Raw genomic sequence first — 72089 nt, 5'->3', positions numbered from 1 at the left:
GAGGGGGCTGTGGACAATGATCAGCTAGGGAGACAACCGATTTTAAAAATGTTGATTCTATGTTTGTAATTATATTAAATATATGCAACTAATTTTCGACAAACAGGTTTCTGTGCCAATGCACCACACACATACAATAAGCAACACTGTATATTGATGACCAACTCCGGAAGCATCAACATCAGAGTTTTCAACACCACTTGGTCCTTCTGTAGCTCAGTTGGTAGAGCATGGCGCTTGTAACGCCAGGGTAGTGGGTTCATTTCCCGGGACCACCCATACGTAGAATGTATGCACACATGACTGTAAGTCGCTTTGGATAATAGCGTCAGCTAAATGGCATATATTATTATTATAATCTTGATAAAGACAAAATACATTCCTTCCTACCCTGTACCCAGTATCGAAGGCTGTACTTGACAATCTCTGAATGTCATTAAACTTTTCTCTTTCCATTCCTCAAATGGCCTGCGCACAGTTCGGATGCTGGAAATATATCAGAGTGGAGTGGACAAACATGCCCAGGTAGCATAATCAGATTAAAACATTCATTCTTAAAATGAAGTGGTGATCGTAACTGACCTAAAACAGGGAATTTTTACTAGGATTAAATGTCAGGAATTGTGAAAAACTGAGTTTAAATGTAAACTTCCGACTGTGTGGCCACATTATTATAGGAGGACGTGAGAGCATGATGATCCGCAACAGGCAGCACATCTCAATATCAGAAGATAAAATACAGCCAGACTGGCCTGCTTCTGTGTCTTTCTAAACCTTATAAAATGTCCAGAGTACTGATCCAAATGGAATGAAACATTCAACATTGTTGAATAGATGCCCAACATTCAGGGCTTTAGCATCACTATTCAAATGACATTTTCATGCAGTTTACAGACTCGATTAGGATTTTGTACTCACTTGAAAACAGTGCTATCTGCTGTCTATCACCGGACCTCTCCCCCGTCTATCACCTGACCTCTCCACTGTCTGTCACCTGACCTCTCCCCCGTCTATCACCTGACCTCTCCACTGTCTATCACCTGACCTCTCCACTGTCTATCACCTGACCTCTCCACTGTCTATCACCTGACCTCTCCACTGCCTATCACCTGACCTCTCCCCTGTCTATCACCTGACCTCTCCCCTGTCTATCACCTGACCTCTCCCCTGTCTATCACCTGACCTCTCCACTTCCTATCACCTGACCTCTCCACCGTCTATCACCTGACCTCTCCACTGTCTATCACCTGACCTCTCCACTTCCTATCACCTGACCTCTCCACCGTCTATCACCTGACCTCTCCACTGTCTATCACCTGACCTCTCCACTGCCTATCAGCTGACCTCTCCACTTCCTATCACCTGACCTCTCCACTTCCTATCACCTGACCTCTCCCTGTCTATCATCTGACCTCTCCACCGTCTATCACCTGACCTCTCCACTTCCTATCACCTGACCTCTCCCCTGTCTATCACCTGACCTCTCCCCTGTCTATCACCTGACCTCTCCACTGTCTATCACCTGACCTCTCCCCTGTCTATCACCTGTCCTCTCCACTGCCTATCACCTGACCTCTCCCCCGCCTATCATCTGACCTCTCCCCTGTCTATCATCTGACCTCTCCCCTGTCTATCACCTGACCTCTCCACTGTCTATCACCTGACCTCTCCCCTGTCTATCACCTGTCCTCTCCACTGCCTATCACCTGACCTCTCCCCCGCCTATCATCTGACCTCTCCCCTGTCTATCATCTGACCTCTCCCCTGTCTATCACCTGACCTCTCCACTGTCTATCACCTGACCTCTCCCCTGTCTATCACCTGTCCTCTCCACTGCCTATCACCTGACCTCTCCCCCGCCTATCATCTGACCTCTCTGCTGCCTATAAATAACCAAACATACTATTTTGTTTGTTTGTAACTCATTTTGTACATAATGTTTCTGCTACCGTCTCTTATGACCGAAAGGAGCTTCTGGACATCAGAACAGCGATTACTCACCTCGAATTGGACAAATAATTGTTCTTTAATGAGTCGGACGAGAAGGATTTACTCCAAACACCCAAACAGGGCCTCATCCACGTCATTCGCTGGAGAAAGAAACTGAGGTTTCGCGGAAAGAGATCGGGGGGAGGATCAGGCGACGAGTGGCTAATCTGCCTTTGCCATATGTACTGTTAGCCAACGTTCAATCACTGGAAACAAATGGGACAAACTGAAAGCACATATAGCCTACCAATGGGACATTAAAAGCTGGCGGCTGGCGGGTTATACACTCTATCGGCAGGAGAGAACAGCAGCCTCTGGTAAGACACGGGCGGTGGCCTATGTATATTTGTAAAAAACAGCTGGTGCACAATATAAAGTAAACCACACTCAGTGAGCTGTAAACGGTCATAAACAAAGAGGAAAATGCTCATTCAGAGGTGGCGCTCCTAGTGGCCGGGGACTTTAATGCAAGGAAACTTGAATCAGTTTTACCTCATTTCTATCAGCGTTCTATCGAGTTCCTAGGAAACTATGCAGTATTTTGTTTTTTTTTATGTACTATTTCTTACACTGTTACCCCAGGAAATCTGAAGTCTTATTACATACAGCCGGGAGGAACTATTGGATAAGAGCAACGTCAACTTACCAACATTACGACAAGGAATACAACTTTCCCGAAGCGGATCCTCTGTTCGGACCACCACCCAGGACAATGGATCTAATCCCAGCAGCTGACTGAAAACAACGGCGACGCAGAAGGGGCAGGCGGAGGGGTCTTCTGGTCAGCCTTCGTGAACGGGCACATTGCTCACCACTCCCAAGTATACTACTCGCCAATGTCCAGTCTCTTGACAACAAGGTAGACGAAATTCGAGACAAGGGTTGCCTTCCAGAGAGACTTCCGAGATTGTAACATTCTCCGTTTCATGGAAACATGGCTCTCTCGTGATATGTTGTCGGAATCGGTTCAGCCACCGTGCTTCTCCGTGCATTGTGCCGACAGAGATAAACACCTCTCTGGGAAGAGGAAAGGTGGGGGTGTATGCTTCATGATTAAAGACTCGTGGTGTAATCATAACATACAGGAACTCAAGTCCTTCTACTCCCGAACTAGAATTCCTTACAATGAAACGCCGGCCATTCTACCTACCAAGAGAATTCTCGTCAGTTATAGTCACAGCTGAGTACATCCCCCATCAAGCGAACACCAAGACGGCCCTCAAGGAACTTTACTGGACTCTACGTAAACTGGAAAATATATACCCGGGGTCTGCATTTATTGTAGCTGGGGATTTTAACAAAGAAAATTTGCGATCAATGTTACCTAAATTCTATCAGCATATTGATTGCACGACACATAGGGCTAATACTCTCGACCGTTACTACTCTAACTTAAGTGATGCATACAAAGCACTCCCCCGCCCTCTCTTCGGCAAATTTGACCACGACGCAATCTTGCTCCTACCGTCCTACAGGCAGAAACTCAAACAGGATGTACCAGTGACAAGAACCAATGAACGCTGACCAATCGGATGCCACAGTCCAAGATTGTTTTGATCAAGCAGACTGGAATATGTTCGGTCAGTCTCAGAAACGACATTGATCTATACGCTGACACCGTGAGTTTATAAATTGCATTAGAGATGTTGTACCCACTGTGACTTAAAACCCTAACCAGAAACTGTGGATGGATGGCGGCATTCGCGCAAAACTGAAAGTGTGAACCATCGCATTTAACCATGGAAAGAGGTCTGGAGATACGGCTGAATATAAACAGTGTAGTTATTCCCTCCAAGGTAATCAAACAAGCAAGGCAATCAAACAAGCAAAATACCAGTACAGGGACAAGGTGGAGTCGCAATTCAAAGGCTCAGACACGAGACGTATGTGGCAGGGTCTACAGGAAATCACGGACTATAAAAACAAAAACAGGCACATCACGGATACCGACGTCACGCTTCCAGACAAACTAAACACCTTCTTTGCCCTGCTTTGATAACACAGTGCCATCGTCGCGGATCGCTAACAAAGTCTGCGGCCCCTCCCCATCTCCTTCTCAGTAGCTGATGTGAGTAAAACATTTAAAGGTGTTAACCCTCGCAAGGCTGCTGGCCCGGACGGCATCCCTAGCCGCATCCTCAGACCATGCGCAGACCAGCTGTCTGGTATGTTAACAGACATATTTAATCTCTCCTATCCCAGTATCTTGTCCCCATATGCTTCAAGATGGCTACCATTGTTCCTGTACCCAAGAAGGCAAAGATAACTGAACTAAATGACTACCGCCCGTAGAACTCTTCTGTCATCATGAAGTACTTTGAGAGGCTAATCAAGGATCATATCACCGCCACTTTACCAGCCACCCTATTCCCACTTCAGTTTGCTTACTGCCACAACAGGTCTACAGATGACGCAATCGCCATTGCACTGCCCTATCCCATCTGGACAAAAAGAATACCTATGTAAGAATGCTGTTCATTGACTACAACTCAGCATTCAACACCATAGTACCCTCCAAGCTCGTCATCAAGCTGGAGGCCCTGGGTCTCAACCCCGCCCTGTGCAACTGGATCCTGGACTTCCTGACGGGCCACCCCAGGTGGTGAAGGTAGGAAACAACATCTCGACTTCGCTGACCCTCAACACTGGGGCCCCACAAGCGTGTGTGTTCAGCCCTCTCCTGTACTCCCTGTTCACCCACGACTGTGTGGCCATGCACGCCTCCAACTCAATCATCAAGTTTGCAGACGACACAACAGTAGTGGGCCTGATCACCAACAACGACAAGACAGCCTACAGAAAGGAGGTGAGGGCACTGGGAGAGTGGTGTCAGGAAAACAGCCTCTCACTCAACGTCAACAAAACAAAGGAGATGATTGTGGACTTCAGGAAACAGCAGAGGGAACACCCCCTATCCACATTGAAAGAAACAAAACGAACGTGAAGCTATATAACAACGAGTGCTGACATGCAACTACACATAGACAATAACCCACAAAACCAAAATGGAAAAATGGCAACCTAAATAGGATCCCCAATCAGAGACAATGATAGACAATAACCCACAAAACTACTGTTTATGTGTAGTTGCATGTCAGCACTCGTTGTTATATATCTTCACATTCATTTTGTTTCTTTGTTAGTTTGCTTAGTGTTTTTTCCTTCATTAAAAGAAGCATGTATGCTTATCACGCTGCGTCTCATCAATATGACGAACGTGACAGAATAAACCACCTTAACAGGACCAAGCAGCGTGTAAAGGAGGAGCAGACGTTATGGACATGGGAAGAGATTTTGGACAGAAAAGAATCCTGGACATGGGAGGAAATACTAGATGGAGCAGGACCCTGAACGCAGCCTGGGGAGTATCGCCGTTCTAAGGAGGAGAAATACCGGAGAATAGTGGAACGGCGACGATATGAGGGTACACGACTAGCACGGAAGCCCGAGAGGCAGCCCCAAGAAAAAGTTTGGGCACACGAGGAGATTGGCTGGTGCGCTCTATTCGAGGTAGGAGACCTGAGACAACTCCTCATGCGTGTAACTGGTCAGGCACCGTGTTATGCAGAGATGCGCACGGTGTCTGCAGTGCGCTATTCTAGCCCGGTGCGCTCTATTCCAGCTCCTCGCATTTGCCGGGCTAGAATGCGCATCCAGGACGTATTGAGCCAGCTCTATGTTCTGGATCTCCAATGCGTCTCCACGGTCCAGTGTATCCTGTTCCTCCTCCCCGCACTCGCCCTGAGGTCTCCCCCGCACTCGCCCTCAGTCTCCAGTCCGGGGTCTCCAGCGACAGTCTCCAGTCCGGGGTCTGCAGCGACAGTCTCCAGTCCGGGGTTTCCAGCGACGGTCCCCAGTCCGGGGTCTCCAGCTACGGTCCCCAGTCCGGGGTCTCCACCGACAGTCTCCAGTCCGGGGTCTCCAGCGACGGTCCCCAGTCTGGGGTCTCCAGGACAGTCTCCAGTCCGGGGTATCCAGCGACGGTCCCCAGTCCGGGGTCTCCAGCGAAGGTCCCCAGTCCAGAACATCCGGCAATGATCCACGCAGCGAGGGTCTCCAACCCGGGGCCTACGGCGAGGATCCGCAGTCCAGAGCCTCCGACGATGATCCACGGGTCAGTGCTAAAAGATCGGACTCAGTGTAAAGAAGGGGAACTGCGTCCAGAACCAGAGCTGCCACCGATGTTAGATGCCCACCCATAGGTTTAGGTCCACACTTTGGGGGGAGGGGGTACTGTCACGCCCTGACCTCACGCCCTGACCTTGGGTGTGACGAGGGTGGTATGTGTGTTTTTGTATTGTCTATGGTTTTTTGTATATGTATGGGGTTTTGGTATCGTCTAGGTAAATGTAGGTCTAATGTAGCCTGAATTGGTTCCCAATCAGAGACAGCTGTTTATCGTTGTCTCTGATTGGGGATCCTATTTAGGTTGCCATTTTCCATTTTGGTTTTGTGGGTTATTGTCTATCTGTAGTTGCATGTCAGCACTAGTTGTTTATAGCTTCACATTCGTTTTGTTGTTTTGTTAGTTTTTAGTGTTCTTCGTTTTAACAAAAGGCTAAGCTGTGTTTTGCAATATTGCACTTGTGATTTCATGAATATGAATATTTGTATTCCAATCATGCTGCGCCTTGGTCTCCTCGTTACGACGAACGTGCCAGAAGGTGCTGTAGTGGAGCAGGTTGAGAGCTTCAAGTTCCTTGGCGTCCACATCAACAACAAACTAACATGGTCCAAGAACACCAAGGCAGTCGTGAAGAGGGCATGACAAAATCTATTCCCCCTCAGGAGACTGAAAAGATTTGGCATGGGTCATCAGATCCTCAAAAGGTTTTACAGCTGCACCATCGAGAGCATCCTGACGGGTTGCATCACTGCCTGGTATGGCAACTGCTCGGTCTCCGACCGCAAGGCTCTACAGAGGGTAGTGCGTACGGCCCAGTACATCACTGGGGCCAAGCTTCCTGCCATCCAGGACCTCTATACCAGGCAGTGTCAGAGAAAGGCCCTAAAATTGTCAAAGACTCCAGCCAACCAAGCCCACTGAAGTCGGTTAAGATGCCAAACTGCAGTCAGGTTAATATTCTGGTTAGGAAAATGAGCATGCAGATGAGCTTCTCTGAGCCGGTTTTTGACAGTTTGTGCAGAAATTCCTCGGTTGTGCAAACCCACAGTTTCATCAGCTGTCCGAGTGGCTGGTCTAAGAAGTTTCCGCAAGTGAAGAAGCCAGATGTAGAGGTCCTGAGCTGGTGTGTTTACACGTGGTATGCGGTTGTGAGGCCGGTTGGACGTATTGCCAAATTCTCAAAAAGGAATTTGGAGGCGGCTTATGGCAGAGAAATGAACATTAAATTCTCTGGCAACAGCTCTGGTGGACATTCCTGCAGTCAAAGTGCCAGTTGTACGCTCAACTTGAGACATCCGTGGCATTGGGTTGTGTGACAAAACTCCACATGTTAGATGTTGTCCCCAGCACATGTTGTCCCCAGCACCTGTGTAATGATCATGCTGTTTAATCAGCTTCTTGATATGCCGTACCGGTCAGGTGGATGGATGATCTTGGCAAAGGAGAAATGCTCACTAACAGGGACGTAAACATAAAACAAATTTGTGCACAAAATTCTTCCCCCCTCCACCCCAACTGTATAATTTTATTTAACCATTATGTAACTAGGCAAGTCAGTTAAAAACAAATTCTTATTTTCAATGACAGCCTAGGAACAGTGGGTTAACAGTGGGTTGTTTGGGGCAGAACAACGTTTTTTTACCTTGTCAGCTTGGTGATTCAATCTAGCAACTTTGCGGTTACTGGCCCAAAGCTCTAACCATGAGACTACCTGCCGCCCGAATGAGCCTACATGTTAACTGTCTCTAACTTTTTCTCTCTCCTTTCTCTCTCTCTGTGTCCTTGTCTGTCCACAGGAACCAAATGTCTAATGATGATCCATGTCATTCCCATGTTATTTTATGACCCATCCTAGACTACGACATTACATTTCTCAACGGCTGGCCATGCCTTCCGCCTGGCTACTCCAACCTCGGCCAACAGCTCCGCCCCCCCGCAGCTACTCGCCCAAGCCTCTCCAGGTTCTCCTTGACCCAAATCCAGATAGCAGATGTTCTGAAAGAGCTGCAAAACCTGGACCCGTACAAATCAGCTGGGCTTGACAATCTGGACCCTCTATTTCTGAAACTATCTGCCGCCATTGTTGCAACCCCTATTACCAGCCTGTTCAACCTCTCTTTCATATCGTCTGAGATCCCCAAGGATTGGAAAGCTGCCGCAGTCATCCCCCTCTTCAAGGGGGAGACACCCTGGACCCAAACTGTTACAGACCTATATCCATCCTACCCTGCCTATCTAAGGTCTTCAAAAGCCAAGTCAACAAACAGGTCACTGACCATCTCAAATCCCACCGTACCTTCTCCGCTGTGCAATCTGGTTTCAGAGCCGGTCACGGGTGCACCTCAGCCACGCTCAAGGTACTAAACGATATCATAACCGCCATCAATAAAAGACAGTACTGTGCAGCCATCTTCATCGATCTTGCCAAGGCTTTCGACTCTGTCAATCACCATATTCTTATCGGCAGACTCAGTAGCCTCGGTTTTCTGATGATTGCCTTGCCTGGTTCACCAACTACTTTGCAGACAAGAGTTCAGTGTGTCAAATCGGAGGGCATGCTGTCCGGTCCTCCGGCAGTCTCTATGGGGGTGCCACAGGGTTCAATTCTCGGGCCGACTCTTTTCTCTGTATATATCAATGATGTTGCTCTTGCTGCGGGCGATTCCCTGATCCACCACCACGCAGACGACACCATTCTGTATACTTCCGGCCTGTCCTTGGACACTTTGCTATCTAACCTCCAAACGAGCTTCAATGCCATACAACACTCCTTCCGTAGCCTCCAACTGCTCTTAAACGCTAGTAAAACCAAATGCATGCTTTTCAACCGTTCGCTGCCTGCACCCGCACGCCCGACTAGCATCACCACCCTGGATGGTTCCGACCTTGAATATGTGGACATCTATAAGTACCTAGGTGTCTGGCTAGACTGTAAACTCTCCTTCCAGACTCATATCAAACATCTCCAATCCAAAATAAAATCTAGAGTCGGCTTTCTATTCTGCAACAAAGCCTCCTACACTCAAACTTACCCTAGTAAAACTGACTAGTTTAGTTTAGTTTAGTTTATTTTTTATTTTACAGGGACAGTGCACATTAATCAACGTTTCAGTAAAAGTGCCGGTTTTAGCCAGCCGGCTAATTTTCAACCGCAGTCCCTGGGCAGGTTATTAAAAACAATTACAATATAGACAATAGCACCATAGACATAGCAACATAGCAACATAGGACAAGCAAGACATAGCATACAGACAGAGCAACATAGGACAAGCAAGACGTAGCATACAGACAGAGCAACATCCTACCGATCCTCGACTTCGGCGATGTCATCTACAAAATAGCTTCCAACACTCTACTCGGCAAACTGGATGCAGTTTATCACAGTGCCATCCGTTTTGTCACTAAAGCACCTTATACCACCCACCACTGCAACCTGTATGCTCTAGTCGGCTGGCCCTCGCTACATATTCGTCGCCAGACCCACTGGCTCCAGGTCATCTACAAGTCCATGCTAGGTAAAGCTCCGCCTTATCTCAGTTCACTGGTCACGATGGCAACACCCACCCGTAGCACGCGCTCCAGCAGGTGTATCTCACTGCTCATCCCTAAAGCCAACACCTCATTTGGCCGCCTTTCGTTCCAGTTCTCTGATGCCTGTGACTGGAACGAATTGCAAAAATCACTGAAGTTGGAGACTTTTATCTCCTCACCAACTTCAAACATCTGCTATCTGAGCAGCTAACCGATCGCTGCAGCTGTCCATAGTCTATCGGTAAATAGCCCACCCATTTTTACCTACCTCATCCCCATACTGTTTTTATTTATTTACTTTTCTGCTCTTTTGCACACCAATATCTCTACCTGTACATGACCATCTGATCATTTATCACTCCAGTGTTAATCTGCAAAATTGTAATTATTAGCCTACCTCCTCATGCCTTTTGCACACAATGTATATAGACTCCATTTTTTTCTACTGTGTTATTGACTTGTTAATTGTTTACTCCATGTGTAACTCTGTGTTGTCTGTTCACACTGCTATGCTTTATCTTGGCCAGGTCGCAGTTGCAAATGAGAACTTGTTCTCAACTAGCCTACCTGGTTAAATAAAGGTGAAATAAAAAAATATATAAAACAATTGACCATTGGATGACTTGTTATCTTTTTAGAAGAGAGAGAGATAGAGAGAGACACAGATAGATGGGGGAGAGACACAGAGATGGAGAGAGAGACAGAGAGATGGAGAGAGACAGAGAGATGGAGAGAGACATCCAGACATCCAGACATCCAAAATTGAGATGTATGGGTAAACCACTTCTCCAATAGTTTTGGCTCTACAACAAATAATAAAGAGCAAAAACATATACATGATCAAATACAGATCTTAGAATCAACTATTAAAGACTACCAGAACCCACTGGATTCTCCAATTACCTTGAATGAGTTACAGGACAAAATAAAAACCCTCCAACCCAAAAAGGCCTGTGGTGTTGATGGTATCCTCAATAAAATGATCAAATATACAGACAACAAATTCCAATTGGCTATACTAAAACTCTTTAACATCAACCTTAGCTCTGGCATCTTCCCCAATATTTGGAACCAAGGACTGATCGCCCCAATCCACAAAAGTGGAGACAAATTTGACCCCAATAACTACCGTGGTATATGCATCAACAGTAAGCTTGGGAAAATCTTCTGCATTATCATTAACAGCAGACTCGTACATTTCCTCAATGAAAACAATGTACTGAGCAAATGTCAAATTGGCTTTTTACCAAATTACCGTACAACAGACCATGTATTCACCCTGCACACCCTAATTGACAACCAAACAAACCAAAACAAAGGCAAAGTCTTCTCATGCTTTGTTGATTTCAAAAAAAGCCTTCGACTCAATTTGGCATGAGGGTCTGCTATACAAATTGATGGAAAGTAGTGTTGGGGTAAAACATACGACATTATAAAATCCATGTACACACACAACAAGTGTGTGGTTAAAATTGGCAAAAAAAACACACATTTCTTCACACAGGGTCGTGGGATGACAGGGATGCAGCTTAAGCCCCACCCTCTTCAACATATATATCAACGAATTGGCGCGGGCACAAGAAAAGTCTGCAGCACCCGGCCTCACCCTACTAGAATCCGAAGTCAAATGTCCACTGTTTGCTGATGATCTGGTGCTTCTGTCACCAACCAAGGAGGGCCTACAGCAGCACCTAGATCTTCTGCACAGATTCTGTCAGACCTGGGCCCTGATAGTAAATCTCAGTAAGACCAAAATAATGGTGTTCCAAAAAAGGTCCAGGTACCAGGACCACAAATACAAATTCCATCTAGACACTGTTGCCCTAGAGCACACAAAAAACTATACATACCTTGGCCTAAACATCAGCGCCACAGGTAACTTCCACAAAGCTGTGAACGATCTGAGAGACAAGGCAAGAAGGGCATTCTATGCCATCAAAAGGAACACAAATTTCAACATACCAATTAGGATTTGTCTAAAAATACTTGAATCTGTCATAGAGCCCATTATGGTTGTGAGGTCTGGGGTCTGCTCACCAACCAAGACTTCACAAAATGGGACAAACACCAAATTGAGACTCTGCATGCAGAATTCTGCAAAAATATCCCCAGTGTACAACGTAGAACACCAAATAATGCATGCAGAGCAGAATTAGGCCGATACCCACTAATTATCAAAATCCAGAAAAGAGCCGTTAAATTCTACAACCACCTAAAAGGAAGCGATTCCCAAACCTTCCATAACAAAGCCATCACCTACAGAGAGATGAACCTGGAGAAGAGTCCCCTAAGCAAGCTGGTCCTGGGGCTCTGTTCACAAACACAAACACACCCCACAGAGCCCCAGGACAGCAGCACAATTAGACCCAACCAAATCATGAGAAAACAAAAAGATAATTACTTGACACATTGGAAAGAATTAACAAAAACAGAGCAAACTAGAATGCTATTTGGCCCTAAACAGAGAGTACACAGCGGCAGAATACCTGACCACTGTGACTGACCCAAACTTAAGGAAAGCTTTGACTATGTACAGACTCAGTGAGCATAGCCTTGCTATTGAGAAAGGCCGCCGTAGGCAGACATGGCTCTCAAGAGAAGACAGGCTATGTGCCCACTGCCCACAAAATGAGGTGGAAACTGAGCTGCACTTCCTAACCTCCTGCCCAATGTATGACCATATTAGAGAGACATATTTCCCTCAGATTACACAGTTCCACAAGGAATTTGAAAAAATCAAATTTTGATAAACTCCCATATCTACTGGGTGAAATTCCACAGTGTGCTATCACAGCAGCAAGATTTGTGACCTGTTGCCACGAGAAAAGGGCAACCAGTGAAGAACAAACACCATTGTAAATACAACCCATATTTATGCTTATTTAGTTTATCTTGTGTCCTTTAACCATTTGTACATTGTTAAAACACTGTATATATATATATATATATATATATATATATATATATATATATATATATATATATATATATATATATATATATATATATATATATATATAATATGACATGTGTAATGTCTTTATTGTTTTGAAACATCTGTATGTGTAATGTTTACTGTTAATTTTGATTGTATATTTAATTGTTGTATATTATCTACCTCACTTGCTTTGGCAATGTTAACACATGTTTCCCATGTCAATAAAGCCCCTTGAATTGAATTGAATTGAGACACAGGGAGATGGGGAGAGACACAGAGAGATGGAGAAAGACAGAGCTGAGGAGAGACACAGAGTGACGGAGAAAGACACAGAGAGATGAAGAAAGACAGAGAGAGAGACACAGAGAGACACAGAGAGATGGAGAAAGACAGAGAGAGAGAGACACAGAGAGACACAGAGAGACACAGAGAGATGGAGAAAGACAGAGAGAGATGGAGAGAGAGAGACACAGAGAGACACAGAGAGATGGAGAAAGACAGAGAGAGATGAGGAGAGAGAAAGATGGAGAAAGACACAGAGAGATGGAGAAAGACAGAGAGAGATGGGGAGAGAGAGAGATGGAGAAAGACAGAGAGAGATGGGGAGAGAGAGAGATGGAGAAAGACAGAGAGATGGAGAAAGACAGAGAGATGGAGAAAGACAGAGAGAGACATACAGGACAGTTACTTTTCATATTATTCTCCCTGGGTGGTTGAAGCCTCTTGTTAGATTCTGGTCTCCACGACAACAGCCTGCTGCTCCGAGGAACCACGGTTAGTGTTGGCATGGTAACCAACAATCTCCGTCCGCTCTGGAGTTTGGGCAGAAGATGGAATCATGAACACATGGATTTCAAGCGAACTTCATATATTACACAGCATTTATTCACATTTTTTCAAAGATTATACTGTATTTTCTTTACAACCACTGCAATTATAATGCAGTACTGTAGTTAGGAACAATGCTTTCTAGTCAAGTGGCACATCAAATTATATGAACAAATATACAACCTATTTTGGCACACTTCATATATTAAATAGTATTTATTTTCTTACTTTTCCAAAGAGTATCCTGTATCTCTTACAAGCAGAGCCGTTAGTTGGAAACGCTTTCTTTCAGTGGCTACAGTGATAGATAGGTAAATTACGTCAAACTGCCTCGATGTGCTGTGTATTAGACTGTGTTCTATGCAATGGCAGTTGGCAGAGATTCTGCTGTAAATCATGTGGGAAGCCACATGCAGGAAGTGAGAGCTCAGATGTGTGGGTGTTGCAAGCTGCACATGGTGCAACAACAAGCTATCAGAAAGATCAAACTTTAAAATCAACACTTAAAAGGGATCTTTAAATCCTGTTTGAATTAACTCTTTAAAAAACACTCTAAATAATACTTGAATCCGGTGTGAATTCAAGTCCCAACTATCATATTAAAATTGACATCAAAATCTTTCCAACACACCTCCTGCATTATGACATTGTGGACATTACGCAGTTTGGTTTTCGCCAGGCATAATCAAATTAAGTTTATTTGTCACATGCGCCGAATACAACAGATGTAGTAGACCTTACAGTGATATGCTTACTTACAAGCCCTCAACCAACAATGCAGTTCAAGAAATATAGTTTTAATATTAAATATTTACTAAATAAAACTAAAGTAAAAAAATATATAAAAAGTAGCACAATAAAATAACAATAACAAGGCTGTATACAGGGTGTACCGGTCAACGTGAGAGGATACAGGTTAGTTAAGGTCATTTGTACATATAGGGGGTGAAGTGACTATGTATAGATAATTAACAGCGAGTAGCAGCAGTGGACAAACATCTGGGAGGTATGTAAATAGTCCGGTGGCCATTTGATAAACTGTTCAGCATCTCATGGGGGTAGATGCTGTTTAGAAGTTCTGGACAACTGTGTGAAGACGTTCTCTGTAGACAATGTGAGTAAGACCTTTAAACAGGTCAACATTCACAAGGCCACTGGGCCAGACTGATTACCAGGACGTGCACTCTGACAAAATCTATTCCCTCAGGAGATTGAAAAGATTTGGCATGGGTCCTGAGATCCTCAAAAGGTTCTACAGCTGCAACATCGAGAGCATCCTGGCCGGATGCATCACCGCCTGGTATGGCAACTGCTCGGCATTCGACTGCAAGGCCTGCTCTAACTACTAGGCTACCTGCTGCCCCTACACTCAAACCACTAGGCTACCTGCCGCCTCTCCCCTCTAACCCTCTAGGCTACCTGCCATCTCTCCCCTCCAACCACTAGGTTACCTGCCTCCTACACTCCAACCACTAGGCTACATGCCGCCCCTACACTCTAACCACTACGCTACCTGCCGTCCCTACACTCTAACCGCAAGGCTCCATGCCACCTCTACACTCTAACCACTAGACTAGAGTGTAGGCGAGGAATGCGATTAGCATATAATACAGCCGTAGTGATTCTATACGGTATAGATCATTAGTCAATAATGTAGTAATCAGGACGACACACATCAGAAATATAGCATTCTAATCAGACTCCACACATCTAAAATATAGGTGTGTCCCCCCTGCAGGACGCTTGAGCTAACGTAGGCTAATGCAATTAGCATGAGGTTGTCAGTAACACGAACATTTCCCAGGACATAGACATATCTGATATTGGCAGAATGCTTAAATTCTTGTTAATCTAAATGCACTGTCAATTTAAAGTAGCTATTACAGTGAAATAATACCATGCTATTGTTTGAGGAGAGAGCAGTTTGGAACTTGAAAAGTTATTAATAAACAAATAAGGCACATTTTGGCAGTCGTGACACAACATTTTTAACAGAAATGCAATGGCTCATTGGAGCAGTCTAAAACTTTGCACATACACTCCTGCCATCAGTGGCCAAAATCTAAATTGCACCTGGGCTGGACAAATATATTATGGCCTTTCTCCTGCATTTCAAAGATGATAGTTTTAATTTTTTTGTATTGTCTTCTCCCAGATCTATTGTGTTATATTTTCCTACATTCCATTCACATTTCCACAAATTTAAGAGTGTTTCCTTTCCAATGGTACCAAAAATATGCATATTAATATGCATAAAGCTTCAGGCAGTTAGATTTGGGAATGTCATTACAGGTGACAATGTTAAAACAAAGGGGCCAATCCTTAAACACTGTAATTTTACCTGCTACCCTGTACATGTGACTATTAAACACTGTAATAACACCTGCTACCCTGTACATGTGACTATTAAACACTGTAATAACACCTGCTACCCTGTACATGACTATTAAACACTGTAATAACACCTGCTACCCTGTACATGACTATTAAACACTGTAATAACACCTGCTACCCTGTACATGTGACTATTAAACACTGTAATAACACCTGTAACCCTGTACATGTGACTATTAAACACTGTAATAACACCTGCTACCCTGTACATGTGACTATTAAACACTGTAATAACACCTGCAACCCTGTACATGTGACTATTAAACACTGTAATAACACCTGCTACCCTGTACATGTGACTATTAAACACTGTAATAACACCTGCTACCCTGTACATGTGACTATTACACTGTAATAACACCTGTAACCCTGTACATGTGACTATTAAACACTGTAATAACACCTGTAACCCTGTACATGTGACTATTAAACACTGTAATAACACCTGCTACCCTGTACATGTGACTATTACACTGTAATAACACCTGTAACCCTGTACATGTGACTATTAAACACTGTAATAACACCTGCAACCCTGTACATGTGGATATTAAACACTGTAATAACACCTGTAACCCTGTACATGTGACTATTAAACACTGTAATAACACCTGTAACCCTGTACATGTGACTATTAAACACTGTAATAACACCTGTAACCCTGTACATGTGACTATTAAACACTGTAATAACACCTGTAACCCTGTACATGACTATTAAACACTGTAATAACACCTGTAACCCTGTACATGTGACTATTAAACACTGTAATAACACCTGTAACCCTGTACATGTGACTATTAAACACTGTAATAACACCTGTAACCCTGTACATGTGACTATTAAACACTGTAATAACACCGGCTACCCTGTACATGTGACTATTAAACACTGTAATAACACCTGTAACCCTGTACATGTGACTATTAAACACTGTAATAACACCTGTAACCCTGTACATGACTATTAAACACTGTAATAACACCTGTAACCCTGTACATGTGACTATTAAACACTGTAATAACACCTGTAACCCTGTACATGTGACTATTAAACACTGTAATAACACCTGTAACCCTGTACATGTGACTATTAAACACTGTAATAACACCTGTAACCCTGTACATGACTATTAAACACTGTAATAACACCTGTAACCCTGTAAATGTGACTATTAAACACTGTAATAACACCTGTAACCCTGTACATGTGACTATTAAACACTGTAATAACACCTGTAACCCTGTACATGTGACTATTAAACACTGTAATAACACCTGTAACCCTGTACATGTGACTATTAAACACTGTAATAACACCTGTAACCCTGTACATGTGACTATTAAACACTGTAATAACACCTGCTACCCTGTACATGTGACTAGTAAACACTGTAATAACACCTGCTACCCTGTACATGTGACTATTAAACACTGTACCCTGTAATAACACCTGCAACCCTGTATATGTTACTATTAAACACTGTAATAACACCTGCAACCCTGTACATGTGACTATTAAACACTGTAATAAGACCTGTAACCCTGTACATGTGACTATTAAACACTGTACCCTGTAATAACACCTGTAACCCTGTACATGTGACTATTAAACACTGTAATAACACCTGCAACCCTGTACATGTGACTATTAAACACTGTAATAACACCTGTAACCCTGTACATGTGACTATTAAACACTGTAATAAGACCTGTAACCCTGTACATGTGACTATTAAACACTGTAATAACACCTGCAACCCTGTACATGTGACTATTAAACACTGTAATAACACATGTAACCCTGTACATGTGACTATTAAACACTGTAATAACACCTGTAACCCTGTACATGTGACTATTAAACACTGTAATAACACCTGTAACCCTGTATATGTGACTATTAAACACTGTAATAACACCTTAACCCTGTACATGTGACTATTAAACACTGTAATAACACCTGTAACCCTGTACATGTGACTATTAAACACTGTAATAACACCTGTAACCCTGTACATGTGACTATTAAACACTGTACCCTGTAATAACACCTGTAACCCTGTACATGTGACTATTAAACACTGTAATAACACCCTGTAACCCTGTACATGTGACTATTAAACACTGTAATAACACCTGTAACCCTGTACATGTGAATATTAAACACTGTACCCTGTAATAACACCTGTAACCCTGTACATGTGACTATTAAACACTGTAATAACACCTGTAACCCTGTACATGTGACTATTAAACACTGTACCCTGTAATAACACCTGTAACCCTGTACATGTGACTATTAAACACTGTAATAACACCTGCTACCCTGTACATGTGACTATTAAACACTGTAATAACACCTGTAACCCTGTACATGTGACTATTAAACACTGTAATAACACCTGCTACCCTGTACATGTGACTATTAAACACTGTAATAACACCTGTACATGTGACTATTAAACACTGTAATAACACCTGTAACCCTGTACATGTGACTATTAAACACTGTAATAACACCTGTAACCCTGTACATGTGACTATTAAACACTGTAATAACACCTGTAACCCTGTACATGTGACTATTAAACACTGTAATAACACCTGTAACCCTGTACATGTGACTATTAAACACTGTAATAACACCTGTAACCCTGTACATGTGACTATTAAACACTGTACCCTGTAATAACACCTGCAACCCTGTACATGTGACTATTTTTTTTTTTTTTTTTTTTTTTTTATTTCACCTTTATTTAACCAGGTAGGCTAGTTGAGAACAAGTTCTCATTTGCAACTGCGACCTGGCCAAGATAAAGCATAGCAGTGTGAACAGACAACACAGAGTTACACATGGAGTAAACAATTAGCAAGTCAATAACACAGTAGAAAAAAATGGGCAGTCTATATACAATGTGTGCAAAAGGCATGAGGAGGTAGGCGAATAATACAATTTTGCAGATTAACACTGGAGTGATAAATGATCAGATGGGCATGTACAGGTAGAGATATTGGTGTGCAAAAGAGCAGAAAAGTAAATAAATAAAACAGTATAAAAACAGTATGGGAATGAGGTAGGTGAAAAAGGGTGAGCTATTTACCTATAGACTATGTACAGCTGCAGCGATCGGTTAGCTGCTCGGATAGCTGATGTTTGAAGTTGGTGAGGGAGATAAAAGTCTCCAACTTCAGCGATTTTTGCAATTCGTTCCAGTCACAGGCAGCAGAGTACTGGAACGAAAGGCGGCCAAATGAGGTGTTGGCTTTAGGGATGATCAGTGAGATACACCTGCTGGAGCGCGTGCTACGGATGGGTGTTGCCATCGTGACCAGTGAACTGAGATAAGGCGGAGCTTTACCTAGCATGGACTTGTAAATGACCTGGAGCCAGTGGGTCTGGCGACGAATATGTAGTGAGGGCCAGCCGACTAGAGCATACAAGTCGCAGTGGTGGGTGGTATAAGGTGCTTTAGTGACAAAACGGATGGCACTGTGATAGACTGCATCCAGTTTGCTGAGTAGAGTGTTGGAAGCCATTTTGTAGATGACATCGCCGAAGTCGAGGATCGGTAGGATAGTCAGTTTTACTAGGGTAAGCTTGGCAGCGTGAGTGAAGGAGGCTTTGTTGCGGAATAGAAAGCCGACTCTGGATTTGATTTTTGATTGGAGATGTTTGATGAGTCTGGAAGGAGAGTTTGCAGTCTAGCCAGACACCTAGGTACTTATAGATGTCCACATATTCAAGGTTGGAACCATCCAGGGTGGTGATGCTAGTCGGGCATGCGGGTGCAGGCAGCGATCGGTTGAAAAGCATGCATTTGGTTTTACTCGTTTAAGAGCAGTTGGAGGCCACGGAAGGAGTGCTGTATGGCATTGAAGCTCGTTTGAGGTTTGATAGCACAGTGTCCAATGACGGGCCGAAAGTATATAGAATGGTGTCGTCTGCGTAGAGGTGGATCAGGAATCGCCCGCAGCAAGAGCAACATCATTGATATATACAGAGAAAAGAGTCGGCCCGAGAATTGAACCCTGTGGCACCCCCATAGAGACTGCCAGAGGACCGGACAGCATGCCCTCTGATTTGACACACTGAACTCTGTCTGCAAAGTAATTGGTGAACCAGGCAAGGCAGTCATCCGAAAACCGAGGCTGTTGAGTCTGCCGATAAGAATTTGGTGATTGACAGAGTCGAAAGCCTTGGCGAGGTCGATGAAGACGGCTGCACAGTACTGTCTTTTATCGATGGCGGTTATGATATCATTTAGTACCTTGAGTGTGGCTGAGGTGCACCCGTGACCGGCTCGGAAACCAGATTGCACAGCGGAGAAGGTACGGTGGGATTCGAGATGGTCAGTGACCTGTTTGTTGACTTGGCTTTCGAAGACCTTAGATAGGCAGGGCAGGATGGATATAGGTCTATAGCAGTTTGGGTCCAGGGTGTCTCCTCCTTTGAAGAGGGGGATGACTGCGGCAGCTTTCCAATCCTTGGGGATCTCAGACGATATGAAAGAGAGGTTGAACAGGCTGGTAATAGGGGTTGCGACAATGGCGGCAGATAGTTTCAGAAATAGCGGGTCCAGATTGTCAAGCCCAGCTGATTTGTACGGGTCCAGGTTTTGCAGCTCTTTCAGAACATCTGCTATCTGGATTTGGGTAAAGGAGAACCTGGAGAGGCTTGGGTGAGGAACTACGGGGGGGGCGGAGCTGTTGGCCGAGGTTGGAGTAGCCAGGCGGAAGGCATGGCCAGCCGTTGAGAAGTGCTTATTGAAGTTTTCGATAATCATGGATTTATCGGTGGAGACCGTGTTTCCTAGCCTCAGTGCAGTGGGCAGCTGGGAGGAGGTGCTCTTGTTCTCCATGGACTTCACAGTGTCCCAGAACTTTTGGAGTTGGAGCTACAGGATGCAAACTTTGCCTGAAGAAGCTGGCCTTAGCTTTCCTGACTGACTGCGTGTATTGGTTCCTGACTTCCCTGAACAGTTGCATATCACGGGGCTATTCGATGCTATTGCAGTCCGCCACAGGATGTTTTTGTGCTGGTCGAGGGCAGTCAGGTCTGGAGTGAACCAAGGGCTGTATCTGTTCTTGGTTCTGCATTTTTTGAACGGAGCATGCTTATCCAAAATGGTGAGGAAGTTACTTTTAAAGAATGACCAGGCATCCTCAACTGACGGGATGAGGTCAATGTCCTTCCAGGATACACGGGCCAGGTCGATTAGAAAGGCCTGCTCACAGAAGTGTTTTAGGGAGCGTTTGACAGTGATGAGGGGTGGTCGCTTGACTGCGGCTCCGTGGCGGATACAGGCGATGAGGCAGTGATCGCTGAGATCCTGGTTGAAGACAGCGGAGGTATATTTGGAGGGCCAGTTGGTCAGGATGACGTCTATGAGGGTGCCCTTGTTTACAGAGTTAGGGTTGTACCTGGTGGGTTCCTTGATGATTTGCGTGAGATTGAGGGCATCTAGCTTAGATTGTAGGACTGCCGGGGTGTTAAGCATATCCCAGTTTAGGTCACCTAACAGGACAAACTCTGAAGCTAGATGGGGCGATCAATTCACAAATGGTGTCCAGGGCACAGCTGGGAGCTGACGGGGTCGGTAGCAGGCGGCAACAGTGAGAGACTTGTTTCTGGAGAGAGTAATTTTCAAAATTAGTAGTTCAAACTGTTTGGGTATGGACCTGGAAAGTATGACATTACTTTGCAGGCTATCTCTGCAGTAGACTGCGACTCCGCCCCTTGGCAGTTCTATCTTGACGGAAGATGTTATAGTTGGGTATGGAAATCTCTGAATTTTTGGTGGCCTTCCTGAGCCAGGATTCAGACACGGCAAGGACATCAGGGTTAGCAGAGTGTGCTAAAGCAGTGAGTAAAACAAACTTAGGGAGGAGGCTTCTGATGTTGACATGCATAAAACCAAGACTTTTTCGATCACAGAAGTCAACAAATGAGGGTACCTGGGGACATGCAGGGCCTGGGTTTACCTCCACATCACCCGCGGAACAGAGAAGGAGTAGTATGAGGGTGCGGCTAAAGGCTATCAAAACTGGTCGCCTAGAGCGTTGGGGGCAGAGGATAAGAGGAGCAGGTTTCTGGGCATGGTAGAATATATTCAGGGCATAATGCGCAGACAGGGGTATGGTGGGGTGCGGGTACAGCGGAGGTAAGCCCAGGCACTGGGTGATGATGAGAGAGGTTGTATCTCTGGACATGCTGGTTGTAATGGGTGAGGTCACCGCATGTGGGGGGGTGGGACAAAGGAGGTAACAGGGGTATGCAGAGTGGATCTAGGGGCTCCATTGTGAACTAAAACAATGATAACTAACCTGAACAACAGTATACAAGGCATATTGACATTTGGGAGAGACATACAGCGAGGCATACAGTAATCACAGGTGTAGAATTGGGAAAGCTAGCTAAAAACAGTAGGCGAGGCTAATCAGCTAGCACAACAAACAGCAGGTAAAATGGCGTTGACTAGGCAACTGGGTCGACAGATAAAACAAACAAGCAGAATGGAGTACCGTGATTAATGGACAGTCCAGCGTGCGTCAGCTATGTAGCCAAGAGATCAGTGTCCAGGGGGCAGCGGTGGATGGGCAGGGAAGCTGGGCTGGCGAGTGTTATCCAGGTTTAAAAAAAAAAAAAAAAAAAAAAAAAAAAACTAACAATGACTAAATAGCTTGTAGCTAGTTAGCTGGTTAGCGTCTGGAGGTTCTTGAGTGTGTCATAAAATAAAATAAAAATTAAAGGTGATAGCGATTCCGTATCACAGTGGGTGAGGCAGGTTTCCGGAAGGTATAAACAAAATAAAAATCAAAGAGAGATAGAAAGTAAATGGGTTCAGAGTGTTTAGAACGCAGTGAGCCAGATGGTTAGCAGGCCTGTGCTAACAAGCTAACAGTTCGTAGGCCCGGGCTAGACAAGCTAACCGTTAGCAGGCCGAATTAGCAAGCAGGGAGATAGCGAGGGCTAGAGAGCTAACCTTTGGGGGACGTCGCGATGGGGTGAGTCTGTTTATTCCTCTTCTTGCGGTGACATCGACAGACCGGTCGTGGGCCCGGGTAATTGTAGCCCAGGAGTATGCTAACGAAAAGCCTGTTGAAACCACCTCGACGATTATGTCGGCGGACCAGTCGTGATGGATCGGCGGGGCTCCGTGTCGGCAGTAAAGGGTCCAGGCCAATTGGCAAAAGAGGTATTGTTGGGCCTCTTCAGCTAGTCGGGAGATGGGCTTAGCTCAAGGCTAACTGTAGCTTGTTTTGGGACAGAGACGTTAGCCAGGAGTAGCCACTGGATTGCAGCTAGCTAGTTGCGATGATCCGGTGTAAAGGTTCAGAGCTTGCGGTAGGAACCGGAGATGTGGTAGAGAAAGAGCACTGTAATAACACCTGCTGCCCTGTACATGTGACTATTAAACACTGTACCCTGTAATAACACCTGCAACCCTGTACATGTGACTTTTAAACACTGTAATAACACCTGTAACCCTGTACATGTGACTATTAATCACTGTAATAACACCTGCTGCCCTGTACATGTGACTATTAAACACTGTACCCTGTAATAACACCTGCAACCCTGTAGATGACTATTAAACACTGTAATAACACCTGTAACCCTGTACATGTGACTATTAAACACTGTAATAACACCTGCTGCCCTGTACATGTGACTATTAAACTCTGTACCCTGTAATAACACCTGCAACCCTGTACATGTGACTTTTAAACACTGTAATAACACCTGTAACCCTGTACATGTGACTATTAAACACTGTGCCCTGTAATAACACCTGTACCCCTGTACATGTGACTATTAAACACTGTAATAACACCTGTAACCTTGTACATGTGACTATTAAACACTGTAATAACACCTGCTGCCCTGTACATGTGACTATTAAACACTGTACCCTGTAATAACACCTGCAACCCTGTACATGTGACTATTAAACACTGTAATAACACCTGTAACCCTGTACATGTGACTATTAAACACTGTAATAACACCTGTAACCCTGTACATGTGACTATTAAACACTGTAATAACACCTGCTGCCCTGTACATGTGACTATTAAACACTGTACCCTGTAATAACACCTGCAACCCTGTACATGTGACTTTTAAACACTGTAATAACACCTGTAACCCTGTACATGTGACTATTAAACACTGTGCCCTGTAATAACACCTGTAACCCTGTACATGTGACTATTAAACACTGTAATAACACCTGTAACCTTGTACATGTGACTATTAAACACTGTAATAACACCTGCTGCCCTGTACATGTGACTATTAAACACTGTACCCTGTAATAACACCTGTAACCCTGTACATGAGACTATTAAACACTGTAATAACACCTGTAACCCTGTACATGTGACTATTAAACACTGTACCCTGTAATAACACCTGTAACCCTGTATATGTGACTATTAAACACTGTACCCTGTAATAACACCTGCTACCCTGTACATGTGACTATTAAACACTGTAATAACACCTGTAACCCTGTACATGTGACTATTAAACACTGTAATAACACCTGCTGCCCTGTACATGTGACTATTAAACACTGTACCCTGTAATAACACCTGTAACCCTGTACATGTGACTATTAAACACTGTAATAACACCTGTAACCCTGTACATGTGACTATTAAACACTGTAATAACACCTGCTACCCTGTACATGTGACTATTAAACACTGTAATAACACCTGCTACCCTGTACATGTGACTATTAAACACTGTAATAACACCTGCTACCCTGTACATGTGACTATTAAACACTGTAATAACACCTGCTACCCTGTACATGTGACTATTAAACGCTGTAATAACACCTGTAACCCTGTACATGTGACTATTAAACACTGTACCCTGTAATAACACCTGTAACCCTGTACATGTGACTATTAAACACTGTAATAACACCTGTAACCCTGTACATGTGACTATTAAACACTGTACCCTGTAATAACACCTGTAACCCTGTACATGTGACTATTACACACTGTAATAACACCTGCTACCCTGTACATGTGACTATTAAACACTGTAATAACACCTGCTACCCTGTACATGTGACTATTAAACACTGTAATAACACCTGTAACCCTGTACATGTGACTATTAAACACTGTAATAACACCTGCTACCCTGTACATGTGACTATTAAACACTGTAATAACACCTACTACCCTGTACATGTGACTATTAAACACTGTAATAACACCTGTAACCCTGTACATGTGACTATTAAACACTGTACCCTGTAATAACACCTGTAACCCTGTACATGTGACTATTAAACACTGTAATAACACCTGTAACCCTGTACATGTGACTATTAAACACTGTAATAACACCTGCTACCCTGTACATGTGACTATTAAACACTGTAATAACACCTGCTACCTTGTACATGTGACTATTAAACACTGTAATAACACCTGCAACCCTGTACATGTGACTATTAAACACTGTAATAACACCTGCTACCCTGTACATGTGACTATTAAACACTGTAATAACACCTGCAACCCTGTACATGTGACTATTAAACACTGTAATAACACCTGCTACCCTGTACATGTGACTAGTTACACTGTAATAACACCTGTAACCCTGTACATGTGACTATTACACTGTAATAACACCTGCTACCCTGTACATGTGACTATTACACTGTAATAACACCTGCTACCCTGTACATGTGACTATTAAACACTGTACCCTGTAATAACACCTGCTACCCTGTACATGTGACTATTAAACACTGTACCCTGTAATAACACCTGCTACCCTGTACATGTGACTATTAAACACTGTACCCTGTAATAACACCTGCTACCCTGTACATGTGACTATTAAACACTGTAATAACACCTGTAACCCTGTACATGTGACTATTAAACACTGTAATAACACCTGTAACCCTGTACATGTGACTATTAAACACTGTACCCTGTAATAACACCTGCTACCCTGTACATGTGACTATTAAACACTGTAATAACACCTGTACATGTGACTATTAAACACTGTAATAACACCTGCTACCCTGTACATGTGACTATTAAACACTGTAATAACACCTGTAACCCTGTACATGTGACTATTAAACACTGTAATAACACCTGTAACCCTGTACATGTGACTATTAAACACTGTAATAACACCTGCTACCCTGTACATGTGACTATTAAACACTGTACCCTGTAATAACACCTGCTACCCTGTACATGTGACTATTACACTGTAATAACACCTGTAACCCTGTACATGTGACTATTAAACACTGTAATAACACCTGTAACCCTGTACATGTGACTATTAAACACTGTAATAACACCTGCTACCCTGTACATGTGACTATTAAACACTGTACCCTGTAATAACACCTGCTACCCTGTACATGTGACTATTAAACATTGTAATAACACCTGTAACCCTGTACATGTGACTATTAAACACTGTGCCCTGTAATAACACCTGTAACCCTGTACATGTGACTATTAAACACTGTAATAACACCTGTAACCTTGTACATGTGACTATTAAACACTGTAATAACACCTGCTGCCCTGTACATGTGACTATTAAACACTGTACCCTGTAATAACACCTGCAACCCTGTACATGTGACTATTAAACACTGTAATAACACCTGTAACCCTGTACATGTGACTATTAAACACTGTAATAACACCTGTAACCCTGTACATGTGACTATTAAACACTGTAATAACACCTGCTGCCCTGTACATGTGACTATTAAACACTGTACCCTGTAATAACACCTGCAACCCTGTACATGTGACTTTTAAACACTGTAATAACACCTGTAACCCTGTACATGTGACTATTAAACACTGTGCCCTGTAATAACACCTGTAACCCTGTACATGTGACTATTAAACACTGTAATAACACCTGTAACCTTGTACATGTGACTATTAAACACTGTAATAACACCTGCTGCCCTGTACATGTGACTATTAAACACTGTACCCTGTAATAACACCTGTAACCCTGTACATGAGACTATTAAACACTGTAATAACACCTGTAACCCTGTACATGTGACTATTAAACACTGTACCCTGTAATAACACCTGTAACCCTGTATATGTGACTATTAAACACTGTACCCTGTAATAACACCTGCTACCCTGTACATGTGACTATTAAACACTGTAATAACACCTGTAACCCTGTACATGTGACTATTAAACACTGTAATAACACCTGCTGCCCTGTACATGTGACTATTAAACACTGTACCCTGTAATAACACCTGTAACCCTGTACATGTGACTATTAAACACTGTAATAACACCTGTAACCCTGTACATGTGACTATTAAACACTGTAATAACACCTGCTACCCTGTACGTGTGACTATTAAACACTGTAATAACACCTGCTACCCTGTACATGTGACTATTAAACACTGTAATAACACCTGCTACCCTGTACATGTGACTATTAAACACTGTAATAACACCTGCTACCCTGTACATGTGACTATTAAACGCTGTAATAACACCTGTAACCCTGTACATGTGACTATTAAACACTGTACCCTGTAATAACACCTGTAACCCTGTACATGTGACTATTAAACACTGTAATAACACCTGTAACCCTGTACATGTGACTATTAAACACTGTACCCTGTAATAACACCTGTAACCCTGTACATGTGACTATTACACACTGTAATAACACCTGCTACCCTGTACATGTGACTATTAAACACTGTAATAACACCTGCTACCCTGTACATGTGACTATTAAACACTGTAATAACACCTGTAACCCTGTACATGTGACTATTAAACACTGTAATAACACCTGTAACCCTGTACATGTGACTATTAAACACTGTAATAACACCTGCTACCCTGTACATGTGACTATTAAACACTGTAATAACACCTGTAACCCTGTACATGTGACTATTAAACACTGTACCCTGTAATAACACCTGCTACCCTGTACATGTGACTATTAAACACTGTAATAACACCTGTAACCCTGTACATGTGACTATTAAACACTGTAATAACACCTGCTACCCTGTACATGTGACTATTAAACACTGTAATAACACCTGTACATGTGACTATTAAACCCTGTAATAACACCTGCAACCCTGTACATGTGACTATTAAACACTGTAATAACACCTGCTACCCTGTACATGTGACTAGTAAACACTGTAATAACACCTGCAACCCTGTACATGTGACTATTAAACACTGTAATAACACCTGCTACCCTGTACATGTGACTAGTAAACACTGTACCCTGTAATAACACCTGTAACCCTGTACATGTGACTATTAAACACTGTAATAACACCTGCTACCCTGTACATGTGACTATTAAACACTGTAATAACACCTGCTACCCTGTACATGTGACTATTAAACACTGTACCCTGTAATAACACCTGTAACCCTGTACATGAGACTATTAAACACTGTAATAACACCTGTAACCCTGTACATGTGACTATTAAACACTGTACCCTGTAATAACACCTGTAACCCTGTATATGTGACTATTAAACACTGTACCCTGTAATAACACCTGCTACCCTGTACATGTGACTATTAAACACTGTAATAACACCTGTAACCCTGTACATGTGACTATTAAACACTGTAATAACACCTGCTGCCCTGTACATGTGACTATTAAACACTGTACCCTGTAATAACACCTGTAACCCTGTACATGTGACTATTAAACACTGTAATAACACCTGTAACCCTGTACATGTGACTATTAAACACTGTAATAACACCTGCTACCCTGTACGTGTGACTATTAAACACTGTAATAACACCTGCTACCCTGTACATGTGACTATTAAACACTGTAATAACACCTGCTACCCTGTACATGTGACTATTAAACACTGTAATAACACCTGCTACCCTGTACATGTGACTATTAAACGCTGTAATAACACCTGTAACCCTGTACATGTGACTATTAAACACTGTACCCTGTAATAACACCTGTAACCCTGTACATGTGACTATTAAACACTGTAATAACACCTGTAACCCTGTACATGTGACTATTAAACACTGTACCCTGTAATAACACCTGTAACCCTGTACATGTGACTATTAAACACTGTAATAACACCTGCTACCCTGTACATGTGACTATTAAACACTGTAATAACACCTGCTACCCTGTACATGTGACTATTAAACACTGTAATAACACCTGTAACCCTGTACATGTGACTATTAAACACTGTAATAACACCTGTAACCCTGTACATGTGACTATTAAACACTGTAATAACACCTGCTACCCTGTACATGTGACTATTAAACACTGTAATAACACCTGTAACCCTGTACATGTGACTATTAAACACTGTACCCTGTAATAACACCTGCTACCCTGTACATGTGACTATTAAACACTGTAATAACACCTGTAACCCTGTACATGTGACTATTAAACACTGTAATAACACCTGCTACCCTGTACATGTGACTATTAAACACTGTAATAACACCTGTACATGTGACTATTAAACACTGTAATAACACCTGTAACCCTGTATATGTGACTATTAAACACTGTAATAACACCTGCTACCCTGTACATGTGACTAGTAAACACTGTAATAACACCTGCAACCCTGTACATGTGACTATTAAACACTGTAATAACACCTGCTACCCTGTACATGTGACTAGTTACCCTGTAATAACACCTGTAACCCTGTACATGTGACTATTAAACACTGTAATAACACCTGCTACCCTGTACATGTGACTATTAAACACTGTAATAACACCTGCTACCCTGTACATGTGACTATTAAACACTGTACCCTGTAATAACACCTGTAACCCTGTACATGTGACTATTAAACACTGTACCCTGTAATAACACCTGCTACCCTGTACATGTGACTATTAAACACTGTACCCTGTAATAACACCTGTAACCCTGTACATGTGACTATTAAACACTGTAATAACACCTTTAACCCTGTACATGTGACTATTAAACACTGTACCCTGTAATAACACCTGCAACCCTGTACATGTGACTATTAAACACTGTAATAACACCTGTAACCCTGTACATGTGACTATTAAACACTGTAATAACACCTGTAACCCTGTACATGTGACTATTAAACACTGTACCCTGTAATAACACCTGCAACCCTGTACATGTGACTATTAAACACTGTAATAACACCTGTAACCCTGTACATGTGACTATTAAACACTGTAATAACACCTGCAACCCTGTACATGTGACTATTAAACACTGTAATAACACCTGCAACCCTGTACATGTGACTATTAAACACTGTAATAACACCTGTAACCCTGTACATGTGACTATTAAACACTGTAATAACACCTGTAACCCTGTACATGTGACTATTAAACACTGTAATAACACCTGCTACCCTGTACATGTGACTATTAAACACTGTACCCTGTAATAACACCTGCTACCCTGTACATGTGACTATTAAACACTGTAATAACACCTGTAACCCTGTACATGTGACTATTAAACACTGTAATAACACCTGCAACCCTGTACATGTGACTATTAAACACTGTAATAACACCTGTAACCCTGTACATGTGACTATGAAACACTGTAATATTACCTGCAACCCTGTACATGTGACTATTAAACACTGTAATAACACTGATAGGCTAAAATACAGGCAGGAATAGGGAATAGGCATCTTTAGTTAGGCAGGCAAAAACTATCATACACGGGAGGATCAAATTACATGCAAACCAGCGCTCTGAATAGACGTGTGTCACAAAACAAACACTACCTCACAGTGATGGAATGCAAAGAACTGAACTTAATAGTGTGTGATAATGACATACAGGTGTGTGAACAGGTGATTAGAATTCAGGTGATTGGGATCTATGTGTTTGAGAGTGTGAGCTGGAAAGTGGGCTGGAGAGTGAGCTGCGTTCAGGGGATCTATGTGTTTGAGAGTGTGAGCTGGAAAGTGGGCTGGAGAGTGAGCTGCGTTCAGGGGATCTATGTGTTTGAGAGTGTGAGCTGGAAAGTGGGCTGGAGAGTGAGCTGCGTTCAGGGGATCTATGTGTTTGAGAGTGTGTTGGAAGCAGACGTAACACAGGTAGGTTATGAATTATATCGCCGAAGCTGTAACTTTGTCAAAGTTTTTTCTGTGTCATAACCAAAGTTTGCATGCCACATTTTTGCCGAACCCGAACATAGACAAAGTTTATTTGAAGATTGAGACCTCACATCACCAAGTCAACAATAGGCTACTATCTATCTAGGCTACTGTCTCTTTCCAAAGAGATATCCAGGATTGTAACATACTCTGTTTCACAGAAACATGGCTAGCTGGGGACATGCTGTCGGAGTCAGTACAGACAACGAGATTTTCAGTGCATCAACATCTCTCTGGTAAGATGAAGGATAGGGGTGTATGTTTCGTGATTAATGACTCATGGTGTAATTGTAAAAACATATAAGAACTCAAGTCCTTTTGTTCACCAGACCTAGAATTCCTCACAATCAAATGCCGACCGTATTATCTCCCAAGAGACCTCTCCTCGGTTATCGTCACAGCTGTGTATGTCCCCCTGCAAGTGGATACCAAGACGGCCATCAAGGAACTTCACTGGACTTTATGCAAACTGGAAACCACATATCCTGAGGTTACATTTATTGTAGCTGGGGATTTTAACTAAGCTCATTTGAGAATAAGGCTACCTAAATTCTATCAGCATACTGATTGCAGTACACGAGCGAGTAACACACTCGACCATTGCTACTCTAACTTCCGCGTTACATACAAGGCCCTCCCCCGCCTTCCTTTTGGCTAAACCAACCATGACTCCATCTTGTTGCTCCCCTCCTACAGGCAAAAACTAAAACAGCACGGCCCGTGCTTAGGTATAGCCAAGGCTGATCTGACCAATCGGATTCCACGCTTCAAGATTGTTTTGATCACGTGGACTGAGATATGTTCCGGGTAGCCTCAGAGAATTACATTGACATAAGACATTCAAACAGCATAGAAACAAAGTGGAGTCGCATTTCAACAGCTCAGACATGAGACATATGTGGCAGGGGTCTACAGACTATCACGGATTACAAAAAGAAAACCAGCCCCGTCGCGGACATCGTCATCTTGCTCCCAGACAAATTTAACAACTTCTTTCTGCGTTTTGAGGACAATACATTGCCACTGACACGGCCCGCCGGTGAATTTTGGCTCATTCCTCCTTGCAGAGCTGGTGTAACTGAGTCAGGTTTGTAGGCCTCCTTGCTCGCACACGCTTTTTTTAGTTCTGCCCACAAATGTTCTATAGGATTGAGGTCAGGGCTTTGTGATGGCCACTCCAATACCTTGACTTTGTTGTCTTTCAGCCATTTTGCCACAACTTTGGAAGTATGCTTGGGGTCATTGTCCATTTGGAAGACCCATTTGCGACCAAGCTTTAACTTCCTGACTGATGTCTTGAGATGTTGCTTCAATATATCCACATAATTTCCCTGCCTCATGATGCCACTGTTTTGTGAAGTGCACCAGTCCCTCCTGCAGCAATGTGTAACAGTATACCTTCTGTTCCCTCGCACCGACCCGGGCTCCAACCAAGGGTGCTTCTGTTGGGGGGCTTTTGTAAACGATGTGAAATGGCTAGCTACTTAGCGGTGGTGCGCGCTAATAGTGTTTCAATCGGTGACGCCACTTGCTCTGAGACCTTGAAGTAGTTGTTAAACAACAGCCACCCTGGAAGCATCGTGACGTCACCGATTGAAACGCTATTTAGCGTGCACCACCGCTAACTAGCTAGCCATTTCACATCGGTTACACTCGGTTTGACCTCCTCCTTTTCCACAGCAACCAGTGATCCGTGTCAACAGCATCAATGTAACAGTATAACTTCTGTCCCTCTCCTCGCCCCAACCTGGGCACGAACCAGAGACCCTCTGCACACATCAACAACAGCCACCCTCGAAGCATCGTTACCCATCACTCCACAAAAGCCGTGGCCCTTGCAGAACAAGGGGAACAACTACTTCAAGGTCTCAGAGCGAGTGACGCCACCGATTGAAAAGTTATTAGCGCGCACCACCGCTAACTGGCTAGCCATTTCACATCTGTTAAAAAGCACCCCACAACATGATGCTGCCACCCCGTGCTTCATGGTTGGGATGGTGTTCTTTGGCTTGCAAGCCTCCCCTTTTTCCTCCAAACATAACGATGGTCATTATGGCCAAACAGTTCTATTTTTGTTTCATCAGACCAGAGGACATTTCTCCAAAAAGTACTATCTTTGTCCCCATGTGCAGTTGCAAACCGTAGTCTGGCTTTTATATGGTGGTTTTGGAGCAGTGGCTTCTTCCTTGCTGAGCAGCCTTTCAGGTTATGTCTATATAGGACTCGTTTTACTGCGGATTTAGATACTTTGTACCGGTTTCATTCAGCATCTTCACAAGGTCCTTTGCTGCTGTTCTGTGATTGATTTGCACTTTCCGCACCAAAGTACGTTAATCTCTAGGAGACAGAACACGTCTCCTTCCTGAGAGGTATGATGGCTGCGTGGTCCCATGGTGTTTGTACTTGCATACTATTGTTTGTACAGATGAACATGGTTCCTGGGTCTTTTGATTTTCCCTGAGTTTGAAGGTAGGCCTTGAAAAACATTCACAGGTACACCTCCAATTGACTCAAATTATGTCAATTAGCCTATCAGATGCTTCTAAAGCCATGACATAATTTTCTGGAATTTTCCAAGCTGTTTAAAGGAACAGTCAACTTAGTGTATGTAAACTTCTGACCCACTGGAATTGTGATACAGTGAATTATAAGTTAAATAATCTGTCTGTAAACATTTTTGGGAAAAATTACTTGTGTCATGCACAAAGTAGATGTCCTAACCGACTTGCCAAAACTATAGTTTGTTATTAACAAGAAATTTGTGGAGTGGTTGAAAACGAGATTTAATGACTCCAACCTGATGTCAGTGATCTTCAGGTCGGAAAGTCGGAGCGCTAGAAAGATGCCAGAGTTTCTGACTTGGAACTACGAGTTGGATGACAGTTCAAAACTATTTTTCCCAGTTGGAGATGGCTGATGAATGGCTGATGAATGGCTGATGAATGGTTGATGAATGGCTGATGAATGGCTGATGAATGGCTGATGAATGGTTGATGAATGGCTGATGAATGGTTGATGAATGGCTGATGAATGGCTGATGAATGGCTGATGAATGGCTGATGAATGGCTGATGAATGGCTGATGAATGGCTGATGAATGGCTGATGAATGGTTGATGAATGGTTGATGGTTGAATGGCTGATGAATGGCTGATGAATGGCTGATGAATGGTTGATGAATGGCTGATGAATGGTTGATAAATGGCTGATGAATGGCTGATGAATGGCTGATGGATGGCTGATGAATGGTTGATGAATGGCTGATGAATGGCTGATGAATGGCTGATGAATGGCTGATGAATGGTTGATGAATGGTTGATGAATGGCTGATGAATGGCTGATGAATGGCTGATGAATGGCTGATGTTTTTTTTTTTAGTTGCCAGTTGTTTGGAGCACAGCAAAACAGAAATAAGAATGAATAGAAAGGCCATCTCCATTCAAGTCAGTGATGGCATAATGGGTGGACTGGCAGCCATTTTGAGTGTACCCATGCCAGAAAGTAAAAGCCGGAATTGCACCCTTCAATCTGTGCTGTGTGATTTGTTGAGTTAACACAATTTATATTAAATAAAACAAAAATGTAATTGCATGAGCCATCAGTTAGCATCCTTTGAATGAACATTCTACATTACCAGGTAAATCCAACATCAGTTGATAGAACATTCCAAACCATACCATGGAAATGATTGCAACACATTACCAGGCAGCCATTTTGAGTGTACCCGTTTGTTTACCAGCCAGGGTAAGAGCTTCTAATACGTTCTATTCATTGTAATTTCTATGGTCAAAACCCACGCCCCGTTACGTACCGACGCAAAGATGTGATACGTGATGCAAGTGACGCAGTTACGCAGCGCATGCTTTGTAACCCCAAGCGTCCCTTGAACCAAGGCAAAGGTATTTTTGCAACATTTGAAAGGTTTTATGTATGTAGCTAACGTTTCTTTAAGGTTGATACATTTTCTTGATATTATTGTTGTGTTATACATGATCGCAACCAATTAAACCAAGTTTTTAACCCGTTTGGTGCAGTCGTTGCTTGCACAATGTTGGGCTAGCTAGCTAGCAGTAGATAAGTTCAATCAATGCATTTTCATTTAACGTTATTTGATTTTACTTCCCTAAACTCGGTTGGTTATTATTGCAAACATAAGGTGCTTGTTAACAGTTTGTACGGTCTACGATTTATGTTTGTAATGTGAATGTTACGAATGGTTTTTGTCGTAGCTAGCTAGCTACAGCAGCTAATCTTACATTGTAGGTCCCGTTGGTATGCTAACGTTAGTCACTTAAGCAGCCAGTGGGCTTCCATAGTATTCGCATGATAGTTGAGCTTTCTTTGCTAGCTAGTTGAAGTTATAGAAGTTAAAAGTCCATAATAAAAACGTTTTTGATTTGTAGCAAATAATGATGACCATGTTTTGATCAGCCAAGTTCGTTGAAGAAGCCTGAGCGGAGATGTACCGTCCCAAACCGACGCTACGGGACCGACAGCACCTGTACCGGCTGATCATCAGCCAGTTGCTGTATGACGGTTACACCAACATCGCCAACAACCTCATCACGGAGGTGAAGCCACAGAGCGTCGTGTCGCCCTCTGAGAACCTCATGCAGCTGGCCAAGATAGGTGAGTGGGTAGTGGGTAGTGGACTAGCTGGTAGGAGAATACTAACTACATGTCTGCAGTGTTTTGGAACTATACTGATCCACTGATTCATCCATCCCGTCCTCCCAAGACATAGCGAATGGCGACAGTGTAGTTTGCTAGCTAAATGTCTGTAGTGTTGTGTCACTGTTTTAATCAACTGTATTGCTCCATTCACCCCCAGGCAAGGAGAATGATGACTGTGGTGCACAAGATGGCTCAATGTCTGCAGTTTGATCGGTTGTAAAACTGTATCTCTCCATCCAACCTCCTCTCTCCAGGCATGGAGAATGATGACAGTGCGGTGCAGTATGCCATCGGGCGGTCTGACACAGTGGCACCAGGCGTTGGCATCGACCTGGAGTTTGACGCTGATGTCCAGTCCATGTCCCCCGAGGCGTCTGAGTACGAGACTTGTTACGTGACGTCTCATAAGGGTCCCTGTCGCGTGGCCACCTACAGCCGGGACGGGCAGCTCATTGCTACGGGCTCCGCAGACGCCTCCATCAAAGTCTTGGACACAGAACGTATGCTGGCCAAGAGTGCCATGCCCATAGAGGTGAGACAGGGGGCTGACATAGTGGTCTTGAATTGTAAAGTGGTGTAGCCTGTATGGACATTGTTTTGCAAACAGTTTGAACATATTTACCTGCCATGTTGCATTATTCAAGTAGGTCAACTTGTGTACAACATGAGTGGGGAGATAATGTAGCCAGACAGATGGTGATGAATGAGGAAGTGGAGCAGGCTCTGCGCTTCGTTTTATAAAGGGGCTGCTCTGATAGACAGACTTGAGCCTCTCGAGACATTTGACAGACCGAATGTAACAAATTCTAGCACCGAAACTTTGTTTTTTGTATCGCAGGAGGGTACAGAAGTTTTGGTATACCATGCAACACTATGATAGAGACCTACCTGTATTTGTCTAATAAGAACGGTGTGCTGTAATAAGACCTAGGTGATCAGAACATTAATGTTCCTGTGTGTTCTAGGTGATGATGAATGAGACAGCCCAGCAGAACATGGAGAACCACCCTGTGATCAGAACACTGTACGACCACGTGGATGAGGTCACGTGTCTGGCATTCCACCCCACGGAACAGATCCTGGCGTCTGGGTCACGTGACTACACCCTCAAACTGTTTGACTACTCCAAGCCCTCTGCCAAGAGAGCCTTCAAACATGTACAGGTAACAACAGAGGCGGGGCCTTTGGACGGGTAGCAACAGAGGCGGGGCCTTTGGACGGGTAGCAACAGAGGCGGGGCCTTTGGACGGGTAGCAACAGAGGCGGGGCCTTTGGACGGGTAGCAACAGAGGCGGGGCCTTTGGACGGGTAGCAACAGAGGCGGGGCCTTTGGACGGGTAGCAACAGAGGCGGGGCCTTTGGACGGGTAGCAACAGAGGCGGGGCCTTTGGACGGGTAGCAACAGAGGCGGGGCCTTTGGACGGGTAGCAACAGAGGCGGGGCCTTTGGACGGGTAGCAACAGAGGCGGGGCCTTTGGACGGGTAGCAACAGAGGCGGGGCCTTTGGACGGGTAGCAACAGAGGCGGGGCCTTTGGACGGGTAGCAACAGAGGCGGGGCCTTTGGACGGGTAGCAACAGAGGCGGGGCCTTTGGACGGGTAGCAACAGAGGCGGGGCCTTTGGACGGGTAGCAACAGAGGCGGGGCCTTTGGACGGGTAGCAACAGAGGCGGGGCCTTTGGACGGGTAGCAACAGAGGCGGGGCCTTTGGACGGGTAGCAACAGAGGCGGGGCCTTTGGACGGGTAGCAACAGAGGCGGGGCCTTTGGACGGGTAGCAACAGAGGCGGGGCCTTTGGACGGGTAGCAACAGAGGCGGGGCCTTTGGACGGGTAGCAACAGAGGCGGGGCCTTTGGACGGGTAGCAACAGAGGCGGGGCCTTTGGACGGGTAGCAACAGAGGCGGGGCCTTTGGACGGGTAGCAACAGAGGCGGGGCCTTTGGACGGGTAGCAACAGAGGCGGGGCCTTTGGACGGGTAGCAACAGAGGCGGGGCCTTTGGACGGGTAGCAACAGAGGCGGGGCCTTTGGACGGGTAGCAACAGAGGCGGGGCCTTTGGACGGGTAGCAACAGAGGCGGGGCCTTTGGACGGGTAGCAACAGAGGCGGGGCCTTTGGACGGGTAGCAACAGAGGCGGGGCCTTTGGACGGGTAGCAACAGAGGCGGGGCCTTTGGACGGGTAGCAACAGAGGCGGGGCCTTTGGACGGGTAGCAACAGAGGCGGGGCCTTTGGACGGGTAGCAACAGAGGCGGGGCCTTTGGACGGGTAGCAACAGAGGCGGGGCCTTTGGACGGGTAAAGGTAACAACGTTCTCCTCTCAGATTGTCTGTTTGTGTAGACAGTGATGGGAGCTGGGGGGGTGCAGAACCATTAGAAAACAGGAAGTTGTGTTGAGTAGAGATATCAGGGATTTGGGCAGAACCTATAGAAAACGGGAACAGGCGTGCTGGCCTGGCGGGGCAAACCTGTGGTATCATATTACTACTTGGTGAGAATTGGCTTTTTATCACATAGTTAGTAAAATGTTGGTATTGTGACAATTCTCCTCTGAAAAGAATGTAATTGTCACCTTTTTGAGCCCAGCAGTTAGCAACCCTGGATTAGATATACTAACAGTAGTGTGTCTCTGTGTCTGCTCCCCACAGGAAGCAGAGATGCTGCGTGCCATCTCCTTCCACCCGTCAGGTGACTTCCTTTTGGTGGGGACACAGCACCCGACCCTCCGCCTCTACGACGTTAACACCTTCCAATGCTTCGTCTCCTGCAACCCTCTAGACCAGCATACTGACACCATCAGTGGAGTCAACTACAACCCTAATGCTAACAGGTAACCCCTGACCTCTAACCCTCTAGACCAGCATACTGACACCATCAGTGGAGTCAACTACAACCCTAATGCTAACAGGTAACCCCTGACCTCTAACCCTCTAGACCAGCATACTGACACCATCAGTGGAGTCAACTACAACCCTAATGCTAACAGGTAACCCCTGACCTCTAACCCTCTAGACCAGCATACTGACACCATCAGTGGAGTCAACTACAACCCTAATGCTAACAGGTAACCCCTGACCTCTAACCCTCTAGACCAGCATACTGACACCATCAGTGGAGTCAACTACAACCCTAATGCTAACAGGTAACCCCTGACCTCTAACCCTCTAGACCAGCATACTGACACCATCAGTGGAGTCAACTACAACCCTAATGCTAACAGGTAACCCTGACCTCTAACCCTCTAGACCAGCATACTGACACCATCAGTGGAGTCAACTACAACCCTAATGCTAACAGGTAACCCTGACCTCTAACCCTCTAGACCAGCATAATGACACCATCAGTGGAGTCAACTACAACCCTAATGCTAACAGGTAACCCCTGACCTCTAACCCTCTAGACCAGCATACTGACACCATCAGTGGAGTCAACTACAACCCTAATGCTAACAGGTAACCCCTGACCTCTAACCCTCTAGATCAGCATACTGACACCATCAGTGGAGTCAACTACAACCCTAATGCTAACAGGTAACCCCTGACCTCTAACCCTCTAGATCAGCATACTGACACCATCAGTGGAGTCAACTACAACCCTAATGCTAACAGGTAACCCCTGACCTCTAACCCTCTAGACCAGCATACTGACACCATCAGTGGAGTCAACTACAACCCTAATGCTAACAGGTAACCCCTGACCTCTAACCCTCTAGATCAGGTATTCCCAAACTGGGTGCAATGCTGTCGTGGGTACGCCGAATAAAAATGTCATTCACTTTTTTTTTCCTCCTTTTTAAAAAAAAATATTTTTCTTCACGTGTTCAAAAAGTCCATTGATATTTTCCAACGGGGCTATACATCTGGGTGAGGTTTTTTTCTCGCCTGAGTAACTTCGTTTCACTGCCAAAAATACAGTTAAACCATCCAGTGTTCAGCGTGTTCAACAACACAATGTCAAAAACAGGTAACCTAGTTAAATAATTAACATCCAATCACATTAACCGTTACTCATCCAATCACATTAACCGTTACTCATCCAATCACATTAACCGTTACTCATCCAATCACATTAACCGTTACTCATCCAATCACATTAACCGTTACTCATCCAGTCACATTAACCGTTACTCATCCAGTCACATTAACCGTTACTCATCCAGTCACATTAACCGTTACTCATCCAATCACATTAACCGTTACTCATCCAGTCACATTAACCGTTACTCATCCAGTCACATTAACACTCATCCAGTCACATTAACCGTTACTCATCCAATCACATTAACCGTTACTCATCCAGTCACATTAACCGTTACTCATCCAGTCACATTAACCGTTACTCATCCAGTCACATTAACCGTTACTCATCCAGTCACATTAACCGCGTACTCATCCAGTCACATTAACCATTACTCATCCAGTCACATTAACCGTTACTCATCCAGTCACATTAACCGTTACTCATCCAGTCACATTAACCGTACTCATCCAATCACATTAACCGTTACTCATCCAATCACATTAACCGTTACTCATCCAATCACATTAACCGTTACTCATCCAATCACATTAACCGTTACTCATCCAGTCACATTAACCGTTACTCATCCAGTCACATTAACACTCATCCAGTCACATTAACCGTTACTCATCCAGTCACATTAACCGTTACTCATCCAATCACATTAACCGTTACTCATCCAGTCACATTAACCGTTACTCATCCAATCACATTAACCGTTACTCATCCAGTCACATTAACCGTTACTCATCCAGTCACATTAACCGTTACTCATCCAGTCACATTAACCGTTACTCATCCAGTCACATTAACCGTTACTCATCCAGTCACATTAACCGTTACTCATCCAGTCACATTAACCGTTACTCATCCAGTCACATTAACCGTTACTCATCCAGTCACATTAACCGTTACTCATCCAGTCACATTAACCGTTACTCATCCAGTCACATTAACCGTTACTCATCCAGTCACATTAACCGTTACTCATCCAATCACATTAACCGTTACTCATCCAATCACATTAACCGTTACTCATCCAATCACATTAACCGTTACTCATCCAATCACATTAACCGTTACTCATCCAATCACATTAACCGTTACTCATCCAATCACATTAACCGTTACTCATCCAGTCACATTAACCGTTACTCTCTCACAGGAAACCTTCACTCTTGCACAGACATTTAGAAAAGAAACATGACAACTTGAAGAACAAGCCACTGGAGTTTTTCGAATGTGAATAAGTATGATTTTTGAGTAGTAAGACATGTATAAAAGCAACAGATACCATTAAGAAGGGGCTAGAAGCATCTTATACGGTGAGCTACCGAGTGGCTAAGACAGGCAAGACCCATACTATTGTGGATATGGCTAAGACAGGCAAGACCCATACTATTGTGGATAAGGCTAAGACAGGCAAGACCCATACTATTGTGGATAAGGCTAAGACAGGCAAGACCCATACTATTGTGGATAAGGCTAAGACAGGCAAGACCCATACTATTGTGGATAAGGCTAGGACAGGCAAGACCCATACTATTGTGGATATGGCTAAGACAGGCAAGACCCATACTATTGTGGATATGGCTAAGACAGGCAAGACCCATACTATTGTGGATATGGCTAAGACAGGCAAGACCCATACTATTGTGGATATGGCTAAGACAGGCAAGACCCATACTATTGTGGATATGGCTAAGACAGGCAAGACCCATACTATTGTGGATATGGCTAAGACAGGCAAGACCCATACTATTGTGGATATGGCTAAGACAGGCAAGACCCATACTATTGTGGATATGGCTCGGACAGGCAAGACCCATACTATTGTGGATATGGCTAGGACAGGCAAGACTCATAATATTGTGGATATGGCTCGGACAGGCAAGACCCATACTATTGTGGATATGGCTAGGACAGGCAAGACTCATAATATTGTGGATATGGCTCAGACAGGCAAGACCCATACTATTGTGGATATGGCTCAGACAGGCAAGACCCATAATATTGTGGATATGGCTCAGACAGGCAAGACCCATAATATTGTGGATATGGCTAGGACAGGCAAGACCCATACTATTGTGGATATGGCTAGGACAGGCAAGACCCATAATATTGTGGATATGGCTAAGACAGGCAAGACCCATAATATTGTGGATAAGGCTAGGACAGGCAAGACCCATACTATTGTGGATATGGCTCAGACAGGCAAGACCCATACTATTGTGGATATGGCTCGGACAGGCAAGACCCATACTATTGTGGATATGGCTCAGACAGGCAAGACCCATACTATTGTGGATATGGCTCAGACAGGCAAGACCCATACTATTGTGGATATGGCTCAGACAGGCATGACCCATACTATTGTGGATATGGCTCAGACAGGCAAGACCCATACTATTGTGGAGGATATCATTCTTCCTGCTGCTGAGGATATAGCTGGGGCAATGCTGGGGGAAAAGGCCCAAATAAACTATACAGACTATGTCTTCATCAAACAACACTATTTCATGATGCATCAGTGACATGGTAGGAGATGTTTGAAACAATTACTGCTTCGCATACAAGCCAGTGAATTATACGTGTTACAGCTGGATGAAGAAGACATCCTCTTGACACCAGGACAACAAGCGAGGATATAACATTTTTTTATTTTTAAGTATTGGACAGCTTTGACATCAAATGGACTTTGGTGGTCAAGATGTGTTAGTATCTGTACAGATGGCGCAAAAGCCATGACAGGAAGACCTAGTGGAGTGGTAACGTGCATGCAAGCAGTTGCTCCCGATTCCACTTGGGTACACTGCAGCATCCACCGAGAAGCTCTTGGGTCACTGCAGCATCCACCGAGAGGCTCTTGGGTCACTGCAGCATCCACCTAGAGGCTCTTGGGTACACTGCAGCATCCACCGAGAGGCTCTTGGGTACACTGCAGCATCAAGCTAGAGGCTCTTGGGTACACTGCAGCATCCACCGAGAGGCTCTTGGGTCACTGCAGCATCCACCGAGAGGCTCTTGGGTCACTGCAGCATCCACCGAGAAGCTCTTGGGTCACTGCAGCATCCACCGAGAAGCTCTTGGGTACACTGCAGCATCCACCGAGAGGCTCTTGGGTACACTGCAGCATCCACCTAGAGGCTCTTGGGTCCACTGCAGCATCCACCGAGAAGCTCTTGGGTACACTGCAGCATCCACCGAGAGGCTCTTGGGTACACTGCAGCATCCACCTAGAGGCTCTTGGGTACACTGCAGCATACACCTAGAGGCTCTTGGGTACACTGCAGCATCCACCGAGAGGCTCTTGGGTACACTGCAGCATCCACCGAGAGGCTCTTGGGTACACTGCAGCATCCACCGAGAGGCTCTTGGGTACACTGCAGCATCCACCGAGAGGCTCTTGGGTACACTGCAGCATCCACCGAGAGGCTCTTGGGTACACTGCAGCATCCACCGAGAGGCTCTTGGGTACACTGCAGCATCCACCGAGAGGCCCTTGGGTAGACTGCAGCATCCACCGAGAAGCTCTTGGGTACACTGCAGCATCCACCGAGAGGCTCTTGGGTACACTGCAGCATCCACCTAGAGGCTCTTGGGTACACTGCAGCATCCACCGAGAGGCCCTTGGGTACACTGCAGCATCTACCTAGAGGCTCTTGGGTACACTGCAGCATCCACCTAGAGGCTCTTGGGTACACTGCAGCATCCACCGAGAGGCTCTTGGGTACACTGCAGCATCCACCGAGAGGCTCTTGGGTACACTGCAGCATCCACCGAGAGGCTCTTGGGTACACTGCAGCATCCACCGAGAGGCTCTTGGGTCACTGCAGCATCCACCGAGAAGCTCTTGGGTCACTGCAGCATCCACCGAGAGGCTCTTGGGTACACTGCAGCATCCACCGAGAAGCTCTTGGGTCACTGCAGCATCCACCGAGAGGCTCTTGGGTACACTGCAGCATACACCTAGAGGCTCTTGGGTAGACTGCAGCAGCCACCTAGAGGCTCTTGGGTACACTGCAGCATCTACCGAGAGGCTCTTGCTGCCAAGGAAATGCCTGACAGCTAGAAAGATGTTTTGGCCCCTGAAACATTGTGTATTTTCTGCGTTATGCAATGATATAGGCAGTGACCATGTAACGCTTTTACAACATACAGAAGTGTGCTGGTTATCAAGGGGCAAAGTATTGACACGTATTTTAATTGAGAGACGAGTTTAAAGTTTTCTTCACTGACCATCATGTTCACTTGTCTGACCGCTTGATGATGATGAGTTTCTCACACGACTGGCCTGTCTGGGTAATGTTGTTTCTCACACGACTGGTCTGTCTGGGTGATGTTGTTTCTCACACGACTGGTCTGTCTGGGTGATGTTGTTTCTCACACGACTGGTCTGTCTGGGTGATGTTGTTTCTCACACGACTGGCCTATCTGGGTGATGTTGTTTCTCACACGACTGGCCTGTCTGGGTGATGTTTTTTCTCACCTGAATGATCTGAATCTAGGATTACAGGGACTCTCCACAACTATATTCAATGTGCGGAACAAAATTGAGGCTATGATTAAGAAGTTGGCGCTCTTCTGTCTTCATTAACAAGGACAACACACAGGTCTTCCTGTCCGGTTCATAAACATTGAACATGTTATCAAAGACCAGATTTAAACTGAGAATAGTCTGAATAGTGAAAATATGATCACTTGATGAGAGAACAGCGTGTGCAGCCTGGGGAACAGAGCACAAGCCTTTTTAGTGACTTTGTCAAATCCTCATTCAGCCCACTACACTATATTTACAGGTGTATGTGGGTCCCTCTTCAAGTTAGTGGATTCTGCTATTTCAGCCACAGCCGTGGCTGACAGGTATATACAACCGAGCACACAGCAATGCCATCTCCATAGACAAGCATTGGCAGTAGAATGGCCTTACTGAAGAGCTCAGTGACTTTCAATGTGGAAGCAGAAATGTCGAGGAGCAACAATGGCTCAGCCGCGAAGTGGTAGGCCACACAAGCTCACAGAACGGGACTACTGTCCTCGAGTGTGACTGTCCTCGGGTGTGACTGTCCTCGGGTGTGACTGTCCTCGGGTGTGACTGTCCTCGGGTGTGACTGCCCTCGAGTGTGACTGCCCTCGGGTGTGACTGCCCTCGAGTGTGACTGCCCTCGAGTGTGACTGCCCTCGGGTGTGACTGCCCTCGAGTGTGACTGCCCTCGGGTGTGACTGCCCTCGAGTGTGACTGTCCTCGGGTGTGACTGCCCTCGGGTGTGACTGCCCTCGGGTGTGACTGCCCTCGGGTGTGACTGCCCTCGGGTGTGACTGCCCTCGGGTGTGACTGCCCTCGGGTGTGACTGCCCTCGGGTGTGACTGCCCTCGGGTGTGACTGTCCTCGGGTGTGACTGTCCTCGAGTGTGACTGTCCTCGGGTGTGACTGTCCTCGGTTGCAAAACTCACTACTGCCCCTGGAAGCAATGTCAGCACAAGCACTGTTCGTCGGGACCTTCATGAAATGGTTTTCCATGCAGCCACACACAAGCCTAAGATCACCACACGCAATGCCAAGCGTTGGCTGGAGCTGTGTAAAGCTCGCTGCCTTTGGACCCTGGAGCAGTGGAAACGCTTTCTCTGAGGTGATGAATCACGCTTCACCATCTGGAAGTCCGACGGATACATGTGGGTTTGGCGGATGCCAGGAGAAGCGACCTGCCCCAATGCATAGTGCCAACTGTGAAGTGTGGCGGAGGAGGAATAATGGTCTCGGGTTGGTTTTTTTTTAATGATTCTTGCTAGGCCCCTTAGTTCTCGTGAAGAGAGATCTGGGTTTGGGGAAGGCCCTTTCCTGTTTCAGCATGACAATGCCCCCGTGCACAAAGCGAGGTCCATACAGAAATGGTTTGTCAATCGGTGTGGATGATCATTTATAATTAGAAAAACCGTTATCCTTTTTATCCCTAATTTGGTGATATATTATTATATTATATATTATTATTATTATTATTATTATTATTATTATTATATTCACTTGGCTCATCGCTACACCTCCCCAACGGGCTTGGGAGAGGCAAAGGTCGAGTTATGTGTCCCTCGAAACAACCTGCCAAACCACGCTTCTTAACACTTAAGCCAACTGCATCAATGTGTTGGGAGGAAACGCCGTTCAATTGACGACTGAAGCCAGCTTGCAGGTTCCCGGCCCGCCACAAGGAGTCGCTAAAGCGCAATGAGCCAAAGAAAGCCCCCTGGCCACACCCGAACGACACTGGGCCAATTGTGCACCGTCCTATAGGATTCCCGGTCATGGCCGGCTGTGACAGCCTGGGATCAAACCCCAGTCTGTCTTGACACCTCAACACTGTGATGCAGTGCCATAGACCGCTGCGCCACTCGGGAGGCTGTGGTGTGGAAGAACTTGACTGGCCCGCTGCACAGAGCCCTGACCTCAACCCCATCAAATCTTTGATGAATTGGAACGCCGACTGTGAGCCGGGCCTTATCACCCAACATCAGTACCCAACCTCACTAATACTCTTGTGGCTGGATGGAAGCAAGTCCCCGCAGCAATGTTCCAACATCTAGTGGAAAACCTTCCCAGAATAGTGGAGGCTGTTATAGCAGCAAAGGGGGGTCCAACTCCATATTAATGACTTCCCAGAAGACTAGGGGCTGTTATAGCAGCAAAGGGGGGGACCAACTCCATATTAATGCCCATGATTTTGAAATGAAATGTTCGATGAGCAGGTGTCCACATCACAATCGGTATGGCCGATTAATTAGGGCCGATTTCAAGTTTTCATAACGATCGGAAGTCTGTATTTTTGGGCGCCGTTTTGCCTATTTATTATTATTTTTTACACCTTTATTTAATCTTTATTTAACTAGGCAAGTCAGTTAAAAACACATTATTATTTTCAATTCCGCCCTAGGAACAGTGTGTTAACTGCCTTGTTCAGGGGCAGAACGACAGATTTTCACCCTGTCAGCTTGGGGGATCCAATCTTGCAACCTTACAGTTAACTAGTCCAACGCAACAACGACCTGCCTCTCTCTCGTTGCACTCCACAAGGAGACTGGCTGTTAGGCGAATGCAGTAAGCCAAGTTAAGTTGCTAGCTAGCATTAAACTTATCTTATAAAAAAACAATCATAATCACTAGTTAACTACACATGGTTGATGATATTATCTAGCGTGTCCTGCGTTGCATATAATCTGACTGAGCATACAAGTATCTGAGTATCTGACTGAGCGGTGGTAGGCAGAAGCAGGCGCGTAAACATTCATTCAAACAGCACTTTCGTGCGTTTTTGCCAGCAGCTCTTCATTGTGCGTCAAGCATTGAGCTGTTTATGACTTCAAACCTATCAACTCCCGAGATGAGGCTCGTGTGACCGAAGTGAAATGGCTAGCAAGTTAGCGTGCGCTAATTGTCGTTGTTGCTGGTTCGAGTTCAGGGAGGAGCGAGGAGAGGGACGGAAGCTATACTGTTACACTGGCAATACTAAAGTGCCTATAAGAACATCCAATAGCCAAAGGTTAATGAAACACAAATGGTATAGGGGGAAATAGTCCTACATTTCCTATAATAACTACTTATATGGCACATATTTTACATGGAACAAATTCTACTTTTACTTCTCCAACACTTTGTTTTTGCATTATTTAAACCAAATTCAACATGTTTCTTTGTTTACTTGAGATTAAATTGATTTTATTGATGTATTATATTAAGTTAAAATAAGTGTTCATTCAGTATTGTTGTAATTGTCATTATTACAAATAAATAAATAAAATCGGCCGATTTTAAATCGGTATCTGCGTTGAAAAATCATAATCAGTCGACCTCTAGTCTACATGCTTGTGGTCATGTAGTGTATCTTTTGATTTCTAAGACATTCTAAGGTTCGTATTATTCACAACTAAAGTTACCATGCAAGTCTAAATCTAGCATTGAGGACCAGTTTCAAGTCATCACTTTTATGCTCAACGTAGCCACTTCATATAAGTACTCGCCCCGGGAATGGGGAAAAATATCCTCTTTTATTCAGCTAAGTTTAATTTTCTCATTCTATAAAATAATGGCAATATCTTGTCTGCTAAATGAACAGGTCTACAGTCTATAGCCAGATAACATACAGTATCTAGTCTGAAAAATGAACTAGTCTACAGTCTATAGCCAGATAACATACAGTATCTAGTCTGATAAATGAACTAGTCTACAGTCTATAGCCAGATAACATATGGTATCTAGTCTGATAAATGAACAGGTCTACAGTATCTAGTCTGATAATATACATTATCTAGTTTGATAAATGAACTAGTCTACAGTCTATAGTCAGATAACATATGGTATCTAGTCTGATAAATGAACAGGTCTACAGTATCTAGTCTGATAACATACAGTATCTAGTCTGATAAATGAACAGGTCTACAGTCTATAGCCAGATAACATACAGTGTCTAGTCTGATAAATGAACAAGTCTACAGTCTATAGCCAGATAACATACAGTATCTAGTCTGATAAATGAACAAGTCTACAGTCTATAGCCAGATAACATACAGTATCTAGTCTGATAAATGAACAAGTCTACAGTCTATAGCCAGATAACATACAGTATCTAGTCTGATAACATACAGTATCTAGTCAGATAACATACAGTATCTAGTCTGATAACATACAGTATCTAGTCTGATAAATGAACAGGTCTACAGTCTTTAGCCAGATAACATACAGTATCTAGTCTGATAACATACAGTATCTAGTCAGATAACATACAGTATCTAGTCTGATAAATGAACAGGTCTACAGTCTTTAGCCAGATAACATACAGTATCTAGTCTGATAAATGAACAAGTCTACAGTCTATAGCCAGATAACATACAGTATCTAGTCTGATAACATACAGTATCTAGTCTGATAAATGAACAAGTCTACAGTCTATAGCCAGATAACATACAGTATCTAGTCTGATAACATACAGTATCTAGTCTGATAAATGAACAAGTCTACAGTCTATAGCCAGATAACATACAGTATCTAGTCTGATAAATGAACTAGTCTACAGTCTATAGCCAGATAACATACAGTATCTAGTCTGATAACATACAGTATCTAGTCTGATAAATGAACAAGTCTACAGTCTATAGCCAGATAACATACAGTATCTAGTCTGATAAATGAACAGGTCTACAGTCTATAGCCAGATAACATACAGTATCTAGTCTGATAAATGAACTAGTCTACAGTCTATAGCCAGATAACATACAGTATCTAGTCTGATAAATGAACAGGTCTACAGTATCTAGTCAGATAACATACAGTATCTAGTCTGATAAATGAACAAGTCTACAGTCTATAGCCAGATAACATACAGTATCTAGTCTGATAAATGAACAGGTCTACAGTCTATAGCCAGATAACATACAGTATCTAGTCTGATAAATGAACAGGTCTACAGTATCTAGTCAGATAACATACAGTATCTAGTCAGATAACATACAGTATCTAGTCTGATAAATGAACAGGTCTACAGTCTTTAGCCAGATAACATACAGTATCTAGTCTGATAAATGAACTAGTCTACAGTCTATAGCCAGATAACATACAGTATCTAGTCTGATAAATGAACAGGTCTACAGTCTATAGCCAGATAACATACAGTATCTAGTCTGATAAATGAACTAGTCTACAGTCTATAGCCAGATAACATACAGTATCTAGTCTGATAACATACAGTATCTAGTCTGATAAATGAACAAGTCTACAGTCTATAGCCAGATAACATACAGTATCTAGTCAGATAACATACAGTATCTAGTCTGATAAATGAACTAGTCTACAGTCTATAGCCAGATAACATAGCTGGCCAACTCATATTCTGTTCTTCTGAAATACATTTTCTTCATATAGTGTTTCTTTAGACCTGCCTAAAATAAATAAATTAGTTTATTGTGATGGTGTTTAATCAGGTGATTTATTAGACTTGAAAATGTAGCTGTTTATAAGGTGCATCATCAGCTTGAATGGAGGCCTGGAGATGATCAACATGTTTATGTTCATTAATGGTCAATTACCGTGAGACTGGCAGTCTTCTGCTTGACAATAACCAGCTGACAGAATATAACTGCCACAGCCCTTAGGTCCCCAACACATGACCTTAACCCTGACAGAATATAACTGCCACAGCCCTTAGGTCCCCAACACATGACCTTAACCCTGACAGAATATAACTGCCACAGCCCTTAGGTCCCCAACACATGACCTTAATACTGACAGAATATAACTGCCATAGCCCTAAGGTCCCTGACCCATGACCTTAACCCTGACAGAATATAACTGCCACAGCCCTGAGGTCCCCAACACATGACCTTAACCCTGACAGAATATAACTGCCACAGCCCTGAGGTCCCCAACACATGACCTTAACCCTGACAGAATATAACTGCCACAGCCCTTAGGTCCCCAACACATGACCTTAACCCTGACAGAATATAACTGCCACAGCCCTTAGGTCCCCAACACATGACCTTAACCCTGACAGAATATAACTGCCACAGCCGTTAGGTCCCCAACACATGACCTTAACCCTGACAGAATATAACTGCCACAGCCGTTAGGTCCCCAACACATGACCTTAACCCTGACAGAATATAACTGCCACAGCCGTTAGGTCCCCAACACATGACCTTAACCCTGACAGTGTCAACAGGTGGGTTCACTAGACTGGCTCAGTCCCTGACCCATGACCTTAACCCTGACAGTGTCAACAGGTGGGTTCACTAGACTGGCTCAGTCCCTGATCCATGACCTTAACCCTCTGCTCATTCTGTCTCCAGCTATGTGACGTGCAGTAAGGACGGCAGTATCAAGCTGTGGGACGGCGTGTCTAACCGCTGTGTGATGACGTTTGATAAGGCCCATGATGGGGCGGAGGTCTGCTCCGCTGTCTTCTCGAAGAACTCCAAGTACGTCCTCTCCACCGGGAAAGACTCTGTCGCCAAACTGTGGGAGATCTCCACTGGGCGCCCCCTGGTCAAATACACAGGTAACCTCTTACCCAAACCCCTTACCACAGACACTAGCCTTAACCCCCCCACCTCCCCCCCCAGACACTAGCCTTAAACCCTTACCTATCTCCCCCTAAGATGAGTGTGATTGAGGAATAGACAGGGAGAGGGGCTGAGGTGTTCTGGGGTGGTGTCGACTGGTCCTTCTGTAGCTCAGTTGGTAGAGCATGGCGCTTGTAACGCCAGGGTAGTGGGTTCGATTCCCGGGACCACCCATACGTAGAATGTATGCACACATGACTGTAAGTCGCTTTGGATAAAAGCGTCTGCTAAATGGCATATTATATTATATTATAATCGGTATGGCCGATTTAATTAGGGACGATTTCAAGTTTTCATAACAATCGGTATTTTGGGGCGCCGATTTCTGTTTTTTTTTTAAATATATATCTTTATTTATTTTTATCTGTTATTTAACGAGGCAAGTCAGTTAAGAACATATTCTTATTTTCATTGACGGCCTAGAAACTGTGGGTTAACTGCCTGTTCAGGGCAGAACGACAGATTTTCACCTTGTCAGCTCAGGGTTCCAGTCTTGCAACCGCACAGTTAACTAGTCCCACGCTCTAACCACTGCACTCCACGAGTAGCTTGCCTGTTGCGCGAATGTAGTAGACGCCAAGGTAAATTGCTAGCTAGCATTAAACTTATCTTATCAATCATAATCACTAGTTAACTACTAATCCAGTTTAGCAGGCAATATCAACCAGGTGAAATTGTCATTTCTCTTGCGTTCATTGCACGCAGAGTCAGGGTATATGCAACAGTTTGTGCTGCCTGGCTCATTGCGACCTAATTTGCCAGAATTTTACGTAATTATGAAATAACATTGAAGGTTGTGTAATGTAACAGAAATATATTTAGACTTAGGGATGCCACCCGTTAGATAAAATACCGAACGTTTCCGTATTTCACTGAAATAATAAAAGTTTTGTTTTCGAAATGATAGTTTCCGGATTCAATCATATTAATGACCAAAGGCTTGTATTTCTGTGTGTTATTAAAGTCTGATTTGATAGAGCAGTCTGACTGAGCAGCAGCAGGCCCGTAATCATTCATTCAAACAGCACTTTTGTGCGTTTCGCCAGCAGCTCTTCACAAGCACAGCGCTGTTTAAGACTTCAAGCCTATCAGCCTAATGGCCGGTGTAACCAATGTGAAATGGCTAGTTAGTTAGCTGGGTGTGCGCTAATACTGTTTCAAACGTCACTCGCTTTTAGATTTGGAGTAGTTATTCCCCTTGCGCTGCAAGGGCCGCGGCTTTTCATGGGTAACGATGCTTCGATGGTGGCTGTTGTCGTTGTGTTCCTGGTTCGAGCCCAGGTAGGGGCGAGGAGGGGGACGGAAGCTATACTGTTACACTGGCAATACTAAAGTGCCTATAAGAACATCCAATAGTCCAAGGTTAATGAAATACAAATGGTATAGAGGGAAATTGTCCTGTAAATACTATATTAACTATAACCTAAAACCTCTTACCTTGGAATATTGAAGTCTCATGTTAAAAGAAACTACCAACTTTCATATGTTCTCATGTTCTGAGCAAGGAACTGAAACGTTAGCTTTTTATCATGGCACATATTACTTTCTTCCCCAACACTTTGTTTTTGTATTATTTAAACCAAATTGAACATGTTTCATTATTTATTTATCTGGGGTGGTGTTGGTTGAGTCAGGACAAAGAGAGGAGGTCTGGGGTGGGTTGAGTCAGGACAAAGAGAGGTCTGGGATGGGTTGAGTCAGGACAAAGAGAGAGGTCTGGGATGGGTTGAGTCAGGACAAAGGGAGGAGGTCTGGGGGTGGGTTGAGTCAGGACAAAGAGAGGTCTGGGATGGGTTGAGTCAGGACAAAGAGAGAGGTCTGGGATGGGTTGAGTCAGGACAAAGAGAGAGGTCTGGGATGGGTTGAGTCAGGACAAAGAGAGGAGGTCTGGGGTGGGTTGAGTCAGGACAAAGAGAGAGGAGGTCTGGGGATGGGTTGAGTCAGGACAAAGAGAGGGGAGGTCTGGGGATGGGTTGAGTCAGGACAAATAGAGGAGGTCTGGGGATGGGTTGAGTCAGGACAAATAGAGGTGGTCTGGGGATGGGTTGAGTCAGGACAAAGAGAGGAGGTCTGGGGTGGGTTGAGTCAGGACAAAGAGAGGAGGTCTGGGGTGGGTTGAGTCAGGACAAAGAGAGGAGGTCTAGGGTGGGTTGAGTCAGGACAAAGGGAGAGGAGGTCTGGGGTGGGTTGAGTCAGGACAAAGGGAGAGGAGGTCTGGGGTGGGTTGAGTCAGTACAAAGAGAGAGGAGGTCTGTGTGGGTTGAGTCAGGACAAAGGGGGTCTGGGATGGGTTGAGTCAGGACAAAGAGAGGAGGTCTGGGGTGGGTTGAGTCAGGACAAAGAGAGGAGGTCTGTGTGGGTTGAGTCAGGACAAAGGGGGGTTTGGGATGGGTTGAGTCAGGACAAAGAGAGGTCTGGGATGGGTTGAGTCAGGACAAAGAGAGAGGAGGTCTGGGGTGGGTTGAGTCAGTACAAAGAGAGAGGTCTGTGGATGGGTTGAGTCAGGACAAAGAGAGAGGAGGTCTGGGGTGGGTTGAGTCAGGACAAAGAGAGAGGTCTGGGGTGGTGTTGGTTGAGTCAGGACAAAGAGAGGTCTGGGGTGGTGTTTTGTTTGAGTCAGGACAAAGAGAGAGGTCTGGGGTGGTGTTTTGTTTGAGTCAGGACAAAGTTACTCTGATGTGGAATCATTCTTGTCCATAACTTATCCCTGTGTGACTTCCCCCCGTCAGGTGCTGGTCTGAGTGGTCGCCAGATGCATCGTACCCAGGGTGTGTTCAACCACACAGAGGACTATGTTCTGCTGCCTGATGAGAGAACCATCTCTCTATGCTGCTGGGACTCCCGATCTGCAGAGAGGAAGAACCTTCTGTCCCTGGGTCACAACAACATCGTCCGCTGTATCGTCCACTCCCCCACCAACCCAGGGTTCATGACCTGTAGTGATGACTTCAGGGCCCGCTTCTGGTACAGACGTACTACCACCGACTGAGACCCCTCTGTTGTACCTCTGACCCCTCTGTACCAACACACTACCACAGAGCCCAAACAAAATCCCTCACCACTGAGGAAACCCCCATTGACGACGACTCCACAGCCAAACGGCTCCTTACCTGACACTGGACAGCATCAGGGTCCTGCAGCCTCAGACGTTACAACAAACCGTGTCTTAGTTGACTACCCTGCCTCCATCTTGGACTGGATTTCAGTGGCGCTAGTGGAGTCTTTCTGATGACTCTGTAATGGCTTGTCATGACTGTAGTACCCAGGTATGACAGCCAGGCGGCCGTGTTTGACCAGTGAGTTTCTATCTGGGCCTGGTTTCACCATGGTGGGGAGCCATGTTGGTAGAGAACACAGCTGATTGGCCGGCTGATTACATGAACAGCGTTGTTGGGAATAGTAATCATTAACTAATCTTCTAGATATTTTGAAGACCGTGAGCAACATGCTCAGTAATACGTTTCTTTAATCGTTTGGTAAAACAACTCTGTCGTTGAGTTTGTGGTTTTCCCCTTTTTGTTTTGGTCTTTCTGATGTTTCACATTTTTATTAAAACATTGAATAAAATACGTTTTCCTGTCAGTTCTTTGACTCGAAATTGGTCTTGAAAATCTTAAGACTTAAATGTTCTAGTATATAGTTAAATGTTTTATAGTATAGAAATATGCACTGTTGTTCTATAGCACGCCTGGTAATTATTTTCCATGGAGGGTCACATTAGAATATATTTTTGCCCAGAATCGCGCGGCAGGAAGCCTAGTGGTTAGAGAATGGACTAGTAACCGAAAGATCGAGTCCCCGAGCTGACATGGTACAAATCTTTTGTTCTGCCCCTGAACAAGGCAGTTAAACCCACTGTTCCTAGTCTAGTTAACCCATTGTTCCTAGGCTAGTTAACCCATTGTTCCTAGGCTAGTTAACCCATTGTTCCTAGGCTAGTTAACTCATTGTTCCTAGGCTAGTTAACCCACTGTTCCTAGTCTAGTTAACCCATTGTTCCTAGGCTAGGTAACCCACTGTTCCTAGTCTAGTTAACCCATTGTTCCTAGGCTAGTTAACCCATTGTTCCTAGGCTAGTTAACCCATTGTTTCTTAGGCTAGTTAACCCATTGTTCCTAGGCTAGTTAACCCATTGTTCCTAGGCTAGTTAACCCATTGTTCCTAGTCTAGTTAACCCACTGTTCCTAGTCTAGTTAACCCATTGTTCCTAGGCTAGTTAACCCATTGTTCCTAGGCTAGTTAACCCATTGTTCCTAGGCTAGTTAACCCATTGTTTCTTAGGCTAGTTAACCCATTGTTCCTAGGCTAGTTAACCCATTGTTCCTAGGCTAGTTAACCCATTGTTTCTTAGGCTAGTTAACCCATTGTTCCTAGGCTAGTTAACCCATTGTTCCTAGGCTAGTTAACCCACTGTTCCTAGGCTAGTTAACCCGTTGTTCCTAGGCTAGTTAACCCACTGTTCCTAGGCCAGTTAACCCACTGTTCCTAGGCTAGTTAACCCACTGTTCCTAGGCTCAGTTAACCCAATGTTCTTAACTAGGCTAGTTAACCCACATTTTCCTAGGCCAGTTAACCCACTGTTCCTAGGCCAGTTAACCCACTGTTCCTAGACCAGTTAACCCACTTATTCCTTTTTTAACACCAGTTAACCCACTGTTCCTAGATTTATTTTAACCCACTGTTCCTAGACCAGTTAACCCACTGTTCCTAGACCAGTTAACCCACTGTTCCTAGACCAGTTAACCCACTGTTCCATTTAGACCAGTTAACCCACTGTTCCTAGACCAGTTAACCCACTGTTCCTGACCAGTTAACCCACTGTTCCTAGGCCAGTTAACCCACTGTTCCTAGGCTAGTTTCATCCAAAATGTCTGTTCACAGACCAGTTAACCCACTGTTCCTAGGCCAGTTAACCCACTGTTCCTAGAGCCAGTTAACCCACTGTTCCTAGGCTAGTTAACCCACTGTTCCTAGACCAGTTAACCCACTGTTCCTAGACCAGTTAACCCACTGTTCCTAGACCAGTTAACCCACTGTTCCTAGACCAGTTAACCCACTGTTCCTAGACCAGTTAACCCACTGTTCCTAGACCAGTTAACCCACTGTTCCTAGACCAGTTAACCCACTGTTCCTAGACCAGTTAACCCACTGTTCCTAGACCAGTTAACCCACTGTTCCTAGACCAGTTAACCCACTGTTCCTGAGGCCAGTTAACCCACTGTTCATCTGAGGCCAGTTAACCCACTGTTCCTAGACCAGTTAACCCACTGTTCCTAGGCCAGTTAACCCACTGTTCCTAGACCAGTTAACCCACTGTTCCTAGACCAGTTAACCCACTGTTCCTGACCAGTTAACCCACTGTTCCTGAGGCCAGTTAACCCACTGTTCCTAGGCCAGTTAACCCACTGTTCCTAGGCCAGTTAACCCACTGTTCAGACTAGGCCAGTTAACCCACTGTTCCTAGGCTAGTTAACCCACTGTTCCTAGGCCAGTTAACCCACTGTTCCTAGACCAGTTAACCCACTGTTCCTAGGCCAGTTAACCCACTGTTCCTAGGCCGTCATTGTTATTTTCAATGTGTTCTTAACTAACTTGCCTCGTTAAATAAAAATACATTTAAAAAATCATATTACAGGATTATACATGTGTATGACTGACAGATATATCTACTGTAAATCACGTCCAGATATGCTACTTATTTGACTTTTTAACATGCACAGAAATAAACCATGTTCTCCTTGTGGTAGGTATTTATTATTAAAATGAACTACATGGGAGGCGAAGTACACTGTGCATTCAGCACCACGGACAGGACTCTTGGTAACGGGTAGTTATGCACAAAAACACAAGAGAGAGAGAGCTCAACATTACATTTAAACTACTCATTGTGAGGTGTTACGTCTCTGATGGGCATTGACTAGAGCAGTGAAGGCAGGTATAGTTTCTGAAACTGCTCAGGATTGTTGAGAGGTGAGTAGTCAGTGATAGAGAACAGATTTGTGCCTTGACAGACTATGTTTCATCACTGAAAATGTCTTCACATACAACAGACTAGTTGACCCAAACAGTACAAACATCTTCTGAGCATGACTCTAATCTTTGGAACAGCTTTGTTCATCGAGAGACTCATAGAAGCTCGTCAGTGGCATTGTTTTGAATAGTTCTCTAAGATGGATCAGCTCAAGTTGCAGGTCAGTGGGAGCGTGGTCCACATTGAAGGTGAAAGGAGAGGAAACCAACAGCATGTCATTTTCCAACACTTTGAAAACTCACCGCTCAAAGAGACACAGCTGGTCGTCTGATAGGGAACAGACTAGTAGTGGGGGAGATTGTTGTCATCTGATAGGGAACAGACTAGTAGTGTTGGAAGGTGGGGGAGATTGTTGTCATCTGATAGGGAACAGACTAGTAGTGTTGGAAGGTGGGGGAGATTGTTGTCATCTGATAGGGAACAGACTAGTAGTGTCATCTGATAGGGAACAGACTAGTAGTGTCATCTGATAGGGAACAGACTAGTAGTGTCATCTGATAGGCAACAGACTAGTAGTGTCATCTGATAGGGAACAGACTAGTAGTGTCATCTGATAGGGAACAGACTAGTAGTGTCATCTGATAGGGAACAGACTAGTAGTGTCATCTGAAGGTCATCTGATAGGGAACAGACTAGTAGTGTCATCTGATAGGAAACAGACTAGTAGTGTCATCTGATAGGGAACAGACTAGTAGTGTCATCTGATAGGGAACAGACTAGTGTGTCATCTGATAGGGAACAGACTAGTAGTGTCATCTGATAGAGAACAGACTAGTATCCACCTCTGTGTCATCTGATAGGGAACAGACTAGTAGTGTCATCTGATAGGGAACAGACTAGTAGTGTCATCTGATAGGGAACAGACTAGTAGTGTCATCTGATAGGGAACAGACTAGTAGTGTCATCTGATAGGGAACAGACTAGTAGTGTCATCTGATAGGGAACAGACTAGTAGTGTCATCTGATAGGGAACAGACTAGTAGTGTCATCTGATAGGGAACAGACTAGTAGTGTCATCTGATAGGGAACAGACTAGTAGTGTCATCTGATAGGGAACAGACTAGTAGTGTCATCTGATAGAGAACAGACTAGTAGTGTCATCTGATAGGGAACAGACTAGTAGTGTCATCTGATAGGGAACAGACTAGTAGTGTCATCTGATAGGGAACAGACTAGTAGTGTCATCTGATAGGGAACAGACTAGTAGTGTCATCTGATAGGGAACAGACTAGTAGTGTCATCTGATAGAGAACAGACTAGTAGTGTCATCTGATAGGGAACAGACTAGTAGTGTCATCTGATAGGGAACAGACTAGTAGTGTCATCTGATAGGGAACAGACTAGTAGTGTCATCTGATAGGGAACAGACTAGTAGTGTCATCTGATAGAGAACAGACTAGTAGTGTCATCTGATAGGGAACAGACTAGTAGTGTCATCTGATAGGGAACAGACTAGTAGTGTCATCTGATAGGGAACAGACTAGTAGTGTCATCTGATAGGGAACAGACTAGTAGTGTCATCTGATAGGGAACAGACTAGTAGTGTCATCTGATAGAGAACAGACTAGTAGTGTCATCTGATAGGGAACAGACTAGTATTGTCATCTGATAGGGAACAGACTAGTAGTGTCAGAAGGTCATCTGATAGAGAACAGACTAGTAGTGTCATCTGATAGAGAACAGACTAGTAGTGTCATCTGATAGGGAACAGACTAGTAGTGTCATCTGATAGGGAACAGACTAGTAGTGTCATCTGATAGGGTACAGACTAGTAGTGTCATCTGATAGAGAACAGACTAGTAGTGTCATCTGATAGGGAACAGACTAGTAGTGTCATCTGATAGGGAACAGACTAGTGTCATCTGTCATCTGATAGGGAACAGACTAGTAGTAGTGTCATCTGATAGGGAACAGACTAGTAGTGTCATCTGATAGGGAACAGACTAGTAGTGTCATCTGATAGGGAACAGACTAGTAGTGTCATCTGATAGTGTCATCTGAACAGACTAGTAGTGTCATCTGATAGGGAACAGACTAGTAGTGTCATCTGATAGGAACAGACTGTAGTGTCATCTGAGGGAACAGACTAGTAGTGTCTTCTGATAGGGAACAGACTAGTAGTGTCATCTGATAGAGAACAGACTAGTAGTGTCATCTGATAGGGAACAGACTAGTAGTGTCATCTGATAGGAACAGACTAGTAGTCTCACTGATAGGGAACAGACTAGTAGTGTCATCTGATAGGGAACAGACTAGTATTGTCATCTGACAGGGAACAGACTAGTAGTGTCATCTGATAGGGAATGCACCAATTTGTAAGTCGCTCTGGATAAGTAGTGTCATCTGATAGGGAACAGACTAGTAGTGTCATCTGATAGGGAACAGACTAGTAGTGTCATCTGATAGGGAACAGACTAGTAGTGTCATCTGATAGGGAACAGACTAGTAGTGTCATCTGATAGGGAACAGACTAGTAGTGTCATCTGATAGGGAACAGACTAGTAGTGTCATCTGATAGGGAACAGACTAGTATTGTCATCTGATAGGGAACAGACTAGTAGTGTCATCTGATAGAGAACAGACTAGTAGTGTCATCTGATAGGGAACAGACTAGTAGTGTCATCTGATAGGGAACAGACTAGTAGTGTCATCTGATAGGGAACAGACTAGTAGTGTCATCTGATAGGGAACAGACTAGTAGTGTCATCTGATAGGGAACAGACTAGTAGTGTCATCTGATAGGGAACAGACTAGTAGTGTCATCTGATAGGGAACAGACTAGTAGTGTCATCTGATAGGGAACAGACTAGTAGTGTCATCATCTGATAGGGAACAGACTAGTAGTGTCATCTGATAGGGAACAGACTAGTAGTGTCATCTGATAGGGAACAGACTAGTAGTGTCATCTGATAGGGAACAGACTTGTAGTGTCATCTGATAGGGAACAGACTAGTAGTGTCATCTGATAGAGAACAGACTAGTAGTGTCATCTGATAGAGAACAGACTAGTAGTGTCATCTGATAGGGAACAGACTAGTAGTGTCATCTGATAGGGAACAGACTAGTAGTGTCATCTGATAGGGAACAGACTAGTAGTGTCATCTGATAGAACAGACTAGTAGTGTCATCTGATAGGGAACAGACTAGTAGTGTCATCTGATAGGGAACAGACTAGTAGTGTCATCTGATAGGGAACAGACTAGTAGTGTCATCTGATAGGGAACAGACTAGTAGTGTCATCTGATAGAGAACAGACTAGTAGTGTCATCTGATAGGGAACAGACTAGTAGTGTCATCTGATAGGGAACAGACTAGTAGTGTCATCTGATAGAGAACAGACTAGTAGTGTCATCTGATAGGGAACAGACTAGTAGTGTCATCTGATAGGGAACAGACTAGTAGTGTCATCTGATAGAGAACAGACTAGTAGTGTCATCTGATAGAGAACTGACTAGTAGTGTCATCTGATAGGGAACAGACTAGTAGTGTCATCTGATAGAGAACAGACTAGTAGTGTCATCTGATAGGGAACAGACTAGTAGTGTCATCTGATAGGGAACAGACTAGTAGTGTTATCTGATAGGGGACAGACTAGTAGTGTCAGAAGGAGATTGTTGTCTTCTACTTGATGGGTCAGGAGGAGTATTTTTGGGCCTCACCCTGTGCCCTTATAGGCTGTACATCTGATGTGCAAAAGGCCCTTCCCTTATAGTTTGGAATTCAGTTCATTCATGAGGGCCATGATGTCCACGGTGAAGGAAAAATCAGCCAACCATTCTTCATCTTGCAGTTGAGGGAAATCCACATATTTTCTTTTCATTTGCAAAAACTCAGCAATCTCCCACTTCAGGTCCCACATCCTTTAAAGCACCTTCCCCAAACTCAGCCATCTCATGTGTGTGTGGTACGGGAGATCTCCATGACCCAACGCTGTCTCTTCCAACAGTGAGACAAACTGCCTGTGGTTTTAAGATGTTGCTCTTATGAAGTTTACCACTTTAGTGACTGTATCCACAACAGGTCTCATTTTCAGAACACATTAACAGAGCACCTCCTGATGAATAACGCAGAGCAGGAAAATCATTTTCTGATCTGGGTTCAGCTCAGCTACTTGATCTTGTATCCTCTTCGAAAGGACAATGTTTTTTCCTGTCAAGTTTGGGCCCCCATCAGTGGTCACACTGGATAACTTTTCAAAACTCAGTCCCAGCTTTGCCACAAACCTATTAACCTCCTCCAATCAACATTTCCCTGTGGTGGTGCTCTTCATTGACTGCACTGAAGCAAGCTCCTCTGTCATTTCAAAGTGTGGGGTTACGCCTCGTAAAGAATATGAACTGAGCCGTGTCACGTGCATCACTGCTCTCACCCAGGGTCAAGGAGAAATACATGACATCCTCGTCTTTCACCTGTTGTTCCGTGTGTTCGTCTCGACAGAAACATTTTCATGTTGCTTTTGCAACTGAGAAATCAACTCTTTCTCTGCACTCGCCCTCTGCTGAGAAGACCTACTCCTGTATTTCTCTGCACTCACCCTCTGCTCAGAAGACCTACTCCTGTATTTCTCTGCACTCGCCCTCTGCTCAGAAGACCTATTCCTGTATTTCTCTGCACTCGCCCTCTGCTCAGAAGACCTATTCCTGTATTTCTCTGCACTCGCCCTCTGTTCAGAAGACCTATTCCTGTATTTCTCTGCACTCGCCCTCTGTTCAGAAGACCTATTCCTGTATTTCTCTGCACTCGCCCTCTGCTCAGAAGACCTATTCCTGTATTTCTCTGCACTCGCCCTCTGCTCAGAAGACCTATTCCTGTATTTCTCTGCACTCGCCCTCTGTTCAGAAGACCTATTCCTGTATTTCTCTGCACTCGCCCTCTGTTCAGAAGACCTATTCCTGTATTTCTCTGCACTCGCCCTCTGCTCAGAAGACCTATTCCTGTATTTCTCTGCACTCGCCCTCTGCTCAGAAGACCTATTCCTGTATTTCTCTGCACTCGCCCTCTGTTCAGAAGACCTACTCCTGTATTTCTCTGCACTCGCCCTCTGTTCAGAAGACCTACTCCTGTATTTCTCTGCACTCGCCCTCTGTTCAGAAGACCTACTCCTGTATTTCTCTGCACTCGCCCTCTGTTCAGAAGACCTATTCCTGTATTTCTCTGCACTCGCCCTCTGCTGAGAAGACCTATTCCTGTATTTCTCTGCACTCGCCCTCTGTTCAGAAGACCTACTCCTGTATTTCTCTGCACTCGCCCTCTGCTCAGAAGACCTATTCCTGTATTTCTCTGCACTCGCCCTCTGCTCAGAAGACCTATTCCTGTATTTCTCTGCACTCGCCCTCTGTTCAGAAGACATACTCCTGTATTTCTCTGCACTCGCCCTCTGTTCAGAAGACCTACTCCTGTATTTCTCTGCACTCGCCCTCTGCTCAGAAGACCTATTCCTGTATTTCTCTGCACTCGCCCTCTGCTCAGAAGACCTACTCCTGTATTTCTCTGCACTCGCCCTCTGCTCAGAAGACCTATTCCTGTATTTCTCTGCACTCGCCCTCTGCTCAGAAGACCTACTCCTGTATTTCTCTGCACTCGCCCTCTGTTCAGAAGACCTACTCCTGTATTTCTCTGCACTCGCCCTCTGCTGAGAAGACCTATTCCTGTATTTCTCTGCACTCGCCCTCTGTTCAGAAGACCTATTCCTGTATTTCTCTGCACTCGCCCTCTGCTCAGAAGACCTATTCCTGTATTTCTCTGCACTCGCCCTCTGTTCAGAAGACCTACTCCTGTATTTCTCTGCACTCGCCCTCTGCTCAGAAGACCTATTCCTGTATTTCTCTGCACTCGCCCTCTGCTCAGAAGACCTATTCCTGTATTTCTCTGCACTCGCCCTCTGCTCAGAAGACCTACTCCTGTATTTCTCTGCACTCGCCCTCTGCTCAGAAGACCTATTCCTGTATTTCTCTGCACTCGCCCTCTGCTCAGAAGACCTACTCCTGTATTTCTCTGCACTCGCCCTCTGTTCAGAAGACCTACTCCTGTATTTCTCTGCACTCGCCCTCTGCTGAGAAGACCTATTCCTGTATTTCTCTGCACTCGCCCTCTGCTCAGAAGACCTACTCCTGTATTTCTCTGCACTCGCCCTCTGCTCAGAAGACCTATTCCTGTATTTCTCTGCACTCGCCCTCTGCTCAGAAGACCTATTCCTGTATTTCTCTGCACTCGCCCTCTGCTCAGAAGACCTATACCTTTTCCAGGGATGCAAACTGCTGAGGGCCCAAAAAGGTGACACTTTCTTTTTGCAACGAAACATGTAAATCTCTGCTAGGGGGAAATGCAGGTTTTAACTAATTAAACACAGAATATAATCTACATGATCAGTCTCTGTGTGTCAAATAAAAAGTGGTTAATGTGAACCGAACTCACAGCTAAAACAATGTAACAATGTGTTGCCTAAACTTTACTGCAAATGACACAAGTCTTGAGAAAATACAATACACTAATATTGCAGTTACCATGACAGCCTTTATAATAGAACGCTTGTGACCACACACACACATCTAAATGTTGCACTTGGGGGGGGGACGGGGGACCATCTTAAAGTAGAAATATAATGAAACAAACAGGCTTTCTATTGTTGCTCTATTATAGTGGCCACGATAGTAGACATCGATCAGGTGCACAAGGCAACATGTGTTCAAAAATAACATTCACTGAGTAAAACAATTTAATAATCCCCCCCCCCCATTCACACACAAGTGTTACTGTTAAATTCAACATAACAAAATCATTATTTTAGGGCTACACTACACATTATTACATTGTACACGTTCTGCCTGTGGCCATTTGTTCGACAACGTGCCAGCAGAGCATGAGACCCTTTTGTTGCCATAATTGATCTCTTTCAGGCAGAGAGTAACACCTGACAACCCTTCTATCCACTGTATTGAAGAAGTGAGAGAGAGGGAACGTGTGTGTTGTTCCATTCACCTCTATAGAGGCATCCGGCTTAAACCAGGTGAGGCTCCAGCTACACTTGGTCCCAGAATCCACCTGTTTAACAAGCAACGCCTCATTTTCACCTAATTCTCTCATTCTGAAAATTAACCACATACTGTAGAGGGAAAACATTAGTTCACAGATAGTAGTTAGTTCGTTAACTAGTTAACGTTATTTTTTATTTTTTTTACCTTTATTTAACATATTTATTTCGTTAGCTAACTATAACAACTTAACATTTCACACAGTGCAGGGTCCAGTAAGCAACTAACACGTTATAACTTGAGGAACGGCAAGGAGTCGTATAATGCTACCAGTTAATACTATTACTATTGCAAATTGGTTCGGTTACTAATGTCAGCTCATCTGATGTTGTAACGTTCGCTGTCTGACTTTATTTGCCAGCCAATTTTCTCACCATAAACTCAATTATTTGATCAGATGAGTAGGCTAATGTAAACATGTACATCTAACAAAACTTATTCCACCACGCTTTCTCCCTCACCTCAAAATTTCCAAATGCCACTTGTTTTTTGGATACACGGTCTCCGAGGTCAGGCTTCTCACCTACCGTTACCTTTCAGGGGACGTAACTGGTAAACTGCCTTTCCACTCTGTCTTTCCAGAGCGCCCTGATGCTGTAACCGGCACATCGGTTGTCTCTTCTCTCCTCAGTCGGGTGCTTCATTCTGTCGTTATGTGGCACTGATGTTTAGTTTTTTTTTTCTCGCAAATGCGCTTTTGTTAAATCATCCCCCGTTTGGCGGAGTTGGCTGTCTTTGTTAGGAAGAAATAGTCTTCACACAGTTCGCAACGAGCCAGGCGGCCCAAACTGCTGCATATACCCTGACTCTGTTGCACAGAACACAAGAGAAGTGACACAATTTCCCTGGTTAAAAGAAATTCATGTTAGCAGGCAATTTTAACTAAATATGCAGGTTTAAAAATATATACGTGTGTATTGATTTTAAGAAAGGCGTTGCTGTTTATGGTTAGGTACACATTGGTGCAACAACAGTGCTTTTTATGCGAATGAGCGTGTTAAATAACCGTTTGGCGAAGTAGTCTATGATTAAATGGTAAATTAACAGGCACCGCATCGATTATATGCAACGCTGGACAAGCTAGATGAACTAGTAATATCATCAACCATGTGTAGTTAACTAGTGATTATGTTAAGATTGATGATTTTTTTATTGGATGTGTTTCATGCTATCTAGCACCTTACCTTGGCTCCTTGCTGCACTCGCATAACAGGTAGTCAGCCTGACACAGTCTCCTCGTGGAGTGCAATGTAATCGGCCATTACCGGTGACCAGATAGACATGACCACCTCAGTGACCAGATACAGATAGACATGACCACCTCAGTGACCAGATACAGATAGACATGGCCACCTCAGTGACCAGATACAGATAGACATGACCACCTCAGTGACCAGATACAGATAGACATGACCACCTCAGTGACCAGATACAGATAGACATGACCCCTTCAGTGACCAGATACACCTGGACATGACCACCTCAGTGACCAGATACAGATAGACATGACCCCTTCAGTGACCAGATACACCTGGACATGACCACCGCAGTGACCAGATACAGATAGACATGACCCCTTCAGTGACCAGATACACCTGGACATGACCACCTCAGTGACCAGATACAGATAGACATGACCACCTCAGTGACCAGATACAGATAGACATGACCACCTCAGTGACCAGATACAGATAGACATGACCACCTCAGTGACCAGATACAGATAGACATGACCCCTTCAGTGACCAGATACACCTGGACATGACCACCTCAGTGACCAGATACAGATAGACATGACCACCTCAGTGACCAGATACAGATAGACATGACCAGATACAGATAGACATGACCACCTCAGTGACCAGATACACCTGGACATGACCACCTCAGTGACCAGATACACCTGGACATGACCACCTCAGTGACCAGATACAGATAGACATGACCCCTTCAGTGACCAGATACACCTGGACATGACCACCTCAGTGACCAGATACAGATAGACATGACCCCTTCAGTGACCAGATACACCTGGACATGACCACCGCAGTGACCAGATACAGATAGACATGACCCCTTCAGTGACCAGATACACCTGGACATGACCACCTCAGTGACCAGATACAGATAGACATGACCACCTCAGTGACCAGATACAGATAGACATGACCACCTCAGTGACCAGATACAGATAGACATGACCACCTCAGTGACCAGATACATCTGGACATGACCACCTCAGTGACCAGATACAGATAGACATGACCCCTTCAGTGACCAGATACAGATAGACATGACCACCTCAGTGACCAGATACAGATAGACATGACCACCTCAGTGACCAGATACACCTGGACATGACCACCTCAGTGACCAGATACAGATAGACATGACCACCTCAGTGACCAGATACAGATAGACATGGCCACCTCAGTGACCAGATACAGATAGACATGACCACCTCAGTGACCAGATACAGATAGACATGACCACCTCAGTGACCAGATACAGATAGACATGACCCCTTCAGTGACCAGATACACCTGGACATGACCACCTCAGTGACCAGATACAGATAGACATGACCCCTTCAGTGACCAGATACACCTGGACATGACCACCGCAGTGACCAGATACAGATAGACATGACCCCTTCAGTGACCAGATACACCTGGACATGACCACCTCAGTGACCAGATACAGATAGACATGACCACCTCAGTGACCAGATACAGATAGACATGACCACCTCAGTGACCAGATACAGATAGACATGACCACCTCAGTGACCAGATACAGATAGACATGACCCCTTCAGTGACCAGATACACCTGGACATGACCACCTCAGTGACCAGATACAGATAGACATGACCACCTCAGTGACCAGATACAGATAGACATGACCAGATACAGATAGACATGACCACCTCAGTGACCAGATACACCTGGACATGACCACCTCAGTGACCAGATACACCTGGACATGACCACCTCAGTGACCAGATACAGATAGACATGACCCCTTCAGTGACCAGATACACCTGGACATGACCACCTCAGTGACCAGATACAGATAGACATGACCCCTTCAGTGACCAGATACACCTGGACATGACCACCGCAGTGACCAGATACAGATAGACATGACCCCTTCAGTGACCAGATACACCTGGACATGACCACCTCAGTGACCAGATACAGATAGACATGACCACCTCAGTGACCAGATACAGATAGACATGACCACCTCAGTGACCAGATACAGATAGACATGACCACCTCAGTGACCAGATACATCTGGACATGACCACCTCAGTGACCAGATACAGATAGACATGACCCCTTCAGTGACCAGATACAGATAGACATGACCACCTCAGTGACCAGATACAGATAGACATGACCACCTCAGTGACCAGATACACCTGGACATGACCACCTCAGTGACCAGATACAGATAGACATGACCACCTCAGTGACCAGATACAGATAGACATGGCCACCTCAGTGACCAGATACAGATAGACATGACCACCTCAGTGACCAGATACAGATAGACATGACCACCTCAGTGACCAGATACAGATAGACATGACCCCTTCAGTGACCAGATACACCTGGACATGACCACCTCAGTGACCAGATACAGATAGACATGACCCCTTCAGTGACCAGATACACCTGGACATGACCACCGCAGTGACCAGATACAGATAGACATGACCCCTTCAGTGACCAGATACACCTGGACATGACCACCTCAGTGACCAGATACAGATAGACATGACCACCTCAGTGACCAGATACAGATAGACATGACCACCTCAGTGACCAGATACAGATAGACATGACCACCTCAGTGACCAGATACAGATAGACATGACCCCTTCAGTGACCAGATACACCTGGACATGACCACCTCAGTGACCAGATACAGATAGACATGACCACCTCAGTGACCAGATACAGATAGACATGACCAGATACAGATAGACATGACCACCTCAGTGACCAGATACACCTGGACATGACCACCTCAGTGACCAGATACACCTGGACATGACCACCTCAGTGACCAGATACAGATAGACATGACCCCTTCAGTGACCAGATACACCTGGACATGACCACCTCAGTGACCAGATACAGATAGACATGACCCCTTCAGTGACCAGATACACCTGGACATGACCACCGCAGTGACCAGATACAGATAGACATGACCCCTTCAGTGACCAGATACACCTGGACATGACCACCTCAGTGACCAGATACAGATAGACATGACCACCTCAGTGACCAGATACAGATAGACATGACCACCTCAGTGACCAGATACAGATAGACATGACCACCTCAGTGACCAGATACATCTGGACATGACCACCTCAGTGACCAGATACAGATAGACATGACCCCTTCAGTGACCAGATACAGATAGACATGACCACCTCAGTGACCAGATACAGATAGACATGACCACCTCAGTGACCAGATACACCTGGACATGACCACCTCAGTGACCAGATACAGATAGACATGACCACCTCAGTGACCAGATACAGATAGACATGACCCCTTCAGTGACCAGATACAGATAGACATGGCCACCTCAGTGACCAGATAGAGATAGACATGACCACCTCAGTGACCAGATACAGATAGACATGACCACCTCAGTGACCAGATACAGATAGACATGACCACCTCAGTGACCAGATACAGATAGACATGACCACCTCAGTGACCAGATACAGATAGACATGACCCCTTCAGTGACCAGATACACCTGGACATGACCACCTCAGTGACCAGATACAGATAGACATGACCACCTCAGTGACCAGATACAGATAGACATGACCCCTTCAGTGACCAGATACAGATAGACATGACCCCTTCAGTGACCAGATACACCTGGACATGACCACCTCAGTGACCAGATACAGATAGACATGACCACCTCAGTGACCAGATACAGATAGACATGACCACCTCAGTGACCAGATACAGATAGACATGACCACCTCAGTGACCAGATACAGATAGACATGACCACCTCAGTGTCCAGATACAGATAGACATGACCACCTCAGTGACCAGATACAGATAGACATGACCACCTCAGTGACCAGATACAGATAGACATGACCACCTCAGTGACCAGATACAGATAGACATGACCCCTTCAGTGACCAGATACAGATAGACATGACCCCTTCAGTGACCAGATACACCTGGACATGACCACCTCAGTGACCAGATACAGATAGACATGACCACCTCAGTGACCAGATACAGATAGACATGGCCACCTCAGTGACCAGATACACCTGGACATGACCACCTCAGTGACCAGATACACCTGGACATGACCACCTCAGTGACCAGATACACCTGGACATGACCACCTCAGTGACCAGATACAGATAGACATGACCACCTCAGTGACCAGATACAGATAGACATGACCACCTCAGTGACCAGATACAGATAGACATGACCACCTCAGTGACCAGAAACAGATAGACATGACCAGAAGGTACTGCTCTGTTTCAGCTGGTATGGTCAGTCTAGCTGTATGGAGGACAAGTTACTGCTCTGTTTCAGCTGGTATGGTCAGTCTAGCTGTCTGGAGGAGAAGGTACTGCTCTGTTTCAGCTGTTATGGTCAGTCTAGCTATATGGAGAAGGTACTGCTCTGTTTCAGCTGTTATGGTCAGTCTAGCTGTCTGGAGGAGAAGGTACTGCTCTGTTTCAGCTGTTAGGTCAGTCTAGCTGTATGGAGGAGAAGGTACTGCTCTGTTTCAGCTGGTATGGTCAGTCTAGCTGTATGGAGAAGGTACTGCTCTGTTTCAGCTGGTATGGTCAGTCTAGCTGTCTGGAGGAGAAGGTACTGCTCTGTTTCAGCTGTTATGGTCAGTCTAGCTATATGGAGAAGGTACTGCTCTGTTTCAGCTGTTATGGTCAGTCTAGCTGTCTGGAGGAGAAGGTACTGCTCTGTTTCAGCTGTTAGGTCAGTCTAGCTGTATGGAGGAGAAGGTACTGCTCTGTTTCAGCTGGTATGGTCAGTCTAGCTGTATGGAGAAGGTACTGCTCTGTTTCAGCTGGTATGGTCAGTCTAGCTGTATGGAGGAGAAGGTACTGCTCTGTTTCAGCTGGTATGGTCAGTCTAGCTGTCTGGAGAAGGTACTGCTCTGTTTCAGCTGTTATGGTCAGTCTAGCTGTATGGAGGAGAAGGTACTGCTCTGTTTCAGCTGTTAGGTCAGTCTAGCACACGGGACAGGTGTTATGCACACGGGACAGGTGTTATGCACACGGGACGGGTGTATTACACACGGGACAGGTGTTATGCACACGGGACAGGTGTTATGCACACGGGACAGGTGTTATGCACACTGGACAGGTGAGCATCTACCTTAGGGAGCTTTTTTAGTCTTTTAGTTATAAATGTGTTATTCTTTTGTTGTTTTTTATCCTCTTATGTTTCTTGTGTAGTAAATCTTTCCGTCTTTATTTTCATTGTTTTTTTCTGTGAAGTGCATTGTGTTGCATTCATGTCTGAAATGTGCTATATGAATAAAGCTTAATTTGATTTATTATTCTGTTCCAGAATAAATGGGCTTTGGAAGGTCTTTCCTCCCGGCTTTGTGTCTTGGAAAGGGAAGTGACTATTAATACATTATTCTAACAATCAGATGGGGTTTTGTAAATGTAGGTACTTTAGTCAAAACACCCCCCTCTAGTGGATATATAGTGTCATTAGAATGAGTAGGAAATCACTAGTCAAGGCGAAGGCTGGAGGAACATATTGTTACTATAAAATAATGAATAAATGATGGAAGGGATTTGTTTTCACATGGACTTATAGCTTGTTACTTCCGAGGCAAAATTTAAAAAGATCAACTGTATGCGTGGCATTGAGCTCTAGAATGGCATTAGTTTGTCATCAAAGGGAGTCTGTGTAGCGCAGTCAGTCAGTCAGGCACTCAGTCAGGCAGTCAGTCAGTTTGACCCTTTTCTGATATCAATGACAACAGAATGTGCTTTTACATAGTAAAAAGTAAAAATAATAATAATACATTCTGAATGAACATTAACAATAAAAATATCATAAAACACATTAAGAGCCAGATATGGATTACATGATGATTGAAGACACACAATTATTTTAGTTTTTTTATTTCACCTTTATTTAACCAGGTAGGCTAGTTGAGAACACCTTTATTTAACCAGGTAGGCTAGTTGAGAACACCTTTATTTAACCAGGTAGGCCAGTTGAGAACAAGTTCTCATTTACAACTGCAACCTGGCCAAGACAAAGCAAAGCAGTGTGACAAAAACAACAACACAGAGTTACACATGGGATAAACAAACACAGTCAATAACACAATAGGAATATCTATGTACAGTGTGTGCAAATGTAGAAGAGTCGGGAGGTAGGCAATAAATAGGCCATAGAGGCGAAGATAATTACAATTTAGCATTAATAATGGAGTGATTGATGTGCAGATGATGATGTGCAAATAGAGATACTGGGGTGCAAAAAAGCAAGAGGGTAAGTATGGGGATGAGGTAGTCGGGTGTGCTATTTAAAGATGGGCTGTGTACAGGTGCAGTGATCGGTAAGCTGCTCAGACAGCTGATGCTTATTAAAGTCAGAGAGGGAGATATAAGACTCCAGCTTCGGTGATTTTTGCAATTTGTTCCAGTCATTAGAAGCATAGAACTGGAAGGAAAGGCGGCCAAAGGAGGTGTTAGTTTTGGGAATGACCAGTGAGATATACCTGCTGGAGCAAGTGCTACGGGTGGGTGTTGCTATGGTGACCAGTGAGCTGAGATAAGGCGGGGCTTTACCTAGCAAAGACTTATAGATTACCTGGAGCCAGTGGGTTAGGCAACGGAAATGTAGTGAGGGCCAGCCAATGAGAGCATAGAGGTCGCAGTGGTGGGTAGTATATGGGGCTTTGGTGATAAAACGGATGGTACTGTGATAGACTACATCCAGTTTGCTGAGTAGAGTGTTGGGGGCTATTTTGTTGATGACATCGCCGAAGTCAAGGATCGGTAGGATAGTCAGTTTTACGAGGTTATGTTTGACGGCGTGAGTGAATGAGGTTTTGTTGAAAAATAGGAAGCCGATTAGAGGTTTGTTAGCACAGTGTTCAAAGAAGAGCCAGGTGTATACAG

The 72089-nt window shown here is 44.5% G+C and overlaps 2 protein-coding genes and 2 long non-coding RNA genes across 7 annotated transcripts; 2 read left to right on the top strand and 2 right to left on the bottom strand.

The window, feature by feature from the left end:
* The first annotated feature begins 34798 nt into the window (after positions 1-34798).
* cstf1 (cleavage stimulation factor, 3' pre-RNA, subunit 1) lies at positions 34799-54418 on the top strand. Of its 2 annotated transcripts, none has more exons than XM_052509585.1 (7): positions 34799-34941; positions 35474-35671; positions 35971-36248; positions 36682-36879; positions 38362-38543; positions 50564-50772; positions 53566-54418. In XM_052509585.1, the coding sequence occupies exons 2-7, from the start codon at positions 35503-35505 to the stop codon at positions 53823-53825; spliced, it is 1296 nt and encodes a 431-aa protein (XP_052365545.1). In that variant the 5' UTR covers positions 34799-34941; positions 35474-35502; the 3' UTR covers positions 53826-54418. The 2 variants fall into 2 exon arrangements, with proteins under 2 accessions (XP_052365545.1, XP_052365546.1); XM_052509586.1 differs by lacking the exon at positions 34799-34941 and adding an exon at positions 34946-34970.
* LOC127924913 (uncharacterized) lies at positions 48192-49987 on the top strand. Its single transcript, XR_008119232.1, has 3 exons — positions 48192-48206; positions 48529-49733; positions 49838-49987. It is a non-coding gene; the product is annotated as an uncharacterized LOC127924913 (long non-coding RNA).
* LOC118378830 (uncharacterized) lies at positions 49683-50520 on the bottom strand. Of its 3 annotated transcripts, none has more exons than XR_008119231.1 (3): positions 50475-50520; positions 50149-50254; positions 49683-49989 (listed from the first exon to the last, which is right to left on the bottom strand). It is a non-coding gene; the product is annotated as an uncharacterized LOC118378830 (long non-coding RNA). The 3 variants fall into 3 exon arrangements; XR_008119229.1 differs by having other exon boundaries at positions 50149-50307; positions 50475-50489; XR_008119230.1 differs by lacking the exon at positions 50475-50520 and adding an exon at positions 50414-50459.
* Positions 54419-61272: 6854 nt separating the features above from the next.
* Positions 61273-63168, bottom strand: LOC127924916 (caldesmon-like). Its single transcript, XM_052509588.1, has one exon. It carries the CDS (start codon positions 63166-63168, stop codon positions 61273-61275), a length of 1896 nt encoding a protein of 631 aa, XP_052365548.1.
* Between the last annotated feature and the right edge of the window lie 8921 nt (positions 63169-72089).

Source organism: Oncorhynchus keta, unplaced genomic scaffold (genome assembly GCF_023373465.1).
Source record: "Oncorhynchus keta strain PuntledgeMale-10-30-2019 unplaced genomic scaffold, Oket_V2 Un_contig_473_pilon_pilon, whole genome shotgun sequence".
Taxonomy (NCBI): Eukaryota; Metazoa; Chordata; class Actinopteri; order Salmoniformes; family Salmonidae; genus Oncorhynchus; species Oncorhynchus keta.
Note: the sequence above shows the minus strand (reverse complement) of the source record. Positions and strands in the feature narration are given on the sequence as shown.

Bases quoted from the DNA above. Each gene is read 5' to 3' on its own strand.
- cstf1 (XM_052509585.1), top strand. From the start codon at position 35,503: ATGTACCGTCCCAAACCGACGCTACGGGACCGACAGCACCTGTACCGG. The intron at 36,880-38,361 runs GTAACAACAGAG...TGCTCCCCACAG, and splicing joins GAGCCTTCAAACATGTACAG to GAAGCAGAGATGCTGCGTGC. The intron at 38,544-50,563 runs GTAACCCCTGAC...TTCTGTCTCCAG, and splicing joins TACAACCCTAATGCTAACAG to CTATGTGACGTGCAGTAAGG.
- LOC127924916 (XM_052509588.1), bottom strand. From the start codon at position 63,168: ATGTTTCGTTGCAAAAAGAAAGTGTCACCTTTTTGGGCCCTCAGCAGT.